The 60,948-nt window shown below is 42.8% G+C and overlaps 3 protein-coding genes across 4 annotated transcripts in view; 2 read left to right on the top strand and 1 right to left on the bottom strand.

Moving 5' to 3' along the window:
- Positions 1-1,656: 1,656 nt before the first annotated feature.
- Positions 1,657-19,835, top strand: BDH2 (3-hydroxybutyrate dehydrogenase 2). The gene is made up of 10 exons (XM_034772396.1): positions 1,657-1,743; positions 4,675-4,754; positions 6,132-6,210; positions 9,034-9,130; positions 10,044-10,152; positions 11,309-11,369; positions 14,049-14,162; positions 16,952-17,010; positions 17,900-17,992; positions 19,403-19,835. Exons 2-10 carry the CDS (start codon positions 4,683-4,685, stop codon positions 19,454-19,456), a joined length of 738 nt encoding a protein of 245 aa, XP_034628287.1. The 5' UTR covers positions 1,657-1,743; positions 4,675-4,682; the 3' UTR covers positions 19,457-19,835.
- Positions 19,836-23,517: 3,682 nt separating this feature from the next.
- Positions 23,518-48,867, top strand: SLC9B2 (solute carrier family 9 member B2). 2 transcript variants are annotated; one of them, XM_034770923.1, is made up of 12 exons: positions 23,518-23,763; positions 27,514-27,616; positions 28,305-28,485; positions 30,614-30,784; positions 34,612-34,754; positions 36,069-36,196; positions 37,526-37,701; positions 41,431-41,537; positions 42,956-43,105; positions 44,208-44,316; positions 45,061-45,197; positions 47,789-48,867. In XM_034770923.1, exons 2-12 carry the CDS (start codon positions 27,524-27,526, stop codon positions 48,011-48,013), a joined length of 1,620 nt encoding a protein of 539 aa, XP_034626814.1. In that variant the 5' UTR covers positions 23,518-23,763; positions 27,514-27,523; the 3' UTR covers positions 48,014-48,867. The 2 variants fall into 2 exon arrangements, with proteins under 2 accessions (XP_034626814.1, XP_034626815.1); XM_034770924.1 differs by having other exon boundaries at positions 23,518-23,777.
- Positions 48,868-57,364: 8,497 nt separating this feature from the next.
- The window catches only part of CISD2 (CDGSH iron sulfur domain 2), a 4,292-nt gene continuing 708 nt past the window's right edge, over positions 57,365-60,948 (bottom strand). The window contains exons 2-3 of the mRNA XM_034771421.1: positions 60,393-60,607; positions 57,365-57,795 (exon numbers count right to left, since the gene is read on the bottom strand). Coding sequence (XP_034627312.1) covers positions 57,706-57,795; positions 60,393-60,607 — 305 coding nt within the window. The 3' untranslated portion in view covers positions 57,365-57,705. The remainder of the gene's footprint in view (positions 57,796-60,392; positions 60,608-60,948) is intronic.

Here is a 60,948-nt window from a genome sequence, read left to right as displayed (position 1 = left end):
TTTTCCATCGCACTATGCGATCGTCTCCCAAACAAGGGATGATGCCAGGTTTGATAGGGCGGTGCTCCGCCCGAGTAACCCTTAACCTTTATCATTTAGAACTCCTACCCTCCTTCGTCAGGTATAGCTTGGAGTCACCTACTATGGAATACACAGGAGCAATCACTCGAAGAAGAAAGGACAGTTACCTGTTCCGTAACTGGCGTTCTTTGAGATCTGTTGCTCCTGTCTATTCCACATCCCACCCTCCTTCCCCTCTGTTGGAGTTGTCTGGCAAGAAGGAACTAAGGGTGGGGGGAGCACGCAGCCCCCTTTATGGTGCAATATGTTGGCGCCACTCCAGGGCTCACAGCAGTGCTCCCCCACTATGGATGCTGCTAAGGGAAAAACTTCCGGCACCGGTGCACATGGCGAGCACGCACACCTACTGTGGAATAGACAGGAGCAACACATCTCGAAGAACACCAGTTATGGAACAGGTAACTGTCCTTTTTCCCCCACTTGTCAGTCCAGCCACTTTCCTTGGAAAATCCACTTCAACCTATCCCTCTGCCAGTTTTATTACTGCCTCCATTTTCTCTGGTTGGTGTATCCTCACCCAGGCCTTAGTGGTATCCAGGAGATTCTGCATAAACTGCTCTAATATCACAGTTTCCAGGACCGCTTCCACATTTTGTTCTCTCAGCCTTAGCCATCAGTTGGCCCAATCATTCTACTTCTGCACAAACTCTCTCAGCCTTACCCCATCAGTCCACCTGCCTGTTCTAAATTTCTGCTGGTATCTTTTAGTTGCCAAGCCTACATGGTCCAATATGGCAGCCTTTAACACATTGTAGTTCTTGGCCTGCTTCTCACTCATTGATATATAAGCAGCTTGGGTTTCTGCCACCAGATAAGGGGCTAAGCATAGGGCCCATAATCCTTTAACCCAGCCCACACCAGTCATAATTCTTTTGAAAGTCAATAGGAACATGTCAGGATCATCCCCAGAGCCCGTTCCACAGAGTCCCAGCACCCCCGCTCCCAGCTTCTCTTTCCCCGAGGCAGGACTTGTCACATTCTGTATTAACTGCTGCTGCACCTGGATCCGTTCCTTCACCACTCCTGAAACACCCGCTGTCAGGGCCGGCTCTGGCTTTTTGCCGCCCAAGGCAAAAAAGCCTCCCACCGGCCCTCCCCCCGCCCTCCGCCCCTGCCCCCCCTCCAGGTGTTGCCCCAAGCACAAGCTTGGTGGGCTGGTTCCTGGAGCAAGCCCTTCCTGGTGTTGTGCCTCCTGCCATCCCAACGGGGCTCGTCATTCTGTTTGCTGCCTCTCCTGGAATCCATGCAGCATCCTCTGCATCTCGTTCTGTTGCTCTATCAGCAAAATTTTATTACATATGTATTGTGTATTCTTTTCTCTTTGGGATGCTGATGACTGATATATAGCCAATACAAATTACTGGGGGGAAGCATACTCGTTCACTGTTTGCTTTTGGTTGGTTGGGTTTTGTTTTGTTGTTGTTTAGAGTAATTGCCAGGTAAAGCTGACAATCTTCACTTCTTCTCTTGAGCTACAATAACTGTTTTTATATCCCAAGCCTCACTAGATGGCAGCATCTCAACTTTTCAACAGGGAACGGTATTGTCTTGAACAGCAATTCACCAGCAGAACTACAGCACCCAGCATGCACTCTGAAACCTTGTCCTTTTCTCCGGTACAAGGGTCGGTAAACCCTGAAAGCTGCCTGTGGAGATCCTGAGGTGGGTGGCTTTATTCAGCCTCGTATGTTTCATCCTGTTAGTTTCACCTGGAATAACAGTCAGAAAAGCTGTGACTAGGAGGTTGAGAAACTGATTTGTACGTTTATATATTTACATGCTCTCGTTTCTCTAGTGGTGGGAAATGGGCAGTATCCTAGTGCATTAAGCCTTGATAGCTGGAGACATGGTGTAAAATCTGGCCTAAATCAAAAGCAAAATTACCGGATATTATCAGTTTAGTTCCTAATGAGCATATAGGCTGCCAAGCTACCCCATTATTGGTAGGGCCGCACGCTTCATTGCTCATGTTGGCTGAGCTCTGTGCATTATCCAACTTATTTTTAGTGCAATTGGGAAGTAAGGTGGGGGCTGGCCGGAGTGGGAGGAAGCCAGGGACAGTGCTTGAGCCGTTCTGGGACGCTCCAGAATGACATTCTGGTACATTTTTGGAGGCGCTGGGACAGTGTTCCAGTACTTCTAATTCTTGAGCCACCATCTCTCCTTCTGGAACATAGAGTCAGGGCTGGACCTCTGCTTCCTGCTCTGGAAGGAGAGATGATGGTCCATACTGTGTGGCAGAGGCACCATCTCCTTATGCTGCTTCCTCTGCCTCTTCTGCATCTGAGCCATTCCAGAAGGAGTAATGGCAGGCAGCTTGGTTACCCAGCGGCCATCTCCTTCCAGAGCAGGGAGCCTGGGCCAAAGGGGACCCTCCAGAGTCTGGACCTGGCTCAGCCACCATCTCTCCATCTGCTCATACTGCTCTACCCGGCAACTTCACCTCCAGATACAGGAAGCCCTGACTGGGCGAAGGGTAGGGGCTGTACTGCACATCCTGGAGAAGCATCCCACAGCTGAGCTCTCTGGGGCCAGCAGTTGGGAGCAGCCAAGAGCTACCCCCACACAAGCCACTTAGCTCCCTGCAAGGGACCAGGGACCCTCCAGTCTTCCCCCACAGAGCACACAGGCCCACTGTCTAGGCTCCTGCTCTTCTGGCTGATCATGACTCCCTGATCACTCTCTCTCCCCACCAATTACAAGCCACTTATTCTCCCCTGACAACCAATATCCCCCTGCCCTCAGTCCCAATATCCTCATTCCCCAGACCCCAATATCTCCCCTTTCTGCCCCCAGCTCTCTGCCCAAATACTGTATACCCCTTCTCTGCCTCCTATTCCTAACCTGCAATATATCCTCTGCCCTCCCCTTGCCTAACCCTCAGTCCCCCTTGGCATCCTCCCCTCCCCCTCATAGCTCTCACCACCTTCTATCCAGTGTTGCCAGTTTAGCCATTTTGTCGCTAGATGTAGCAACGTCACCAGGATGTCACCAGATTTGATTAAAGGTCACAGTTTAGCGACTTGTTGAGGCAAAGCTCAAAAAATCTCCAGCAGACCTAAAACGCTGCTGGGCTGAGCGACAAAATCACTGAACTGGCAACACTGAAATGAGAGGAGATTTTGCCCCTGCCTCGCGGTGTGCAGGGCCAGCACCTCCATGAGTTCTGGGACTTCTCTTTTGAGGACCCCAGCACTGCCCAGGGGCCTGGCTGGGATACAGCTCTGTAGTGCCTAGGAAGCTGCTGTCTGTGATCTGTATAGGCAGTACAGAGGGCACCAGAGAGCTTTGCCTACAGCACCAAATGGGCTATCTGTGAAATCAGTGGAAATCAGGCTTTTCTGGTTTTTGGATTCTCACCAAAATTAAGTGTTCTTCCCATTGATACCTAGAACATTCCCTGAAATTTTCAAATTGATCAGTTGGGGTTTTCAAAAGCTATCACATTACACCTCTGTAGACAGACTTGCTTCACTCAGCCTATGAGCTAGGAATTATTCTGGGGAAGTTCTATGGCCTGTGTTATGCAGGAGGTCAGGCTACATGATCACAATGGTCCCTTCTGGCCTTGGAAGCTTAGACTTTATGAAAGCCACCAATTTGGTATAACTGGTAGCTGGTAAGCCTTCCCAGAACTGCAGAGTCCCAGAACATCGGGGAGCTTGCACGCACACATCCTACCCACACTGGCTGATCATAAGTACACTTACTACTTGTAATAGGCATTAAAATTCACTTTTAACTTCTGATAGATTTATTTCAATCAAAATAATCCTACAACTTCCTACAGAACTGCTGAAAAGTCTGCATTTCAGGATAGTATCAAATTAATCTGAAGTCCAGGGGTGCAGACTCACTTCATCTCGCTTCTCAAAAGTATATATATTATTCATATCAATTTAAGGTTGAGACTTTCAAACCTGCCAAGGGGGTTTGGACACCTAATTCATATTAAATTCTAATAGACATGGGGCATCCAAATCTCTTAGGCATCTTTGAAAATCCCACCCTGAATTTGTTCTGCTGATGTTATTAACTAATGACAAAATGCCTGTGACATATTGTAGCTTCCCTTTATTGAAGGGACACTTCTAAAATAAAGCCATGGCTGAGATAACCAGGAGCTCTGGCATGATAATTCTCCCTCAGTTTTCAACTCTGATCTCAGATCCTTGGTCTCTTGAGAAACAGTCCACAGCTCAGACTGACTGCACATCCAATGTGATGATGCCAATATTTGTTGTACAGTGTTCAACTGCTCAGTGTGGTAGTCCATCAGGCATTTTGCTGATGACGTTACACTCTGCTAAAGGGCACTGGAGACTCCGATCTGCCTACAGGGATCAGGCAAGTCCTGTTTTTTAAAGCTTTTTCTTTAAAAGTTCTCATGTTATAATCCAATGTATGAAATAGGCATACTGAAAACTTTTCTTATCTTGTGGGAAGAACAAGGCATTCTCCAGTTCTCTCTAGTCATAGATGCTGTGAGTCACCTGTTCAGTTATAGAATTCATCTGTTTTTGATTCTCTGGAGCTGGTGTTAACTCCTTTTCCTTTTGAGAGATGTCACAGAACATGTTTAAATACCTACAGGGGGCAGCATGGGTCGGCTTGATGGGAAGGTAATATTGCTGTCTGCAGCCGCACACGGGATTGGACGAGCAGCTGCTATAGTAAGTCTGGAAAGCTTCATTTTTCTTTCCCCCTCTTAGTTCCTTGCTAGCTTTGCTATTTTGATTAGCCCAATGATACCTGTACTGAACTGTCTTTTATTATCAAACTGGAAATTAAATCAAAAGCCAAGTCCTTCAACTTTTCCGTGAAAAGCACATGAAAAAAAAATGTTACTGCTACACCATGAGAGCCTTGCTTCCATTCTGGAAAAATTCATTCAAGAGTCACATTGTCAAACTTCCCTGCTAGTCTATAAATAGCCTTCCCCAAGATCTTCTCGGCTGGGTTCTGCTATTTTTCTCTACTTTTGACTAGCTCTACTCTCCAAAGATGGCTTTGTCTGTGGTGAATTATAGAGAGGGACTAGCAAAGCTAGCATGAGACATGCAATGAAAGATACCTAGTTGTCACAAACTTTGATTTTCACAGGCTTTGCCGGGGGACTGCTAATCCTGTCACTTGCATTAAAACACCCTTTCACTGGGAATAGTTAATTTGTAAAACACATTCCTTTTCCTAATGAATTTGCTTTGTAAATATGCAATAAGCTACAGATGGAAGTGGCATACCTGACCTCCTAGAGATGCACCACAGTTGTAGATAGGTACTCTCAAAAACTGCATTGCTGCCACTTAGTGGGGGTAGTGTGTCTCTGAGAGCTTCTTGCTTCTGTGATCAGCAGATGAGTCTGTTGTATAGCAGTCACTTGTCAGCAACTCACTCTGAGGAGCAGAGCAAGTAGTTTTCTCTCAATAGACACAGGTGCTCATGAGGGTTCCCTTGTACTAAAGGGTATCTCTCAGGAACAGCTACCTGATTCTGTTGAATGTAGTGAACAGAACCATTAATAAGTTGTTTCTCTAAGTAGTGCACTCTCGGCGGTGGGTTGTCTGGCGGAAGCGTTCTCTTGTCAGTAGGCGGACGTACATAAATGCCCCGGCAGATGCCATGGCGCCCGTGGGCACCACGTTGGGGACTACTGCCCTACACGTTTGTAACCTACTGTCTAGTACAGGTGCTGCCCTTACTAGAAACAGTGTATCAAGCACACTCTGGTGTATATCTGTTCCTTCAGCTGGGTCAAGTAACAGGACCCGCTGCTTTAATTACAGATTCCTGGTTTGGAGGATAAGCATCATAAGTTCTGTTCCCCTCTCTCCTGTGTACACTCAGCTGAAACCAGGGTGTTTGGCTATGTAGCCAAGTATAGATACAGATAATTTTGTTATACACGCACACAAAAAGCAAGCGATTCGCTGCCTTCAGTCAGCTCCTTTTTCAGTCAAAGATGGAAGTGAAAGGAGAAGGCAGCCTTTATTACTGGTAAACCCTAAAATATCTAAATGTTAATGGTTCCTTTTGCTTGTGTTGATCAGGCTTTTGCAAAAGAGGGAGCAAAGGTCATTGCTACAGACATCAGTGAGTCCAAGCTGCAAGAACTGGAGGAGTATTCAGGTAAATGCTTTACAACAGACTTAAGTCCAACTCTTTTGTGTATTTTGTAAGCTGCTTGTACAAATTTCATCTCAGGACTATACAGAATTCTAAAGGCAGTAGAAACTGTAATAATGCAAGTTACTCCTTCGTGCTGGTATCTGGTCTTTTCTCTGCTGTAGCAGAATGTGGAGGCTTGGTGTTTGAGTGCAAATTTTCCACTGAAAAGTCAGCATTTCAAAAAGGATGTACTGGGTACATGGAGTAACCCCATCCATCTGATTTTACGAGGCACTAGTGAAGCTGTTAACTGCTGCCACTTCTCTCAATAGCATCCATTTCACTGATTTGTCCTGGCCATTGGGTTGGCTGACAAGTCTAACTACCTCTTGTTTCAATCATGGGACTTGAGCTTTGGGATGTTAGTGCTAAAATCATGAAATTCTATCATTTTGAGCTATAGAACTCACTTCATTAGCTAAATAAGAATCAGATTTAGTGCTCTGCATTTCAGTTTGACCAACTAATGGCATTAATGGCAACGTAGTTGTTCACTAGTGTAAATTGGTGTATCTTTTAAATGTGAATGACACTGTCACTAAATCACCCGCTACTACATTTGTATAAATTCTCAGGACTAAGAGTTCTCTCCCTGCTGATACTATCAGGGCCGGCTCCAGGCACCAGCCTGGCAAGCAGGTGCTTGGGGCGGCCGCTCCAGAGAGGGGCGGCACGTCCAGGTATTCGGCGGCAATTCGGCGGACGGTCCCTCACTCCCACTGGGAGCAAAGGACCTCCCACCGAATTGCCGCTGCAGAGCGCGATCACGGCTTTTTTTTTTTTTTTTTTTTTTTGCTGCTTGGGGCGGCCAAAATCCTGGAGCCGGCCCTGGATACTATACTAGTATGAATCGACTACCCATGGGCACAAACTCACATCATTGTTCCTTAGTTAGACACAAGGCAGGGAAATCGTAACACAAGTTTATTTTTATGTCTAACATAAAAACTATGGGTGAAATCTATCCTATATACACAATGAAACAGCATGAAAATACTTCCAAATTAACTTAGTGAATAAAAGTGATCACTAGTCCTTACATACATTGCTGACATTGAGAAGACTAATAACAATCTCTTAGCCAGACTTACTGCGAACAGCCTCTGGGTGACTCATGGCATTCTGGGGAATTTCCAATTCATCCTTTCAGAATTTCATGAATTCTCAAACTGAGTAGGGTTATTTTCTTTCTGACACATCAGGCCAGTTGTGCTGGCAGGAACACCAGGAAGTGGAATCAGAGTTCTGCGCAGTCCCTACCCCTCTAAGTCTTGGGAAAAGGAACTTCAGACATATGATTTGTTAAATCCCAACTCTTCCTTTGAGGACTGGAATTAGAATATGTCGGACTTTCAACTTAATACAGTAGAGAAGACACCACTGTTAGTCAGCCTGCCAGGGAGAAGTTAGCTTTCTTGCTAACATATTTCCTAGAGAAATTTCCAGAGGTGTTTTAGAACATGTACATGAATTTGTCAGTTTGGCTTCAGGACGTGCAGGTTTTTCCAGTGGAGAATGATTTATTAGTTTCCATCAGCATTTTTCCACTCAACCAGGCTAGCATCACAGTAGCTATTAAACTCTGTGTAAATAGGTGTGGATGATAAAACCACAAAATAATGTATTTTCAGCAGTGCACAGGAAATGAATCATGGTGATTTAATGGGCGTTGTTTGCATGAAGGCGCTGGAATAGTGGCATGCCTTTCTGGAGATCAGCTGTGAATTTAGGGTGTTTCATTTTTTTGCTGTTTGCATTTCTGCCGGCAGATGGCATTCTGTGCTTTCTGCCTTAAGGTAACAATGTTACAGTGGGGCTGGCTCTACTGTAAAGTGTTTAGAAGAGAGTCACCGCAATCTCCATTTTGGAATCCACTGTGTTTGCCTGTGCGTGTGAGAGTTAAATTTAAATCACACAGGAAAGGGCCCCAAGCAACCTCTTTAAACAGCTCGGAAGGTGGATGAATATTTTTTCCAAAATAAACATTTTTTGTTTATAAATATTGATAGGTTAATTCCGAAGACATCGACATCACATTGTGTACATTTTAAAACTAGCCAACATTTCCCACACTATGTGCACGCCCTGAGGGCTTTGACAATCAAACATACGTACTTCCCCCTCCCATTTAGCATAGTTATGACTCACCCCGTCCAGGTAACAAGATGACTAATGACTTACACAAGTCACTTATTCCTCATTAATGAATTGTACCAGACTGGCTCATAGTCCTCTTGGTTCCAAATAAACTAGTGCATGTGCCATGATCTGTGGTCTGTGTGACACCCATAATGATTATAGTGCTAGGTAACAGGGACCTGAGCTGTGGCTACAATTGGCCAGTGAGTTTGTGGTGGTCGTGTAATGATTGTAATTCATGGTGATGAGTGCTTTGGTGGGCTGAGTTTCTGTGAAATGGGAGTGTATTGGAATTAGCTCCACTTTTCAGAAGATACCAGCTCACCTGCTCGTGTGGTTGTTCTTCTCTTACAATAACATCAGTGGTCTTTTCTAACTCCCCTCTTGGCTCTTGACTAGCACTCCATGATCTTATTATTATAGCAATTCAGTATTGGGACAATTTAACAAAACAGTGTGGCTTTTGGGTGGTGGGGGTAAAAGGCCATAGTACCCAAGGGTACCCATGTTATGGTCTGATATTCAGAACTGCTCAGCACCTGTGAACTCCCACTGACATCGGTGGGAACTGCAGGTGCTCAGCTCCTCTGAAAATCAGGCTATTAATTTTTAACAAAGCAAAATAAAACCATTTTGTTTTTATAGGCATTCAAACACGGTTGCTGGATGTCACCAGCAGAGAACAAATAGAAAATCTGGCCAAGGAGATTGAAAGGATTGATGTCCTCTGTAATGTTGCAGGGTAACTAGAGCCTATTGTTTTAAACTCCCTTCTCCTTCCAGTGTTTATTCTCCAAAGGTATTTCGTTTGATTTTTTGTATATCAGTTTCACAAAGGTGTTTCTGGTGTCTGCATACTCATTGGCTCTGGAGACTGAATTACATTCTCACCACTAGTGGCAGACCAATGTGGGGGGAGTGTAACACTGTCTGTGTTCTTCCTGTTCTGCAGAGAGAGGCCTTCAGTTTCAAGGGCTTTCTTTCAGGCACCCTTCATCATCACCTCATTGGATATGTTGGTGATAAAGCCATTATCTTCTCCAGAACTGGAGAGCTCACATCATACATTGTTTTTTAACTTGGAAAAGATAAATCAAAATAAAAATATCTTTATACAGTACTAGCGGTCACTGAAATGTTTCAAATATCAATTTTTGACCAATAATTTTGATGGATGATTTCAGGGACACCCTTTTTTTATGACTAGTTCTGCCTATTACCAAATCTTTATCTATGTGTAACACCAAAAGACCCCGGTTGTCAGCGGGCGGGATTGAACCGGGGACCTCTGGAGCTTGGTGCATGAGCCTCTACCGCATGAGCTAAAAGCCAAGTGGCTGTTCGCTAAGGCTGGAGAGCAGACTCATTTTATCTCTCTCCAAGTGGTCTCAGTGTCACTAGATGGGACAGAACACCACACCCTGGAGGTATGGGGGTTACATATGCATATGGTGGCTTATTGTGACTGTCTTGAACTACATATACTAGTTATAGGAAACTTATGCAAGCTGAATGTTGCATTATAATCTCTGAAGAGTCTTGTCCAATCTTGCTTGATTGGAGAGAGAGTTATTCCAGAGGAGCAGGAGAAAAAATTTAAATTATACAGAAAAGGCACAGGAAGTAATCCATTGCTTTTTGTGCACTTAATCCAGTTTTGTCCATCATGGAACCATTCTGGAATGTGAGGAGACAGACTGGAACTTCACAATGAACCTCAACGTTCACAGCATGTATCTAATGATCAAGACGTTCCTTCCAAAGGTAAGGCTCTGTCTACAATGCTCTTAGTGTAAAAGACATTGCGGTGTGTTTCAAGATGGGCAGGATTAAGTCCTAGGCACTATCAGAGCGTGACGGTGGGTGAAAATGTGGGGATGTGGCCACACAGGGCCCTCATATCATATTGTGCTGAGGACTGCTTTAATGCAGTCCTGGTTTAGAGCCTAACCTTTCAGACTAGTGTATAGAGAAAGTTAATTCAGGTTTTTTAAACTGTACAATTTGTATTTAGAATCATTTTCAAATGCAGCGCAGTAACAGAGAGCATGGGAAAGCAATACCCTACAACACGCACCCAGACAATAAGGCTACACAGTCTCTACAAAAATATTTGTAAACATTCAGATGTAATTGTGTGATTTCTCCCCCATACCCACAACAGGAAGCTATCTTGCAGAGCTGTTCAATACCATCGACAACATGCTACTTCAATAGGGGAGTACTCATCCCATTAGATAAACAACTCACCTGTATGATTATACCATAGCTTGAGGAGGCTTCCTGTTTGTGACATAACCACCACATTCTGGGCCAAACTCATGGGCCACAGGCTGAGGTGTTTACAGGAAACATACTGGAAGGCCAAAATAGCCCAAGGATGGCTGTCACCAAAGTGAACAGGATGCACCCTGCAGTGATTATGATACAATCCCAATCTCTGCTTTCCTGAAACCCTCGGTTCCAGCGAGTATTAATTATGTTAATTGTGAATCGGGGAAAGGGGGTTTTGTTTCTAGCTCTGGCACAGATTTTGTATGTGACTTTTGCAGTCACTGATCCTTTGCTTCTCCATCTCTAAAATACCTACCTAGCTCAAAGGAGGGTTCTGAGGTTTAATTCATTATTTATAGGTGGGTTCTACATGAGTACATAGTAAAAAAGTGGGTATTACTATTGATGAAAATGAGATCTCAAAATGTGACATACTTAAGACTGACCTGACTGGGTTACTAATTCGAAGCTGTGAAGCAGGAACCAAATGCTGCCCTTTGGGGTAGTATTTTGGCCTGCAAATCTGAGAAATTACTTGTGGAATAAAATACCACTTAATGTGAGGAAGGCTGGTAGAACAAGTCCCCATATGGCAGAATAGCTTTTGTTTGAATGGCTTGATGGTGGTTGTGGGGTTTTTTTGCAGATGCTTGCACAGAAATCTGGAAACATTATCAACATGTCTTCTGTGGCATCCAGCATTAAAGGTAATAGACTTGCTAGAGGATTGTTTTGTCATATACGTGCCTGCGATATTCCTAGGTCATGTCCAAGGTTGACATTCTGAACCTGTAGAATAATATTTCGTCAGTCCAAATTTGAAAGTGCCTATTTTAAGAGGGATGGGACTGAATACACAAATGCAACCTTCTTTTGGCCTCTTTGTGCATAAGCATTATGATGTAGTCTTTAATTACATGATCACATGCAGTTTTTCTCACAGGACTCCTACCTCATTCGGTTAACAGGGTGGACAGTGCTCTGGGGATGAAACGGAGCTGTGCCGCAAAGGGGGCTGTTGTCTGTAGGGCCCCTGCCTCATTTGCTGTGGAAGTTGAAGGGTGCAGTGAATGAGGGAGAGGATTCCTCTGTGGTTTAGGAAGCTGAGTGCTACCCCGGAGAACTGGATTCTACCCGGTCTCTGCCACAGAATTCCTATATGATGCTGGGCACAGGTAGCCACTGTGGGTTGCTCATTTTATGGGTATCCAACTTGACACCTGATTTGCAGAAGTGCTGAGCACTCACAACTGCAACTGAGGTCAGGCGGAGCTATGCTCTGAACGTAGGATGGTCTATAAAATGCCAAGTACTCTGAAGAACCAGGCCCTAGGCATCTCCAATTGGGCACCCAACATTTAAGTGACACTTTAGACAGTTTGGCTTTAATCTCTGTGCCTTAGTTCCTCATACGTAAAATGGAGATGATGATACCACCTCACTGGGGTTTTGTGCAAAGAAATATTGATTAATCTTTGTAAAGAACTAAGTTGCTACAATGACAGTACCATAGAAAAGCCAATGAGTAAATTAAAAATTCTGTGTTCAGGGCAAGTTTGCATGGTATGCAGTAAATAAAGCATGGAGCCACAGGTTTGAATGATCAGGATGAAAGAAATTGTGAATAGCTGCTGTGACGGGTTGGATCACAGAAACCCCCTTGGGAGCTGCCACCTGACGTACCAAGACTACCTCTGCTCCTGTTTTCCCTGCCAGCTCAGGACTCCAGCACCCTGTCTTGCTGAGCCAGACACTCCCGTCTGCTCTAACACAGATCCAGGGTCTGAATAATTTGCCCCAAAGCTGCAAGTTTACCTGAAAACAGCTCACAGAAGTGTGCTTGTCTCTAGCACTCAGATGCCCAACTCCCAATGGGGTCTAAACCCAAATAAATCTGTTTTACCTTGTATAAAGCTCATACAGGGTAAACTCATAAATTGTTCGCCCTCTATAACACTGATAGAGAGATATGCACAGTTGTTTGCTCCCCCAGGTATTAATACACACTCTGAGTAAATTACTAAATAAAAAGTGATTTTATTAAATACAGACAGTAGGATTAAAGTAGTAACAGACAGAACAAAGTAAGTCACCAAGCAAAATAAAATAAAATGCGCAAATCTATGCCTAAACAAACTGAATACAGATAATCTCACCCTCAGAGATGCTTCAGTAATTTTTTTCTAAGACTGGACACCTTCCAGGCCTGGGCACAATTCTTTCCCCTGGTACAGCTCTTGTTCCAGCTCAGGTGATAGCTAGGGGATTCTTCATGATGGCTCCTCTCTCTCCTTTGTTCTGTTCCACCCCTTTATATATCTTTTGCATAAGGCGGGAAACCCTGTTTCCACCCCCTTCTCACTGGAAAAGCACCAGGTTATAAAGATGGATTCCAGTTCAGGTGACATGATCACATGTCACTGCAAGACTTCATTGCCCAATGCCAGCACACACATATACAGGAAGACTCACAGGTAAAACACAGCCATCTGCAGACAATGGTCCTGGTTAATGGGAGTCATCAAGATTCCAAACCACCATTAATGGTCCACACTTTACATAATTACAATAGGCCCTCAGAGTTATATTTTATATTTTTAGTTTTAGATACAAGAGTGGTACATTTATACAAATCGGATGATCACACTCAGTAGATTATAAGCTTTGTAATGATACCTTACAAGAGACCTTTTGCATGAAGCATATCCCAGTTACGTTATATTCACTTATTATCATGTTTTTATAAAACCACATAGACTGCACAATGTCACAGCTGCCCACCCAGTGAGCACTATCCACTGTGCCGTGAATGAGGTAGGGGTACTGTGGGGAAAAAACAGTATGTGGTCATGTAATTAAAGACCATATAATAATGAATATGCACAAGACCAGGGGGTGGGGTTGGGGTTGGGGGTGGGGTGGGAGGAAGGGGAGATTGAAGGTTACCCAAGGAACCCTGACTGATACAATGTATTGCCTCATTTAGTGGTACCATGCCACATATATCATTTTTCTTGTTTTTCACTGCTTCCTTAGTACCAACTGCATAAGGGTTACCCAACAAGAGCTCTGTGTGTGAGGGGCAGATCGTTCCCTTTCCTTTATAAATCTTTATGCAATTTTTAAAATAAACTTCCTAGGCTACTTCCTCAGATATTTTCATTCTGTGCTGTTGGTCAGTACATTGCTGTATCCTGGTTCTTGAACGGCACTCTACTCATGCGGATTCCTTTGGCTAGCAATCAGCACTCTAGCCAGCCTGTCATTCAGCCTCTGCTCAAGAAGATGCCATCCAGAAAATTCTAGATCCCAAAAGCAGATCCATATGGGAATGTGACCATTTTCTTTGGTCTTCGTGTTACCCTAACACTAACCTCTTCTTTCAGGAGTTGTAAACCGATGTGTGTATAGCACTTCAAAGGCAGCAATTATTGGTCTAACCAAGTCTGTAGCTGCTGATTTCATTGAACAAGGCATCAGATGCAACTGCATATGTCCGGGTAAGTAAATCCTTGCAGCATTTTGTAAACTTGGAGCTGACACTGAAAAAACACAGGTTTGTCTTTAGCGTTAGCTCAAAGCTGCACGCCACCTGGCCTACTTAATGCTCCAGATTTAGTTTGAGGTTGTTGATAGAAAATGAAACTTGAAAACAGCCCAACCACCTGCAAACAGCCGCTGAAGGCATCAGCAGTCAAGGGAGAAACCACATTTAAGACTTTCTTCTGGCATTTCCTGAAATGTAAAATTAAGAATTGCTATTTTTATAGCATTCCAATCTCTGTGGCCTATAAAAGCACACCAACATATGCCCAGAGTATCTTGATTGTGTATTATCCCAGTTATTATCTGGACGTGAAAGTTGCAACTTAGAGAAGCAGATTGGGGGACGAAGGGGGAAATGGTGCTTTTAGTTGCTGATTAGGAATGCTGAAAGTACGATTGCCTCATTCCTGATGTCTTGCTGTTGTGAGACAAAATTGGATGTGACTAGATCTGGGTGATGTAAAAGCCAGTGAGGTGGGCTGGCATGCCTGCTGAGAGTCTAGTGAAGTTAGTATGGCAGCGGCAACCACAAGGACACATACCACAGGTGTGTCCGTGCACACCTACCAAATCTAACCTGCTTTTTATTTTTAAGCATCCAAACTAGAGCTGTGAATATATATTTTAATAGTAATTTGCGGTGGGGTTTCATTAAACCCCAAACTGGCGAAATCGGACAAAAGGCCTGATTTTCATAGGTGATGAGCATCAGCTGTTTCCTCTCATTTCACTTGGAGTTCTAGGTGATCAGGGCCTGTGTAAGTAAGTCCCCCAAACCATATGTAAAACACTGGTACTGTTCTGAGTGACCTTAAGCCAGTTTGGGGTTTCCGCTGCAGCCATGCAAAACTCAATGTCTTTTCAACTTGAAAACAGGCATAAACTTTGTGGTTTCATCTGAGTTTCCTGTTGAGCTTTGGGGGTTTCTTCATATAGGACTTGGGGTGAAACTCTGGGTGAGAAATCAGAAAACTTGCAGACCTCTTTGCACATCATGAATTGTGCATGGTTCTTCACATCCCACCAGCATCACCTTTTAATAATTAACAAACAGATGACCCACTTACTAGAGCCTAGGAGCCTGGGAGAGGCAGCATGTTCAGTCCATGGTGTGGAAGGAGCACCTTACATTGGTCTAAAGTGCCTCTATAGCCAACTGAAGAAACCAACACAGATTCAAGAAGGTGCTTCCTCCTTGACACAGGGAATAGATCTGCATAATGGGAGGGGAGTGGTACTTTGGGAAAGAGGGGCAACAGAAAGGAGGAATGAGGCAATCTTGGAGGACTGCTTCCCCCTTAAAATAACTTTTAATTGGCCAAGTGAAGCACTGGTAATTTTATGGAATGCTTTCCCTTCTATGCATGAGTGCTCAAAGCTGAGCAACAAACCCACATCAAAGAACACCTGAATTATGTAAGTGTGAGTGTAACCCACACACCTCCTGGGTGTGGTGTTCTGTCCCATCTAGAGACCACTGAGAGAGAGAGAGAGAGAGAGACTGCTCTACAGCCGTAGCTAATAGTCAGTTGGCTTTTAGCCCATGCAGTAGAGGTTCATGCACTGAGCTCCAGAGGCCCCAGGTTAGATCCCGCCCACTGACGACCGGGGTCTGTTGGCGTTACGTGAGCAGCCAAGCAAAAGCTAATTTCTTTGCCAATGCCAAGGGAGAAAGTTAGTCCTGCTGCTGTAGAAGATCTTAATAGGGAGTTTTTGTAACCTGGCAGAATTAAGAATTTCTATCTGTGCAACCTCTTGTGCAAGCCGAAGATCATCTCAGACCAGAGATGAAACACATGCCTGAAATATAAAGGTTGAAGCTATTCCCAGAGAGTTCTCAAGTATTGGCTACTTCATCACAGTACTGATTTCCCACTTAATTCCATTCCTCCCCACTCACAACAACATTGAAGAGAAATAAAATACTACACAAATCAAGGACCATTTCCGAAACTCTCTGCAATTAAAAGCTAATCTCAAACTAGTGGTAATCTCTATGCCCCCTCAGTTCAAATGAAACCCCATCTCTTGTGCTGATCTTTCTCCACCTAGGTGCCTAGTCACTGCAATGGAATGGGAGGATATCCTGAGATAGGTAACTAGAAGTCCACGTTGTACGACTATAGTATCTCTCTAAGCCAAGAGAATGCCACAATCTATTTTTGAACTATTGATTTGTATTCTAATTTGTGAACGTTCGGTGGCATCAAACAAAGCTGCATCACCTATCCCTGGTGATGATCAGCACAGTAAAATTGCTTAAGGAAGTGAGCTGCCATAAAAATACTTTGATAATAAATCATCTAGTGTCCTCTTGCGTAGATTACTATCAGTATAAAGATTCTCTTCGTCACTATCCAGAATAGTGAGGCAGTTTTAACATTTTGCTATTTCCATTAATAGTTTTAGACTGTAAACACTGGGGAAGGGATGTTGCTCATTGTTTTTTGTTAGCTGTGGGTAACATTTTTTCAAAAGCACTTCTATGACTTAGGCTACTAAGTTCCATTTTCAGAAATGACTCTCAGCTACTTAAGAGTCAGTCCTTCATTGAAAGTCAGTGGGATTTAGAGTCCTAAATCTTTTAGACCCTTTTGAAAACTTTATCCCAATCTTGTTATGAAGTGCTATGCAGCCATGGCAGTGTATAAATAACAGGATTAATGGTGATGAAGTCCTTTGTCATGACTGCTCACGTTCAGTACGGTGGAGTATTTGTTTTAAATTTTGAACATTTGCATAGGAACTGTTGACACTCCATCTCTACGGGAGAGGATCCAAGCCAGGCCCAACCCAGAACAGGTAAGCAGGCTACTTAGCTGTGTGCATGCACAAATTTAAATTATGTTAAAGAATTTGGGTAAAACTGAACAGCATTTCTGCCTAAATCTCAGTATTCAAGACTAGCAACAGCAGTGATTGTGCTTTGGCTGCTTGGTCACCTGGTGCTCAGAGTGGCATCAGCAGGTTCTTCCATGACACTATGCTAAAGAAAACCACAGTCCATTTCATCCTGCCGCCTTCCCAAATATTTTACAATCATATACTATGTCTACAGCACCAATACAATACAGCCACTTCTTGGACATATGGCAGCAACAAACTGATGTGCAGTAAACTACACAACAGTGAAGGAGAGGAAAATTTTGGCAAACACTCAGCTGAGGTCTTAGGTTCTCATCTGCAGGACCTCTGCACAGAATTCTGTCTGCTGCAAAAGGAGAAATGGCTGAGTCGACCTTACTGGAATTTAAACCGCTGGTTCCAGGGTACTGAGGTGTTTTGCAACTCTGAAGCTTAGACCACTAATAGTATTATCTGCATAGGGATAAAAGACCCACAGCATGGCCGTGACTGGCCCAGGTCAAATGACGGGCTCACAGTGTCCTCTAGAGCTGAGGCTCTAGCCGAAGCCCAAAAGTCTGCACAGCAGTTTTTCAGCCCGGGAGCCCAAGCTCTGTGAACCTCTGTCAGCTGACCTAGGCTAGCCACGATTTTTTATCCCTGTGAAGATGTACCCTAAGTCACCCAGTCAGTGTTTTCTTTGGGCATCATATGTACTATCTGCACAGTAATCATGTTATGAGCTTGTGGCCGTCTGACCACATAGCTTTTTAATGTAGCACAAAGTCATCATGGCTACATATTTCAGTGTGTGGCGGTGATGCATGGAATGTTCTGGTATCTCTAGGCCCTGAAAGACTTTCTGGCTAGACAGAAGACTGGTAGGATGGCTACTGCTGAAGAAGTGGCCCACCTCTTCGTGTATCTGGCCTCTGACGAAGTAAGTACTGTACAACAAAATCTGTTGTGAACCACAGAATCCCACCCCATCTTGTGGCTTCTCAGTAGAGGGAAGCTATTTTGCAGATGCTTACACAGTCTTGGAGACAGATTACTGCAGTAATAGAAGACTGACATACTTTGAGTCTAGCCCAAGATACAAACAGTGAACTACTTCCGGGCAGTGAAAGTGAAGGTTAAGTTATTATTTACTGAGGACCATATTCTGGACATTGCATGCATTCTGAACAAACTGGCTGTGCATGGCACAGTTCTATGGGGGGCTGGGTGGTATGGAGTCCTTTTCCATTGCCCCCACAAAGTTGCTTTGCTTCCACCACAGGTGACACCACCTTCAGTACAGTAGGGTCAGTGGATCTGTAACCTGAATACAGTATGCAACAACAAAATGTTTGGGTGAGACAGTTAGATCTCTCAGGGAAGGATAAATAATAATTATAGCTTTGTGACCTTAATCATCCTCAAAACAATCAGTCACCCTCAAGTGATGATGTAAAATGAAGATGCAGGAACATATCATTCTGCTACAAATGTCTGAACTACAAACCCTCCCCATCTAGAGAGGCTACATCCAGAGGATATAGTAAGGGCACAGGGCACATAGTAGACCCAAACCTGGCCACAAACAGCACCAACAGTAGTTTAACAGCACACATAATAGGACTAGATGCCATGGAAATTGCCCAGTAGTCAGGACAATCTTTCTGAGCCCCGCAGAATCGCTTGAGGAAAGTGTTTGGGTCCCAATATTTCTGTCAATTGTCACTTTCTCAAAGTTCATGTTGGCCACACACAGACTAATCCTATCAGTCTGATATTATTGGTAGAGCTTATTATTAACTGGATCTTTGCCCATATGTGGTCAGGACTTCAGTATTAGCTCTGAACTCAGTATGGTTTGGTATTGATCCAGAGGAAAGCGCGCCCCCTACTCAATCATCAACACCACTTCCTCCACCATCTGGGTTTTTCTTGTAGATCGCTCCTTTAACTTACTAACCAGGTCAGATCCTGCTTAGCCTATGAGAATTAATGATTTCTCAGTGCCAAGTGATATGGCTGCAGGCCAGATGTCATAACTCCACCTTCTGAGCATTCATTTGGTCCCTCCATGACACATTTGTGCCTACCATCTGTAAGAGTCAAAAGTCCTAAAGCCGTGTGATAATGATTTGTCACTTTGCAACCGCCCAATGTGGTAGCTAAAAGGTTTTAGTTTTTAAGGTTCTTAATCCTTTGAAATTTTCAGAGCCACTGTTGTATTTGTGGAGATTAAAGGACTGTTTGTAGATAGAGGAAATGTTTTTGTTAAATTGACTTCACTAATTGTTAGCGTTTTCTTCTGTTTATTAGTAATAAATGATAGTTACTCTTCTTCTTATGATTTCAGTCTGCCTACATGACTGGCAACGAGCTCATCATTGATGGAGGCTGGAGCTTGTGACTTATGAAACTTTCAGCTGAAGTTTTCAATGGAAATTCATAGTACAAAAGGCAAATAATGAAGAGATTATCACATTTCTCTATTAATATAGTCTGCACCATTTTAATGACTAAAATGGTTGACCTTCAAATAAGTCAGTGTATTTGCACAGACATGCGATACCTCTTTTTTCTAAAATGACTTTGTCTGATTTTCTTTTGCATACTTTACACAGTAGTGTCGCTTGCAATAAAGCACACGTCATTCAACTTTGTTTTTTGTGGAAGCTCAGCTGAACGAAGAACAGCAATTGGACATTTAAGGTGTGCCAACAATATTATATGTAGAACACTTGCTCTTGGCATCTGTCTCATTTGGAAATTAAACATTCTTGTTTGGATTTCCTAGTAGCCTTGGGCAATGGAGGAAATGGGAAAAGGCTGCATTGGGGTCTGCTGAACTGGACCTGATCTGTGCAACAGCAGCCCAAAGCAGAGTCAGGGGGAATGTGCAGACTTAAAAGTCTGAACTACATGAAATGCTGACCAAAGTGTTTCTGGAGGCAGTGGGCTCTTATTTCTTCCAATGGCATTTTAATTCTTGAAAATCAAATGCTGGAACCCACCTCTCATTTTCCAAAGATTTCAATCTGTTCCATTTTCCTAGTCTACAACATGTTATTCATGATGGTGAGCTGCTAGAAAGCACCTCATAGTTCCTGAGACATTAGAGAGGAAAAGTTTAAATGTATTCCAAATACTTAAAAGGCCGTGGGACAAACTTTACATGTAGTGGAAATTATGGGAATGAACCTGAAGCAGTGTTAGGGTGACTAGATAAAAAGTGTGATAAATCGGGACAGGGGGTGAGGGGTAATAGGCACCTACATAAGAAAAAGCCCTGAATATCGGGACTGTCCCTATAAAATTGGGACATCTGGTCACCCTAAGCAGTGTTAAAAGACAAGGGTCCTGTAGTATGTTAGTATACAGACTCATGATATGATTTTGCCATCAGTAAAACATTTTCTCCACTAATTACATCAATTATAGGTACGGTTACTGGAGCCCAAGTGAGCTAGTTGACGTTAGCAGCAGAGAAAAGAACCGTTTCATTATAGACATGGCTTAGCTTCCAAAAAACAGGCTTGGCCACGTTACTACCCACGGTAGGGCATTCTATACCGTCCCTGTATCCTATCCCTGCTGTCCCTCAACAAAACAGCCATATTACTATGCAATGGCAGAGCTTTGGGTTAATATATTTAGAAAGAACAACAAAACACTCAGTGCGGTAAACTTGCTTGTACAATTCAGTGAACACACTGAGTTAGTTGTACAAGGACTAAAGGTTGGATTAACTGATTCTGCCACTGATCATGGAGATATTGTCAAGGGTAAAGAACGATGTGTTATGCCAAAATTAGGTTTTCTAGTGCTTGAACCTACTGGCATGAAACTTCCTTGATCATAAAAGGAAAGTGGAATGCATGGTAAAACACTACTAAAAACAACCAGTTCAGTCACACTGCAAAAAGGACACTCATTCTATTGTAACTGAATTTATTATTTATTTTATTATGATTTGCATGGGGGGAGCACTAGTTCTGGACCAGGACCCCACTGTGCTAGGTGCTGTACAAACACAGAACAAAAAGATACTCTCTGCCCCAAAGCGCTTACAATCTAAGTAAAAAAAAAAAAAATCTACCATACTATTACACTACAGCTAAGAATGCCAATGAATGCCTATAAACGCGGCTGCTTAAAAAATAATTGCTCTATAACTATTAAAGAAAAATTGCTGCTGCAGAAAGCATGGTCATGCATAGACACACATCTATCGGGGGCGAAGGTCTGGGTGGGTGTGGGTATGTGTATGTGGTGATTGCCTAACTCGCCTTTGAATCTTTACTCATGCACCAAAATAAGAGACCTGATTTTTGAAAGGTGCTGAGCAATGTGCAGGTCTAATTAAAGTCTGAGGAATTCAGGATGTTGAAGTGGCATCTCTTAAAAGCACTAAATTCACTTGATGTTTTTTCCCCTTAAATTTTAAGGTTAGATTCCTCAAAGTCATTAAGACTCTGATAGTTCCCCTGCACACTGCCGGCTGGCAGGGTGTAAAGATCACGGTCTCAAAAAACTGGTATTTTGACTGAGAATTTGGTGGGAAGGGACTTCTACACAGGGAGTCATACCTGCATTACGGTAGGAATGGCTGCCAAAGGGAAGTACTGCGGTAATGTACCATTTGATCTTTGATCTTATTGGGAAAATAGGTAATGCTTAGTCGGGAGGGCGGGAGACAGAGAAGGTTTGTACTTTCTATAATCATGGTTGATCCTCTGCACAGAAGCTATTTGAAATATTTGACACAAAACAACCCCATTGGCTTGTGTGTGTATATAGGGTACAGATGATGTGGGGTTTTGACAATTTCCCTCCAATTTCCAATTAAAGGGACCTCTTAAGGGGGTAAAATTAGGGCAAAAAAAGAACCTAGACCAAAGTGGCTGGGTTAGACTTCACTCTGAACCCAAATGTTGCAAATTCAGCATAGCAAAATAGTGTTTCCCCCTTTTATGAATTTATCATCAAGGCCAAAGTCCTTGTGCTGTGATAGCTGTCATGGCATATTGTGTGAGAAGAGGAGAGAGCTTCCTGTTTTAGCTCGGCATTGTGGAAGCTCATGTTGTCCAATCTGAAAATAAAAATTTTAAGTTTGGGATTGGGGTTGTTTCTGATGACAAATCCAGAGGTTATCAAACTCTTCTACTTATCAGTCAATGTCCTTAGGCCACTTGATGTTGTAGTAGACGAAACTAGCTGCATATTAATGAATTTATCCTGGCAGCACTCCTGTGAGGTAGAGAAGTAGTATTATCCCCATTTGACCAATGATGAACTGGGGTAGAGAGAACCTGGTAGCAGAGCTTGGAATTGTATCCAGATAGTCCCAGTCCCTTGTCATTGCTAGACGTATCTTTCACAGATAAGTGAATAACTTATGTATTCACATAATGTATTCGGAAATCTGGAATTTTCTAATAGGCTTACATGAGAGCACTCCTGTTCCAAAATTCATCACTTAAACCTGAGCTATGTTTATATTTTTGTGGAGCTATGCAGAAATTTTTCCTCCATGGAAAATTTTGACTTTTCATCAGAAAAGAAAACCAAGAAGTTTAGACCCCAAATTGACTAGTTGGAATGTTCCATGTTTAACAGACGCTTTCCATGGAAAACTTTGTTTAAGAAAAAGTCAATGGTGACAGAAAATGTGTGACCTGCCTTAATTTTTCCATGAGGATGACTAACAGCACTGTGATAACCTATTTTCTTTTTTAAATCTAGCTCTGAGATTCCCAGCTATTTGATGCCTAATTTGCTGTGTGATTTTGAGAAAGTCAGTCACAGAACTCCTGGGTCTCATTCTTTCATCTGCACAGCACCCAGAGGGGATGTGCGGTTCTGTTAGCCAGTCTTTGTAAAGTGTTTTGAGATCCTTTGCTGGGAAGCACAACAAAAGTGCAGTTATTTCATTCTCATGCATTCACACTGTGACTGTCACACTGACACCCAGCAGGGTTCAACTAAAACTCCATCTCTTCTCCCCCCTGCTTCTGTCTAGGATGACCAGATGTCTCCATTTTATAGGGACAGTCCTGATTTTTGGGTCTTTTTCTTATATAGGCTCCTATAACCCCCCTCCCTCCCAATATTTCACATTTGCTGTCTGGTCACCTTACCTCTGTCCCTTTCTTTGGACTTAGCACACCACCCCCAAGAATGCTGTACTGTAAGCATGTGGGTTACATGTGCATTTCCCGTGCATCCCCTCCTCTAGACCTGACTCCCATTCCCGCAGCCACAGGGCGAGACAACCTGCTGAACTGGTTACCTGGGTGAGAGAAAACCACAGCCTCCCCTCCAGCTGCTTGTCCCAGTGGGATGCTGCGGGGGCTCCTGCAAACCTGACACGCCTAGCAGCTGTCATCCAGCCTCACCCCTCCGCTCTTCTGCTGCCTTGTCTCCTCCTCTTCCGGGCGGGGCTGGGCAGGGCCCGTTATCCGACCGGCCCTGCCTCCCTGCAGCGGGAGGGGGCTCCAGGCACCCAAGGCTGCAGCTCTGGGTCTCCTCCTCCCTCTCCACCCCCCACTTGTCCTGCTGGCTGGTGCACCGCAGCTGGGAGGGACCGGCACAGAGAGGAGGAGAAGCCGCGGCCGGTGGGGAGCATCGTGCGCCCGGCCCCTCGCTGTACACTAGTCCTGCCCGCGTGGGCTGCCCCGGGATCAGTGCGCGGCAGGACCTGCTGCGGGGTCCCAGGTAGGTGTTTGCAGGTGGGTGCCCCTAGGGCTGACTGGGGGGGGGTACCCGTGTTAACACACGTGCAGAGCTGCTGGGGATGGTGCCTTTGCCTGGCTGCCTTCTCCGGGGTTTGAACGAGGCAGGTTCATGGCTGTCAGTTGTCTGGTCCTTTCTCTGTGTTGACAGCGGCCCGGGGAGGGAGGTGGGCAGTCACCAGGGCAGCAGAGCTGGGAAAACACGCCCCGGCTGCCCGCGGCCACCATCCTTCCGTCTCTTCCCCCTTCCCGGCTGCAATGCTGGGATTGTACGACTCTCACCAGGGGGGATGTATGTTCCAGAGGGGGACTGGCTCAGAGCGGTGCTGCTGTCCAAGATTCAGGACCAGACAGTGTGTGCATGGATCCTGCTTCTGTGATTTCTGACAATGGCTCATTCATTCGGCTTGCCTGGGGCTGAATTGAAGCCTAGTTTGGTTTTGAAATTGTGCCTCCATACTAGGGAATGGCTTATTCTTAATTTAACTGGATACTGGATTGAGAGCCAGGGAGCTTGAGGACCTCTATCCATTGTGCCTTGGTTCCAGTTTGGAGGGATCACCTCTAAGTAGTAATTCAGTCTCCATGTCCCATCAATCCTTGGCTTCTCTCCTGAGACCACTGTCAGCACGGCATGTTTTAACAGAGTCCTCAGGTGGACTCTTGTCTTTTGGAAACTGACCTGGGGTCATCCGTTAATGGTTAGGGCACCTACCTGTTGTCCAATAGTAACTTAAGTCCTGCTCCTGCAAAGAGCACAGGGCTGCCTTTGAGTCAGGAGCCCGTGCATACCACCCACCTGGCTGGGTTGAAGCCTTAATCACAGTACCAATGTCTTCTTTTCTCTTTGAATTCAGAGCCTTTAAGCAGCCTTAGGGGAAAACAGCAATATTAGTAAATTCTATCACTGAAGAGATATGGTGCCAAATTATCAAAGAGGAGGAGAGGGGAGGAATTAGTAAAGATTACCTATTTCCAAAAATGCTATTACTTAATAGTCTGTAATCTAACATTAAAGATAGTGGATCAAATCCTAGCATCATTTAAATCAATGGAAGTTTTGCCATTGACTTCAGTGGGGCTAATATTTCACCCAATATATCCAGGGCTGATGAGGGGGTTGGGAAGCCAGTACAAATTACCGGGGCCCAGTGGTCCGGAAGGGGGCTCGGGGCCCGGCTCTCCCCCCCCCCCCCGTTGGCCCTGTTTATCCGGTCTGCCCTTGCTGGGGGGCCCGAAAAAATTCCAGGCCCGGCTTTCCCGGCTTCCTCCCCCCCCCCCCCGTCGGCCCTGTTTAGCCGGTCCGCCCTTGCTGGGGGGTCTGCAAAATTTTTCACCAGGGCCAGAACCAGCTCTTGGTGGCCCTGAATATATCTTCAGAATAAAAACAGAAACATCAATTATGCAAAGAGTCCACAACAACTCAGGTCTACAAACAGAGACCAAAGAAAGTGGCACAAAGGCTGACGCTGGAGGAAGCTGGCCTCCTAAACTAAAAAAAGACGGCTTGCTGGGGTTAATATGGAAAAAAAGAAAACAGGTGAAGCAAAAATATTATTTTATTTTAAGACATATAAAATTGCATATATTTTCAGATATGTCTTTGCTGCCTTTAAAGTAGGTTTCCTATTTGACTAGTTCAACACAAACACCCAGTTTTCTAATAAAGCAATGGAACAAACTGTCTTTGTTCACCCCGTCAGTCTTCCCACTGGGAAGTTCCCACTGGGATGTTCTCATTTGTCAACATTACAAATGAGATTTGATGGATAATTCTGGGAGTCACAAACTCATGTCTAGCATTGTAGCATGAAGAAAGCCGATTCTTGGCTCAAAGGTCTGCGTTCCAACCCAGTCTGAGTTTTGAGTTGTGTGGCACTTCTACTGAGACAGAAATTCAGCCAAAACGATTGGATAGATTTCCGGAAGCTGCCATTCACGCCCAAAGGGCTGAAGTGCAGAAAGTAGCCATTAACAGAGAGTGTGTACAGTTTCAGTGGGCTGGAGAGCAATGTTAGCAAACAATTTGATTCAAACCTTATCTTCAGGTGGGTGTGGAACGCCCATTGGTTTAGATAACTGAAAATAGGGTAAATGTGCATTAGAGCCTGATTTTGCTTCCAGTGAATGCCCTGACGTATCTCTCACTAACTTCAGTGGGATCAGGATTGGGCTTTAATTATTTAATTATTACATCCGTGTTTAAGGGCTAAGTAGAAAGAAACTTCAGCCCACAGAACCTTGTCAGGGAGTGGGGTGTAAAAGAGGGGATTGGCGCTCCGTGATAGGTTTCCCACTTCATTGGAAAAGATCCTCTGGCAGGACTTGGGCTTCACATGGGGTGCGATGGAAGAGCCATGCTCCATCACGCTCCCACCTTTACCTAAAACACAGTGCAAACCAGCACACATTTATGCTGACCTGAGTTTGTCTTCTTCTCTGGTATTGCAGAGGATTAAACTACCCTGGAGGCAAGTGTCTTCAGCCTCTGAGAAGGGAGGGAGTGTGCTGCTTAGCTGAACTGGAATTCCTCCCAAGTGATTAAGGAGCAGCCCTGACAGACTGGCTGTAAGGAGATGTGGGACATTGACGGTTGGAATGGGGTGATGATATCCACTGCATTCCATCAGTGATGCAGAGACACCCTCCTACCCACTCCTTCTTGGGTTGAGGCAGGGGGGAAAGTATCAAGATACCAGCAGAGACTCAGAGAGCGGACAAGATTATTTTGAACCGTCCGTTTTTGTTGAAAGCACTGGGAGAATTCTCGTTGTGCCTATCAGAGTCAGTGTCCTCTTTTTGTTGTTTGTTTTGAAGGAGAGAACATTCTAATGGAATGTTCCACCCCCCACAAAAGCTAACTGTGCCAGCCTGTTGACTGGTGGCTGTTCCGAGAGGTGCATGAGATCACATGCTTAATAAAACGAGTGCTGCTGAAAATTAAGGAATCTTGCAGGCTGGTTTGTTGGTAATTAGGTAACTACTGTACCAAGATGCTCAGATGCCACATTTGATGAGGGCCGTATAAAAACCCAGACAGATCAATAGATATTTGAGATCTTAATTCAAATCCTTAAGGACTCTGACATGGTTTGTGGTAGGAACTTAGCAGTTGGCAGAAATTCCTTTCACTACCCCCTTGAAATACAACCTAAATTTGGCCAAGTTTTAGGCTGTGGAAAAACACCATTTGTATCTGCGCATTATTAAAAATTGTTTGCTCAATTTTAACTTTTTGAAAGCTCTAGTGCACTGCACATGTTTGCAGGACCCGTTGAGCCTCCTGCATCATATGCTCATGATTCATGCAGAACTAGAAGTCCAGATAGGACACAGGAAAATCTGATTCTCTTCCTCCTATTGCTTCTGTGAGGGGGGAAAAATTACTTATCGGAATCATACACACAAGGGGGATGATTTAAGGTTGCACAGACAAACATAGTTATGATTTTTTCCATTTCTGAGTTACTGACTTTGCAATTTCAACAATGTTCTTCTAACATAGTTTTTTTTAACAGAATAAATAGATATAAACTAATATATAGATATGCACACAAAAGCTTCATTACGTACTTTCTAATATGTAATATACAGTTGGTGTCTATGAGGCTTTCTCTTTTGTATGGGGAAAGAAAGAAATATGACTTTAAAAAAGTCTTGAAACAGGCAAATATACGTGTCTGATTTGCTTCTGCTTATTCTTCAAAACCTTTGTTTATTTTTTTTATTGTAGGTTTGTCAACATGGAGAAGGAGGATATTGTGGAGGAGAGTAAAGATCCAGAGCTGTCTATAGAGGTGGGAAATGGCACTATTCCCATGGATCAGAAAACTCAGGTAATTGCATTTGTATCTGTATTCAGGCCTCTCCTAGTACAGGGTTACCGAGGGCAGCTCTCCTTTCTCCAGCTTCGTTAAAATATTGAAGGAAATTAGTTTTACAAGGGGAACTTGTACCCCCTCAATTTGGGCCTTTCTTACATTTACCGTATATTCTATAAAGTGTTTCCTTTGTGGGTTTAGCTGCCTGAAATCAGTGGTCCTGACGTCAGTTTGAAGTGTCGGTTGAATTAGTTTAAATATTACAAAGACCCATCACCCACACAAAAATCTTTCAGGTGGAGTTAAGATTACTGCAGTAATCTTCAAACTGTGAACCACAGGCAGATCACTGGGCAGCAGCTGCTGTCTCTTACTTGTTTTCAGCTGCTAAATTGCATTAAAAAACAACTTGAAAATATGACATACACTCCCAATGATGTTTTTCCACGTAGTAAGTTGCTGTAGCTGCCACAGAGATGTTATGCGAATATGACTGGGACTGGCAGGTGCCCTGTGCAGTCACGAACGGAAGGGCAGCTGGTCCACAAGCAAATCTCTCTTAAAGTGGGCTCCACGCTATGTAAAAATATATTGAGAAACCCTGACCTACAGTTAGCTATGTTATAGTAAACATAGCCCTCAGGTCGCTTATTGCAAATGTACACAAGGCGGCTTCAGAGAAAGCTTATTGTTTTTAACTCAGGAGGTAACTGTCTTGGACTGCAAAGGTACAGATGGAAATGCACAAACGGAAGAAACTGCTCTGTTGCACAATTGTGCAAGGCAACTTCAGAAACCGATGACAGAGTCAAAGCCTCCAAGGAAACTGAGGCAAATATTTGCTTGTCCTCCTCAAGGCCTCCTTGCCCGAACTGTGACAAACGGTATGTATGGGACAGGCGATGCAAAATGTTTAATTCTTTGACATACGAGTATACACACCAACGTTTCGTTTTCTAGATGTGATAGCTGACAGCTTTTCTATAAACAGTAAAGAAACATAAAGGGACTGTTACTTTTGACCTGTCAGGCAAATCTTTAGGTGCACTGCCGGGAGAATTTTGATGTAGAACAAGGACTTGCATTTTTAGTGCCTTTCCTGCCCCACTCCCATCCCTATCCCCAGCTCCTTCTGTCTTATCAGCTGGCTTATCTTCATATTAGACATTGTTTTGATCAGAAGCGTGAGCTCTTCAGCCTGTTTGAATGTTCTCACCCGCAAATGAACTGTAAAGAAGATTATAAATCATTACTTTTCTGGCAAAATAAATGGCTTGTGTTGAAATTAGGTCATGAATACACTAGTTTGCAGAAGAACCTTCTTCTGTTACTTAGGACTCAGTCCAGCACTACATACTTAAGATTTTGCAAACCTAGGATCCTGGCCCCAAGGCAGATTGATCCATTCAATAGAAAGGTTGTCCTGTTATGGAAGTCCAAGATAAAAACTCGGGGCTGGCCAAGGATTGCAGAGCTTCCCAAGTGAAGGCACTCATACGTATGTGAGACCTTCTATCCTATGCTCTGCCCCTCTAGATTCACAGGCTAGTACATTTGTTACCCCACTGCCTCCCTCTCCTGGCTGTCTGGGCCTTGTCACAAGATGAAGAAACTCCAACTCTAAAATGCAGTAACTCCCCTGTATACATGTGGGGAGATGGTGCAAGAGGGCAGGGATGGATCATCCTGGGGTTTTTTTTCTCTTCCTCCATCTTCTATTTGTGTCCGTTCTTGCTTGCTCTCCCTGGCTGATTCCAGGACCAGAACTGCGAGCCTGGAAGAACAAGATACCTTCAGGTTATGAAATATTTGCATTTTCCCTGCTTGTATCAGGGGGAACTCTCTGCCCTGCGTTAGGTTGTGCAGAGACCTCCTGTGCATGCCCCTTTGCTAGGGATTGTTTTCGTAGTGGAAGAATCCAGTGCATAAATCTACCCAGCTGCAATTTTCTTTTATTCTTTCAAAATGAAACTTTGAAAACTAACAGCAATAAGCCAGGCCAGAGTGTACAGTAGATTACTGGTGCATTCCTCAAGCAGCTGAAGACTTCACAATACAGGCAAGACGTTTTTAATAGAATTACTCACCTGCTTACATTTAAACACATGCTTAAGTGCTTCTCTGTATCGGGGACAAATGCTCACTCAGCAGTACAGTTAAGCCCCTTCGTTTTCAGTTTAAACTGATTTTTACCAAAAAATTCCCAAATTTTACAGAAAATATTATTCAGTTGTTTCCAATTTTTACCCTACTTTTGTATCATTCAAATATATACAAAATAACTTGTTTTATTAGGAAAATATAATACACTGCATGAGATATATGTATTATGATAATACATTAGTCTGTGTGTATATGCAAAGTTGACTGTTGAAGTAAGGTTATGTATTAGTTTAGAACAGTGGTTCCCAAGCTTGTTCTGCCGCTTGTGTAGGGAAAGCCCCTGGCGGGCCGGGCTGGGCCGGTTTGTTTACCTGCCCCATCCGCAAGTCCGGCCGATCGCGGCTCCCACTGGCCGCGGTTCGCTGCTCCAGGCCAATGGGGGCTGCTGGAAGTGGCGTGGGCCGAGGGACGTACTGGTGGACGGAATTCAAAGCATTAATCTACTGAATACTTTTTTCCCCCGTCTTTCCACTCACCAAAATAACCCCCGATATTTACCCAGAAAAATTATTAATAATTTTGCACTGATTTTCACCTGTTTTTTTGTTGTTGTGGTAATAAACAGTGATAAATTCCCAGGAAAAAAAAATAAAATAAAAACTGAGAACGAAGGGCCCTAAGTACAGTGATACACTATTGTGACTTACTGTCCTATTTTAGCACCAACAAAATCAGAGCTCCAGCTCAAAGACTGTTGTAACTAAACTGACATTAAAAGTAAATGTTTTATTTCTAAAATTAAGCAGATAATACTTTCCTCCCCAAAAAAATCATTTACAAATGTAAATCTGAAGTTAACTAAGCCATTCCTTAGAGATGATTAAATATATTTTTCCTGTCTTCTTCTAGTTGCAACAGTAATACTTGTCTGGGCTGTGGTCTGGTCCATCACAGGCAGTGAGTGTCTTCCGGGTGGGAACATATTTGGAATTCTGTTTCTCTTTTTTTTTGCTGTCATTGGAGGTAAAATTTTTGGGCTCATTAGAATACCAACACTGCCTCCTTTACCTCCTCTCCTCGGTAAGTATTGTGTGATATATTCTCTCTCTTTTTATTCTTGCATAGGTTTGCTTAGGAACATAGGAACTGAAATACAGGCTCAGACCCAATGTCCATTTAGTCCAGTGTCCTGCTTCTGACAGTAGCCAATACCAAATACTTCAGAGGAAGATGTAAGAACCCCACAATAGGCAAGTGTTGGATAATCTGCCCACACACAGGTCTCATCTTGATCTCTAATAAAGATTGGCTTTAAGCCCTATAATGCACAAGGTTTAATATCCCTTCTATAACATTAATTCCTGCCACAGTGGCTACCCTGGAATTTGAATGTAGGATTTCTGGCACTGTGAGATCTGTACCCCTAGGCCACCTGGTTACTGGATAATAATGAATTCATAATGCAAGGAGTGTTACTCTTGAGCTGTCTTGCGTGTATCTCAAAAGGAAGTTTCTAGCACTTTAAGAATCTCTGTCCCGCACCTTCCCCCAAGCGGTCTGTTTCTTCCCCCTTTGTCTGTCTTGACTCAAGCTTGTCACCGGGGTTGCTGACCTGGGCTCAGATTTTCCCCGCTATGACTCAACAATCCCCTGTCACAAATGATTTCAAAATGTGTCTTAGTTTCGAATTATAATGAAATCCAAACATTTCAAAATTCTCCAGGATGAAAAATTCCCCCCCCCCCCAAATTCCTTTTTGGGTTGATCCAAATGTCTTCTTTCTATTCTGACTTTTTTCCTTTATCTAATACAGAATAACAAAAACTTCAAAACAAAATGTGGTTTCAAAACAAAAAAATTAAATGTTTCATTCCAAATGTAAAAATGAGATGTTGTGAAAGGGGATGTTTTGTCTGAATTTTTTTGTTTTGTTTTTTTTTCTAAATGTCGGTGAAATCAACACAATTTCATGAAATGTTTCAGTTTTGATAGAACTGCATTTTCCACTGGAAAATGGTGCCATCAATGTTTTTCTGATCAGCTCTCTTGCCACGCTTACGTGAAGAAAATGGGAGTGCTCGCAGAGCACCATGAAGAAGCAGGTCAGAATCTGGTCCACTGAGATTATGAAAATAATAAGTAAACCCATTGGATCTGACCATGATTTGGAATTTGCACATGGATTACTGAGTGCAATGCTGTATGAAGTGGCATATAGCATTAGGTATCGCAGCCTTTAGACAGTGAACTTGCAAAGTCAAAACCTTTTTATTTTTAAAGCAAGTTTGAGCTACTGTTTCTGACCATATTGATTCTTCTTACTTTTTGTAAACTATTCCTTTGCTCAAAAGTTATGACTTGGGCACAAAACTACTTGTCAGGTGGGTAATGCTGAAGAACAGAAGCATTAGCAGGATAGCACATGCCTGATGAGATGCTTTTGACAATCTTCATGCCTAAGGTTCCTAGTATTTGAGGAAAATCTGAAAAAAATCTAGGAATCCAGGAGGGAGAAGGGAATATTAAATGTTCTTTGTTTTCACATGAAAAATGGTGATAAAAATACAAGGACCTATATTCAATCATGGACATCCTTGCCTTTGATTTATCCCTTTTAGAAGGAATTCAGTCCAATGCAGATGGCTTCCTACTACTTAACCCTTACAGTGAGGCTGGGTGGTGCTATTGCCAGCAGATCACCTACATGGGGGCATATTGCAGAGCCTCTCTTTGGTGTGAAGGGAGTCTTTATGCCAGCCCCGCATAGATTAAAGGAGAGTATAGCAACAGAGATGGTCTTAAGAAGGGGCTATGAACCCCATTGTTATGCAGGTCCTATGACCCTAACATGGCAAAAGAAACACAGAGAAACTGTGATCAGTGTTCCAACCCATAGGCTCCTGTAATTGTCACAGTGAAGCACATGATGCTGCCTTTGTTTCTCCTAGAGGGTGTGGGAAGAAGAACAAATAGTAGCTATCAGGTAGACGTGATCCAGGTCAAATAAAAGCCATAGCCAAGGCCTGTCAGCACACAGCAGGCAGTCTGTGAGCAACATGAGCACAGTATTGACCCAAAAAAAAAATCTTATTATGGATTTATATTTCATAAGATAAATATTAAGCTCCACTACTAAATTAAATGTTTGCAGGTTCAGGCCCTAAGATAGGGCATTGCAGGCCTGTGTTTAAAAAATACCTTTCTCACAAAGCACTTCTTTTAGCAAAACCATCTAACTGGAGACTGCAAAACAAGCATTTGCAAAAGGCTGAATTTTCCTTGTGGCTCAAACAGAAGATGGGAGCAAACAACTGAAGTTCCTCCTATGTGAATGTTGCATTCATAAGAATTTTAAAAATCTGTGATTTAATTTTTGCACATATTATATATTTTATGCCAGATTTTCAAAGGACCTCAATCAGCACCCAATCACTCCCCTTTAGGCACCTGGATAGATAATGGGTCAGATTTTCCATTCCATTCCATAGAGGAGCCCAGCTCCCATGTAGGTTGAGAACAATGGAAGCTGCTGGCTGTTGAGTACTTGTCAAAGGCTATGTCTACACTAGAGACCTTACAGGAGCATTGGGGGCGGAGGGGGAATTGATGTAGCTGCAACACTGTAAGATCTCTTGTGTAGCTGCTCTATGCCAAGGGGAGAGAGCTCTCCCATCGACATAATTAAACCACCCCTAATGAGCAGAAGAAGCTTCCTTTCGTCTATTTAAAAAAAAAAAAAAAAAAAAAAAAAAAAAGCCTCACTTAAAAGGCATAAAGCTGCCTGCGTTCATGGTGGGCTGTGTAGTCTGGAATGGGCTACCCTTGGATGGCAGGTCTTAATTCTGATGTCTGTTGCCAGTACCATGTGTGCTCAGTGGGTTTGCTTGCTTAAGAAAAGCAGGGTTTTAAATCAGGCCTCAGTACGTTTCTTCCTGCTGACCATCTGATTGTTTTGTGTATCTCATTTCTTAATTTCATCTTCTGCATGACTTTAGATTTCTTTGCTTTTATTAATCCTATTTCTCCGCACATGATTGCAGGACATAAGATACGGTTATAAAACTCATACTGACAGCACTGACAGGGCAGCAGTATGATCCATTGGATAGGGCACTGGACTGAGAATCAGGAGATGGGACTTCCAATCCTAGGCTACGCTGTGGAATGGTCCATGACCAGCTGGTTGTGGAGTGTCTACATTTTCATTTTTAGTGATGTTAGCCAACTTGAGTTACTTAACAATCAAATGAATTACAGCACAACAAAAATCTTTAGTGAAAATAGGGCCTATACGTTTGTACAGCACCTGGTACACTGGGGGCTCATTGTTGGTTGAGGCTTCTAGGCACTACGGTAATGCAAGTAATAACAGTAATGTAAAAAAGTAAAGTCTAGATGAGGCTCACTGCTGATCAGTGGATCTGCTAATTCCCATTGAAATTAGAAACATTAGAAAAAAACATTTTTGCAAGAGCCATCAAATTACATAGCTATGGCCACCTCAGACAGAACTTCTTAAATTTATGTGCTGACTAAAATTTCACTTAGTTTACTGTCGATGACAAATTTACATTTAATATAGGACATATCAGCCAACATTTCACCAGTATATCCATCACCAGTTTGGTATGGGATAGTCAAACCACATCACTTCCAATAACCTTTACCTCTTACTTTCCTACTCAGTTTTTTCTTTGCTTCCTGTCCTCTAATTTTTCAATTTTAATCTCTCAGGTTATAGAGTAACATCTGTCAAGTACACCACTAACTCTTAAGAGTCCCTGTCCCAGCATAGCAGATCCTAATTTTCTCATTGAAGTTTTCCACAAAAGCTTCTGATTTCACTCTAGACGCTACTGAAATACAATAATAACAACTCAGTCAATAAATGCTTGCTTGCTTTTTAGGGATGTTGCTTGCAGGTTTTCTCATCCGAAATACCCCATTCATCAGTGACATAGTCCAGATAAATCCGAAGTGGTCTGCAGCGCTGAGAAATATTGCCCTTTCCATTATCTTGGTCCGAGCTGGGCTTGGCCTTGATCCAAAGGTACAGTATCTAATGTTTCTGGTGTAAAAACATACAAACAAACAAGCCACCAGCAGTATCAAAATATTTGATCAGCTGTTTGCTTGAAATCAATACTATATCGAATTATTAAATCTCATAAGTTTTGCATTTTATAGCCTTGTTTCTATTGGAAATGGTTTAAAATACAATACAATATTGTTCTTATATTAGTGAAGGTTAAGAAATAGCTATACCCTATCAGTCGGATACATAGGACTGGTGAGCATTCCATTTTGTGATTTTTTTCACTAAATAATAAATTTATTTCTGTTTTGTGAGTTGGACATCTCAGTTAAATGCACTTTATCTTGATTTGCCAAGTTGTGTAAATTGTTCCATTTGTTTAGTAAGTTTTCCTATAAAGTCTATTGTCCTGCTACGAGATCATTCAAAGGGAAAAAAAGGTAAAATAAACAATGCAGGGATCCAGGACACTGAAGAGAAGAGAATCTCCTTTATGATAAGACACTCTGGTGAAAGGAAGCCCTATAAGTAATATTTTTTATTGTTTTATGTGAGGATATTAATTGTAAAGAAGAGTCCAACTGCCCTAGATGAAAAGACAGCTGACATCGGTCCTGATAAATAATAGATCCCATGATATTTCTATGATCCCTTCCCCAGTCACTACGAAACTTGATATCTCCAATGCTAATAAAAGGGGGGGAGGGAAAGAAGAGGGACTCCTGCCTAGTTTATAACTTGACCAGCTAAAATCAAGCTATAAGGTGTTGCCCTGTTCCTACACTTGAATGGAAGTAGAGGGTATGTCAGGCGTAATTAGCACATGTTAGCTAAGCCTACCTAAACTCAGATACTTTTCCTAGTCAAGATAAAGGCTGGATAGGAAGTGTCCATCATGAGATTTTTCTTGAGGATACTCACTTATAGTAAGTCCCAGAAAATCTCAGATTGCAAGATTTCTATTGTTACTCTCTAAAATGTCTGTTTTCCAATGTAGCATCCTATTCTTTACCAAGACATTCAAGAGGGCTTTTAAACCTTGTGTTCGGGCACATTGTTACACACAGTTGGGCTGCCAAGTTCAGCATTTGAATACTTTTCCCCCTGTGATGTGGCCATTTTCAGACCAAAGGAGACCAAAGCTAGGACCAGATCAAAGATGGGCTCAACCCACTAAAAGCCCTAAGTCCTAGCTTTTACAATAGACCGTACTGTATGATGCCATGTCACTGGGACTTCAGTAATAAACCAGAGCAGATCTTTAGCTGCGTTTCTCTTTATAAAATTGAAGGGATATGTTGTTAATGTGTAAATATGTTTCTATTTCAGGCTCTGAAGAAGTTAAAGGCAGTCTGTTTAAGGCTTTCTTTCGGGCCCTGCCTCACTGAGACATGCGCAGCTGCTGTTCTTGCCCACTTTCTGATGCATTTGCCATGGCAATGGGGATTTATATTGGGGTAATTTACTCTGTTTTCTCCTCTGTAAAAATTCAAAATGGCTGATGCTGCCAATCTCCCTGCTAGGGATCTTCCTTTGAACTAAAGAATGCCATGGCTAGCCCAGTGCATCCTTCGTGCACTGCCAGGCAGAAGACATGGATTCAGTACTAGTTGCCTGTGTGTGTCTCACAATGGTAGGGTTACCATATCTAACAAATAAAAAAAGAGGACCCTCCACGGGCCCTGGCCCCGCCCATTTCCCCACTCCAGCCCCTCCCCAACTCCGCCCCTTCCCCGCCCTAACTCCGCCCCTCCTCCCTCCCACTCCCAGCCACACGGAAAGGGCTGCCTGAGCGCTACTGGCTTCACGGTTTGCTGGGCAGCCCCCAGACCCTGCGCCCCCGGCCGGCGCTTCCCCAGCGCAGCTGGAGCCCGGGAGGGGAAGCGCCCAGTCGGGGGCGCAGGGTCTGGAGGCTGCCTGGCAAACCGTGAAGCCGGTAGCGCTTGGGCTTCGGGCAGCCCCTATGCCTCCAGACCCTGCGCCCCCAGCCAGGCACTTCCCCTCCCGGGCTCCGGCGGTGCAGGGTCCGGAGGCATGGGGGCTGCCCGAAGCCGGTAGCGCTCGGGCAGCTCGGCTCTTAAACAGAGCCGAAGAGTCAGGGGAGGAGCAGAGCCGCCGCGGGAGGGGAAGTGCCCAGCCGGCATTTTCCCGGACATGTTCGGCTTTTTGGCAATTCCCCCCGGACGGGGGTTTGAGTGCCGAAAAGCCGGACATGTCCGGGAAAAAGAGGACGTATGGTAACCCTATACAATGGTGAAATGCTGTGAAAGCTATGCCGTGCCCTGTGGCTGGTTTGAGGGGGAGGTGTTCATAGGCAAGGAAGGGAATCTAGTCTCACTGCACGAAACTGGCAGGGATGCTGGTTGTGATGTGGGCCCTTGAGAGTGAAGAGTTAACATAAACAAAAGAACAATGGGGTGATAGAATCCTGGGGGGCTTTGTCTGGAATGCAGAGGGTCTTTAGGAGCAAAAAGAAATGTTGTTGCAGGCGTCCTATTAGGACGTGGAAATACTGGAGTTCAGAATTTCCCTTAAAGAGCCACCTATAGCGTAGCCATTCCATTAAAATCAAGAGATAGAATCTGATATGTCCTCTACTCTTTGTGGGGGACGGGGAGTGTATTCATCTTATTCCATCAAACCACTTATTTTAATGTCAGCCATTTGGGCACGTGACAAAAGTGGACTGTAGGTTTACACAGATGTGTAGTTAAAAGGGCTATGGTGGATTTTCCAGTTGAATATTTTATTTTTAAGAAGGGATGAATGAAATTCTGTGTGTTTAGTTTTGTTCTAGGTGCTGTCTCTCCTGCTGTTGTGGTCCCCTCTATGCTGATCTTGCAAGCAGGCGGGTATGGTGTTGAAAAGGGTGTCCCGACCTTGCTAATGGCTGCTGGCAGCATTGATGACATTCTGGCCATCACTGGCTTCAACACATGCTTGGGCATGGCCTTCTCTTCAGGTACACTACCTAATCCATAGATGGCAAAATCTAGGGAAAATATGAAAATATGATAAGGAATCTGTAGTCTGTTATGGTCAATTAGTAATAAATCTATAGGGGCTTGGTTTATATACTGGAGACTCGGGTAATTTCATACATAATTATTATCTATGTGCAGAGCAAGTGGCAGCTGATAATCAAATATGCAGTAAAGCATATTAGTATGTGCTGGGACCTGGAAAACCTGAGTTCTGTTCCGTGCTCCTCCACTGACTCGCTGTGTGACCTTTAGGAAGTTATTAAGACTCTCTGTCTCCATTATTTTTATTAAATTATTATTCTGAACAAGTAGGTCTGACAAGCAATTCCTTCAGCATTTTCCCTCACTCTTGCTGCCCATGTAAAGTTAGAGAGTCATCTGGGTGGATCGTCTTCTTCTTTCCAGATATTAGACAAACGGTGATATTTACGAAAAAAGTCAAATCTGTGTTTTTTAAAAAATCAAATAACTGATTTTCACTAAAACAAATATTGGGGGGGAAAATGTTGATTAAAACAATAGAAAACTTCCCAGATATTATTGCAAACTTTGTGCCCTGAAAGCCTCTCTCTGACTGTCTCAAGGGAAGAGTTTTTGAGTGGTGTGTTGGAAGTGGATAGCGCTTATTGTTGTCACTGAGAATTCTGTCACTAATTTGCTGCACACTGTGTTAAATTTCCTACCACCTGCCATCATTTGCAGCTACTGAATGTTGATGATAGGGTAAGGATTGCCTGTATGGCCACATCCCTATAAGGATTGTGTACGTTTCCCTCTCTCCCTGTTGCTCATCCCATGAGAAATCCTGTTAACCAGGCCACTGTCATAAACCAGGATGTCTCTTAAGGTTTATCTTCACTAGAAAATAAGGCAGAGTTAGAGCACAAACTTGAAGTCTTGTTTTAGGGCTATGAATTAGGGGTGGGATTTTCCGAGCACTCAGCATTAGCCTAATTCTGCTCCAATCAAAGTCAGTGGTAGAACTCTCACTTCAATGGGAGCAGAGTTAAGTCAGCACTAAGTGCTTCTGATTAATCCAATTTGGGTGCTTTGTACACTGAACTAATTTTTGAATGTATCTCTAAGTGGCAGCCTGTTTAAGAGGCAACAAGAATAGTGACTTGTTCATGTGAGGAGGGATAGTGGTGAAGGGGAAATGTAGGCCAACATTGAGGTCTGGTCTACACTACAGAGTTAGATCGATGTAAGTAGCTTACATCCACCTAACTATGCCTACACTTAGATTTTGCTCCCGCTGACATAAGTGCCATTTTACGCCAACATAATAACTCCACCTTCATGAGCGGCATAGAGTCAAAGTCGAGGTAAATAGGTCGATATAGTGGCCTTGTAGACACTGTGTTAGTTATGTCGACTTACTGGCTTTCAGGAGCAGTCCCACAATGCCATTGAAAGTACAATTGATACAAGCGCTCCTGGAGAGAGCATGCACCACTGACACAAGGAGCAAAGTGTAGAGACGCACAAGTGATGTAATTACTGTGGCGGCTGTATGCCGACGTAAGTTAAGTTGACTTAATTTTGTAGTATAGACATGGCCTAAGAAATACTGTATCATCATCCTTTGAATGATGTCAGTGAGCCTTGTGGATAAGGGTGAAGCGGTGGATGTGGTATACCTAGACTTTAGTAAGGCATTTGATACGGTCTTGCATGATATTCTTATCGATAAACTAGGCAAATACAAATTAGATAGGGCTACTATAAGGTGGGTGCATAACTGGCTGGATAACCGTACTCAGAGAGTTGTTATTAATGGTTCCCAATCCTGCTGGAAAGGCGTAACGAGTGGGGTTCCGCAGGGGTCTGTTTTGGGACCGGCTCTGTTCAATATCTTCATCAACGACTTAGATATTGGCATAGAAAGTACGCTTATTAAGTTTGCGGATGATACCAAACTGGGAGGGATTGCAACTACTTTGGAGGACAGGGTCATAATTCAAAATGATCTGGACAAATTGGAGAAATGGGCTGAGGTAAACAGGATGAAGTTTAACAAAGACAAATGCAAAGTGCTCCACTTAGGAAGGAAAAATCAATTTCACACATACAGAATGGGAAAAGACTGTCTAGGAAGGAGTACGGCAGAAAGGGATCTAGGGGTTATAGTGGACCACAAGCTAAATATGAGTCAACAGTGTGATGCTGTTGCAAAAAAAGCAAACATGATTCTGGGATGCATTAACAGGTGTGTTGTGAGCAAGACACAAGAAGTCATTCTTCCGCTCTACTCTGCTCTGGTTAGGCCTCAGCTGGAGTATTGTGTCCAGTTCTGGGCGCCGCATTTTAAAAAAGATGTGGAGAAATTGGAAAGGGTCCAAAGAAGAGCAACAAGAATGATTAAAGGTCTTGAGAACATGACCTATGAAGGAAGGCTGAAAGAACTGGGTTTGTTTAGTTTGGAAAAGAGAAGACTGAGAGGGGACATGATAGCAGTTTTCAGGTATCTAAAAGGGTGTCATAAGGAGGAGGGAGAGAACTTGTTCACCTTAGCCTCTAAGGATAGAACCAGAAACAATGGGTTTAAACTGCAGCAAGGGAGGTCTAGGTTGGACATTAGGAAAAAGTTCCTAACTGTCAGGGTGGTTAAACACTGGAACAAATTGCCTAGGGAGGTTGTGGAATCTCCGTCTCTGGAGATATTTAAGAGTAGGTTAGATAAATGTCTATCAGGGATGGTCTAGACAGTATTTGGTCCTGCCATGCGGGCAGGGGACTGGACTCGATGACCTCTCGAGGTCCCTTCCAGTCCTATAATCTATGAATCAATATTTGTAGCTAGAAATCAACAAATGGCTGATCTGGTGAAAGTGTTTGCAAATTAAATATTTTAGTAATTTTGTATTTCACAAAGTAACTAAACTTTCTTAGGACATGCATGTGACTCCCCTACTATGTAAGCGAAATTCTTCCCTGCCTAAAAAACCCCCACAAGGCGAAAAAGTCTCTACATCTTCCCAGGATGCTCAGAGCCCCAGATACCATCTCATCATGGGGAAGGGTTTGCAGCCACACATAGGAGGCAGAATATGTCATATAGAAATCATATGGTATCCAAGGATTTATGGGGACATCATGTCAGATTGTGGGGCATCTGTGTGAGGACCTTGCGTGTCAGTGCTGCTCCTCCTCTGTGCCTTCCCCTGACAGCACCGCTCACTCAGAAGCCATGCTGCCAGTGATTCTCTCCATTCGGATTGCACATGAATCTTTTTCTTAGAAAGCAGAAGGGAAAATCAATGATGTCGTGAGCACTGTTAATTCCCACTCTGATTTCCACCTAGGGGCCTGAGGGAGGCCTCCCATGTACATCTCCTGCTCCTCAGCTCTGCCCCCACAGAAAAGACTAAAGTCTCAACCATACTTTGTGCAGATGAATATCTGCAATCTTGCAGAGAGAGCATGTGATTCAGCATACTTCCATCCCCATGCATAGCATCTGGGCCCTTGAATTCTTGTTCCTTTCCTCGCCTTGTGCAGAAGAGCAGAAGCTCTCACCATATAGTATAAAACTACATGATCATGAATCTGGGGGCTATGCTAATCCCCTTATTTCTTGTCCAACGTTTGGGTTGCTTCTTTCTGTATTTTCTCTTGCAGAAGGGATGGTGACTAGTGAGTGGTATAAGAGGGGTTGTGCGTAAATACTTATGTCTAAGCCCTCTTCTCTTACTGTTCACAAACAGGTTCCACGCTTTACAATATCCTCCGAGGAGTCCTGGAGGTTGCAGTTGGCATAGTAGCTGGTGGGCTTCTAGGAGTTTTTATTCAATATTTCCCAAGTAATGATCAGGTAAAAAAACCCCAAAACTTTTCTGAAAATATACCACCTAAGGTATCTTGCTAAGAGTAGAGACGGGTTAGCAGGAGAACTAGACAATCCATTTCCTAACTCACAATGGGTGTGGAGATCTCTTTATAGAGAATGGTATGTGTCTAGCACCAACGGTTGTGAATCCTGTGAAATTTTATTATTTGTTAAAATGGATTACTTGTTTGCTGTTATGGTAATGATGTGCGATTTCATAATTCTCCAATGTGCTGGGAGTTTAGACCCTTAGCCCCCAATCCTACTCCCTCTGAAGCCACTGGGAGTTTTCATGCTCAGCGGGAACAGAATCTGGCCCCAATTTCAGCCAATGATGTGAACATCAATTAGATTGATGTGCTTCACATATGTGCATGAGAACATTCCTTGTTATGTGAGTTGCCTGCGATGGGTACAATATGCTGAACTAAAAGCAAAGCGACAATGATAGTGCTGAGTTTCCTGGGTTTAACTGGTTTGTAATGCTCTTAATAATATTTTAACATGCAAGAGAATTGTGTATTTGTTGCCTTCAATAAAAATTAAGATTACATTATTTTAAATCACATAAGGCCTCTGTAGTTGGCTCTAAGATTGAGGCTGTGGCTACACTCGAAACTTCAAAGCACTGCCGCGGGAGCACTTTGAAGTGCGAGTGTGGTCGGCGTCGCGCCGCCAGCGCTGGGAGAGAGCTCTCCCAGCGCTGCAGGTACTCCACCTCCACGAGGGGATTAGCTTACAGCCCTGGGGCACTGTTTACACTGACTCTTTACAGCGCTTTAACTTGCTGCGCTCAATGGGGTGTTTTTTCACACCCCTGAGCGAGAAAGTTGCAGCGCTGTAAAGCGCCAATGTAGCCAAGCCCTAACTGGACAGAAATTTGTTTACAGTTTGCATAATGCCTTTGGACTAGAGGAATATGAGGTTATAAAATATCCCAAAAGATTTTGGGTAACATCCTTGCCCCATTGAAGTCAATGGCAAAACGCCCATTGACTCGACTGGGGCCAGGATTTCATCCTTTGTCTCTTGATTATCAACATGAAGAACACACAACAACCAGATGATTAAATGCTGCTAACTCAATGGTTGCCATTAAGTAAGATTGTTTGTATAGAACTTCTTGTTTAGAATTCCTATGGTACAAAAGCCCTTTGTGCACACAACGATTTCTGATGGATAGAACAAAGGAAATATTGAACATCTGAAATTAAAGTTCCATAGGAATAGAAGTAAAAAAAGAAAATAAACAAACAAAACATCCTCATCGCTGACATCATTCCTGGAAGCTCTGGTTCTTCCATCTTGGTGCGGTTTCTTATTGGTGTTTTAATAATTAAGCTTTTTTCCATTTTTTTTTTAAATAAAAATGTACTTTTGTTTATTCCTTTCACTGGTTCTAGGCATCTCTTGTATGGAAGAGAGCATACTTTGTGTTGGGCCTGTCCATGTTTGCTGTGTTTGGCAGCCTGTACTTTGGTTTCCCAGGATCAGGAGGACTCTGCACACTGGTCTTGGCCTTCATTGCAGGCATGGGATGGTCAAGTGAAAAGGTGAATGTTTAGATACCCAGGCCTCATAGCTAACTGAAGTCACTTTAAATACACAGGGTCAGATTGTGATCTTGGATGTCTGGAGGGTGTTAACCAGAACCTCTTAAGGACAGGAGTAGGGTCACCTGGCTATAAGGCAATTCCCATCCTCATGTGAGAGAAGCTAGAATCAACTTCTTAGTGCGTGGTGGATATATTTCTTAAAGAGTGCTTCCCTTTATTTTGATCATTTAAAAAGAGTTTTAGTTAATAAAGTATTTCTGCAGATTGGTGCCTAACAAATATAGTTGCTTTTGCCCCTCGTCAGTATGCCTGGGATAGTAATGGAGAACACCTGTAGAACCCTTCAGCTATAACTCTGCCAGTGTGTCCATTCAGGCATTCCAAAGACATTAGGCGTAAACACTGGTCTGCCTTAATAGTGATCCCATCTGGCAGTTTTTATCTTCCGCATCTCAGGGATATGTAGTTTGAAAGTGATTGTATATATGTGCATGTAAGTTTAGATGCAGTTATACGAGACATATACACACAGGGAAAAGCTCGCTGAGACACAAGGTCTTCTCTGGCTGTGTTGAAGAAATAAGTCTCTGGAAATGTAAACATATAAGGAAATGGGGACTTGGTATTCCTTCCTGCAGATGCACAATATCCTGCTAATGGTACAATATGTACTGTCGTGAGTGAAACATCAAATTCCTTTCCAATACGGAGTCTTTTCCCTGTTCTTTTAGCTTCAAAACCCTTCTTTGTGTAAGAAAGCACATGGCAAAGGGCTGAGCAGTACAAACACACCTTCATTCCCTCTGTTTACTAAAAGGAAGGTAATTGCTATGAATTATGACTTGTACAGGCATAGTGCAATATTGCTTCACCAAAATAATTTTGCCTTAAAATCATAATGGGCTGTGTCTGCATCTTGGCAACCCCATTGCATCACTTTTTTCTCTTTTTTAAATATTAATTTTGCACTATAACACAGACAGAAATGGACACAGAACAATCTCTCAGTCAGTCTCATTTTATTTTGTGGTGAAATCGAATGTTGAGGCCACCAGGTCCAATTTTTGTAACTTTACAGATTGCACCCCTTTCCTTATAGGTGGCTGTGGAAAAAATTGTTGCAGTCGCATGGGACATCTTTCAACCCTTTCTCTTTGGTTTAATTGGAGCAGAAATATCCGTTTTGTCTCTCAGGCCTGAAACTGTTGGTAAGACTACATGGAAAACCAATACTGTAGTTTTGACTAGAGTTTTTGCTAGCTATCCTGCCAAAAGAATCACCACAAAACAGCTTGTAATGACTATTGGCCTATAGGTTATGCCATAGCTATACAAGTTCGTTTCCTTTGTTCTTCCTGCCCTAGACATACTGGAGCAAATGCTCTTGTGAGCATCTTACCTATATAGCAGGTAGGGTTTGCCGGTGGTGGGTTGTAGGTAGGAATTGAGCATCTCCTCAAGTTCTGAATAAAGTCTGAGTTTTCCAGTCAATACTGCAGAGTTAATTCTAAGCAAAGTACTACATTATGGGGCAATCTGAAGCTCCTTATCCCAGCAAAACACTTGACTTCCATAGGAGTTTTGCCTGTGTGAGGAGTGCTAGATTGAGGCCAGTATGCTGAAAACATCATTTGCACAAATGCACAGTCGCATCGCAAGTGGTTTTAAGTGACAATCTATCAAGATAATGTCTTGCATTATCTGTTGCATTGGTCCTTGTTGTCCGAAGTATATCCTCCACATTTCAAGACACCACATTATTACTGATTCACTAAACTAGCATTATAGAATCTTCCAAACACATGGTATTGGGTTATTTCTAACAGTCTGTACCTCATTTTTCTAATTTTAAAAAAATTGACGCAAAAATGTTGTTAATCAGCAATTTTAAAAGCTCGTTTTCCTCAAATATGCCCCGCCGTTTTAAGAAGTTGTTTTTCTCTCTGGTCTAGGGCTTTGTGTTGCCACACTGGGTATTGCCTTAATAGTACGAATCACTGCCACATTCCTGATGGTGTCTTTTGCTGGCTTTAACTTCAAGGAGAAAATATTTGTCTCATTGGCATGGATCCCCAAAGCCACTGTCCAGGTAGAGTATGGCAAAAGGGTGAATGACAGGATCATAGAAGACACCGTGGCTGATTCTCTTCTCACACCAGTTTTATACCAGTCTAAATTCACTGACCTCAGTAGAATTATTAGTGATTTATCCGGGTGTGAGTGAGAGAAGGGTTAGGCCCATTGACTGATCTGTGTGGGACTTTGAAATAATGAATTCTGGGTTTCCATATTGAAATGGGCAGGGGAGTTGCAGCACAACGCTTGGGTACATGCTGCTGTTCACGCCCATATGGTCCAAACTCCAGGGCAGTGTAGACATAGCTTAAGTTTCCTCTCCAGTGTCCTGTAGGGAATCTAAGTTTAGAACTCTGCTTGTGCCTCTCTTCCCAGGCTGGCAACAGAGATTTCAGTCTCTCTACATACTGTTAAAGACAGAACATCACTTTCTTGTCAATAGGACAGAGGCCACTAGTTGGCTCAGAAATTTCACTTGTGTTCTTCAGCTTCGTTTTGGAGAGGCAACATGAGCAAGTGGTTAGAACTGGGGATTACTGGCAGTCAAGCTTTGCCACGGTCTTACTCTGTGACCTTGGGCAAATCACTAAACCTCTCTGGACCTCACTTTCCCCATGTGTAAAATACTTACCTGCATCACAATGATAGTGGGCAAAACCTAAGAAGGGTAAATACCTCCTGAAGATGCCATAACTCCCATTGAAATCAATTGAGGGTCCTCAGGTCCTGCTGAAGGCTTGCATCTTGTGATGTTCTGCAAGATCAAGTTCAGTCGGAGGCTATCCTCATTAAGTGCTTTAAGGCCTATCAAAGAAATGGCTAAATAGGAAGTGATTTATTATTTGTATTTTGTGTTTGGAAAGTGCTTATGTGATCCTCCACAGCAGACACCTATATAAGTATAACAAATTAAATAAAAGTACATTTCACAGTTTAGACACAATGGCAAGGGCTTTTTGCTACTTGAAAGTTCAAGTGCATGGATTTATGGCCGCTGCTGTATGTCTTTGTAAAATGCATGAGCAGCCCTATTATCCATTGGGGAATCTCGTGTAGGAGCAGAGGGGTTATTTTAACTTGATATTTGACACTTGTGTGACCACTGCTGGTCCTTTGCAAACAGAAATGAATAAACAGAACAGCAAAAAAAAAAAAAATATTGGCAGACTAGATAGGTGGCCATTTAAAAAAAGAAATGACTAGAAGTCCCCTCTGACAATCTAGGAGAGGGAGAGAGATGGCAAAGTAAGGTGAATGGTTGTTATTTAGGTTGTTTGGACCCTTTCTGTCTCCTTCATCTTCTAGGCATTTTCTGTGTCTTTCATTCTGCCATCCTATAACTGGTTTCCTAGTTGAACAGAGACACATGATACCTCAGCAGTCAGGACTAGATTCCTCCGAGTGCTGCTTTTCCAACCCTTGCTTTCCTTCATCTGCCCTTTAAAAGTGAAAGTACATAGTGACAACATTTGAGCAGCAGAAAAGCTAGACTAAATATGCATCTGGCCCTGAACTTGGACTTCACTGCAGCTTTCTAGGCAGCCAGGAAGCAAACTATCAAACAAGGGAATGCACCTCTCCCTCCATCCCCTCCCAGAGAGGTTTGGTTGTCATGAGGAAAGTCTGACCATCTACAAAGCCTACTGTGGATGGTAAAACAAACTGTTTTACATCAGTGGTCCTAGGCTGAAAAGCATATAACTGTAAAAATCATGTGTGTCAAATGTCAGTTTGGACCCAAAAAAAATCAGGAGCCTCAATTTCAGTTCAAGTGTAATAGGCCTATCTTGCATAATGTGGTTAATTAGTTGGGGTTAAAGTGTTTTCCAGGTGCTTTGCACAGGGGCTGCACCTGTTTAAAACCTACTCTGTGACAATCCACCATTGAAGTTTGCAGCTGTGATTCTCAAGAGATGCCATGGCTGACAGTCTCCAGGTGAAGCTTCCAGGGGCTGACGGCAAAGCTGTCTCTTTGGAAGGCCCTGGCCTCTGGGACCTGCAGTCCCCAGAGATGAGACGAGCCTGAGTTTTGTACCTTTTATGGCCTAGTCCAAGATTCATGGCCGAAAATCTCAAAAATTACTAGTGATTTTGGGTGCCCAAGTTAAAGTACAAATCAGGCCCCTTAAAAGGGTTGAATTGGGCATCAAAAATGGTAGCATCCAAAAGTCACAAGTCATTTTTGAAAATGTAGGCTTAATTAGGCCTTCCCTCATAATGGAGTAACATGACAGCTCAGCAATGGTTCTCATGGAAGACTATCACCAAGGGCAAACCCACTTGAAAAGGCAGCTTATAGTGGAACAAAGAATGAAGGCCATTCTTAGACAAATATGAAGTAACCCTTAACCTTGTATATGGTTCTTAAATCTTATGATGTTGGGAGTGTTAGAAATGTAAATAGATGACAGCCATTTTGGGTAAGAAGCAGACATCCCCATGGCCACGAGAACGTATGCAGGCTAACAATGGAATGGAAGTGCGCACATGCACCCACACACAACTCCAAGGGTAGGATTAGACCCTTCATTTACATCTTTAAATGCAAATGGTTAGTTGTTCCGTTTAACTGTTTTCTTTAACAACGTTTTTCTTTCTCTATAGGCGGCAATAGGTTCCCTTGCCTTAGATACAGCCAGAGGGCAGCAGGATGAACAGCTGGAAAAGTATGGAATGGATGTTCTGACAGTGGCATTCTTGGCAATCCTGATCACAGCTCCGATTGGAGCGCTGGTTATTGGCCTGGCAGGGCCCAGACTTCTGCAGAAGGCTCAAATAAGCAGTGGTGAAGAGGAGGAAGGAGAAGCAGAGATCGCTGGGCCCGCATAGGAAAGAAACAGTGGATAGTATATTGGTCTCACAGCTGCTGCTACTACTTAGTAAACACAATGTCTGTACTGTTTGGAAGGAAACTGAAATAGGTAACAATCTGTTACTGGTCCTAAAACAACAGCCCCCATGTTTTGCAAAATATTTTTAACTGTTGCTAGAGCCTTATGAGGAAAGATGAAAAGAAATAAATGTACAGTATGTAGGCTGCCTAGATGATAACTGATGGGATAGGGTAATGGTCTATGGTTAGTTGACGAGCGTGGGTGTAAACACCACGGAAGAAGTAGTGTTCAGGGTATATAACTGGAAGAAATGAGATGAAATTTGAACAGAAGAAAATTTAGAGTGAACATCAGGAATAACTTTCTCATGTTGAGATTAGAGATTGGGGAATAGGGGGTAAGACCCCCATCCCTGGAGCCACTTAAAGTTAGACAGGAACATGCATCTGACAACTGGTGGACAGTGTATGGAACAATCCTGCACCTAAGACGGTGATTCTGAACCTTGTCCCATCTGGGACCCCAAAACCTGTGTTTTCATGCTGTGATCCACCCAAGTCTCTTGCAGTCCTTTGTAGTTGCAGAGGATTGTGTGATTCAGTCATAGCAAGAAACTGCAGGAGGGTTTGGGTGGTGAGTGGGTGCACTGGGGATTGGGGTAGTGCTTGTGGGAGTTGCTTGCTGGAAGGCTGAGTTTGGAGCTGGTAGGGGGAATGGCTGGGGGGTTGACTGGAGGGGTTGTTTACGGTTGGGATGGCTACTACTAGGGATGTTTCATTTTCTGCTCCCTCCTGCACACACACAACTCAGGCTGGGTCTACACTACCCGCCTGAATCGGCGGGTAGAAATCAACCTCTCGGGGATCGATTTATCGCATCCCGTTGGGACGCGACAATCGATCCCCGAATCGATGCTCTTACTCCACCAGCGGAGGTGGGAGTAAGCGCCGTCAACGGGAAGCCGCAGAGGTCGATTTTGCCACCGTCCTCACAGCGGGGTAAGTTGGCTGCGATACGTCGAATTCAGCTACGCTATTCACGTAGCTGAATTTGCGTATCTTAAATCGACCCTCCCCTGTAGTGTAGATGTAGCCTCAGTCCTGGGACACCAGCAAACTTGGCCAGAGAGGTGGCTCAGCAGGGGAGGATGCTTAGTGGATGGAGCAGTCCCACACTCCCTGGGGGCAGGACCCAGGGCGGGGGATGGAGGGGGAAGAGGGTGCTAAGCCCCTGCCTGGGCCGTGGTGCGGGCGGGGGGAAGGTGTCTGCTGTGGAGCCTGCAGGGCCAGGGCATGAACAGGCTGAAAATCGCTTCCCCCACACCACTCCAGAGCTTAGCTGAAAGGTGGAGAGGCATCTCTATGCCAGTTCAGTGTGGGGCTTTGGCACATGCAGGGCTTGGCTTCTCCTGGCCAGCGCCCTGGGCTGGAAGATTTTGGGCTTTCCATGACTGCCATGGCAAGTACCATGGAAAGAAAGAGAGTGACCTAGAGAAACATTGCATGGAGCAATAGAGAGAGGAGCCAGATCCATCAACGTGGCACTCAGAAGCCTGAACAGACCAGCACAAAACCAAAATGAATGGTGGAAACTGGTGGATGCCCTGCACACCTGAGGATAAAGGAGAAGAAAGAAATATTTGAATGTATCTCTCCCTCCCACCCAGTTTTTACAAGAGAGGTATGTACTTATCAAGGTTTGTTAGCATGGAGTGATATGGATCTTTCTAGAAAGGCAGGTTCCGTATGGATTGGAAGTGCAGCAATACCTGGAAATGTACATCTTGATTGATTTTCCTTCAGAAATCTCTCACCAGGGGGAGCAAAAGGCTCAGACGTGGGCGGGTTTTCTTAATACAGGTTTCAGAGTAGCAGCTGTGTTAGTCTGTATCCGCAAAAAGAACAGGAGTACTTGTGGCACCTTAGAGACTAACAAATTTATTTCAGCATAAGCTTTCGTGGGCTAGAGCCCACTTCATTGGATGCATAGAATGGAACACACAGAAAGAAGATATTTATGCATACAGAGAACATGAAAAGTTGGGAGTAGCTATACCAACTGTAAGAGGCCAATCAATTGAGATGAGCTATCATCAGCAGGAGAGAGAAAAAAAACTTTGAAATGATAATCAAGATGACCCATAGAAGGTGTGAGGATATTTTAACATGGGGAAATAGATTCAATTAGTGTAATGACCCAACCATTCCCAGTCTCTGTTCAAACTTAAGTTAATTGTATCTAATTTGCATATTAATTCAAGTTCAGCAGTCTCTCTTTGGAGACTGTTTTTGAAGTTTTTTTGTTGTTGCAAAATTGCCACCTTCAAGTCTGTCACTGAGTGGTTAGAGAGATTGAAGTGTTGTCCCACTGGTTTTTGAATGTTATGATTCCTGATGTCAGATTTGTGTCCATTTATTCTTTTGTGTAGAGACTGTCCCGTTTGGCCATTGTATATGTATAATACAAACACTAGTCTTCTTACTGTTGCATCAGTCTTTCCCACACATTCAAAACAATCTAATTCAGATCTAATTTCCAAAATAACCTGTTATAAATTGTATCTTCCTTCCCCACCTCTCAAGTTGGAAGCAAGCCTCCAACAACCAGTCCTTTCTAATCAAGGTCAAAATCTGCTCCTTCCATTGGACCTGCCACCAGCCTTAAGCCCTCAATCAGGTGTGTGGTATTGCCTGCTGCAGTGAAAAAGCGCCTGATGATATGTTCTCAGCGCCCCTTTTTCCAGCGGAACCTTGGAGTGGCAGACAAGCTCACTCTCTGAGGAGCTGCTTCCCCTACTCCAATCAGAGGTATGGAGTCATTAAAACATCTTTCAGGAAGAGAGCATCCTATATTATTGTGGGGAGGGATAGCTCAGTGGTTTGAGCATTGGCCTGCTAAACTCAGGGTTGTGAGTTTAATCCTTGAGGGGGCCACTTAGGGATCTGGGGCAAAATCAGTACTTGGTCCTGCTAGTGAAGGCAGAGGGGGCTGGACTAGATGACCATTCAAGGTCCTTTCCAGTTCTAGGAGATAGGATATCTCCATTAATTTTTAAAAAATTAATTATTTTTTGATTGAGGAGGGAGTACTGCATTTGAACTCCATACTGGTGTTCATCTGCCTGCTTTTACTAACCATACTGAATTGTTTTTATAGTACTGTGTACGTTTGATGTACCCAGAGACTTTGGGCTCCCTTTAATGTTGGCAGGGGGTTAATCAATTTTATGTCCAGTGCTTACATTGTTAACTCTAAGTTTAAAAAGGAAAAAAACATATTTTCTTAAAAAAAAAAAATGTTGTGCAATTCTGAAATGGCATTGTGTGTGTGTGTGTGTGTGTGTGTGTGTGTGTGTGTGTGTCATACATACATACAAACACAACAAAAAACTTCAGTAAAATCCGGTTAAGATTGATAGAGTACTCATAATATATATACAATCATAAAAAAGCCAGAAAATGTAGTAAAGTTTTCATTTAAACTATGTAGTCTCAATTCACCTTCTCCATATTACCTCGTAACAATTTCCTCTTCTCTTCTGCACAAAATGTGTGACCTTTAACTCTGACCACATTTGAAATTGTTAGAAATTGATGTTTTCTAACTGTTTGGAAAGATGAATTGGTGTTGTGCTTTTTAGTAGATGAGTAGCGTCTATGCTGTGGATTTGTAGTTGATGTCTACATTTGTGTTTGTTATTGGAGGGACTGGACTGTTTTTTAAATAGCAGTAGTTTTAATAATTGTTTATCACATTCAGAAGTTGTTTGTAGGTATTATTTAGTGATGAAATGAGGAAATGTGGTGGTTTTTCCAGTAGTTCATGTCTGTGCTCAAGAGTTACAGATGTATGTCTTACATGGAAGTGGAGAGAGAAAAATTAACTTAATATTTTACTTTAAAAGGTATGTAGGAAATAGAATTGTTCTTACTCAGAACAATGGTTACTGTGCCAAATTTGGAGAGTTAATTAATTAAGAAATAGTCCTTTAGCTTTAAGTGCAAATCTTAACACAACTATGGAATCACTACTGAAGTTTCTAATATGCACACATCACCTATGTGGAGATGTCTATGTGATAAACTGCAGAGCCATCTGATAAATTGCATTTATCTCCTGCACCTTTGACATACCTCACTACACTTTCTTAATTTATCTATTTCTAGGGGGACCCACTTCCGACCTTCTGAATATCTGAGTAGCCCCAATATTATCTATTTAAAAAAATAAACAAATAAATAAACTGCCAGCTAAATGTTTCCTCTTCCTCCTTTCCCTTCCTTCTCCTCAAAGAAAAAAAGTGAAAGTTTTTTCTAAAACTAAACTGATCCATGATGACTGTATTAAATCCCGGACCAGTGACAAGTATAAAAATATCTAATGACCTTGCAAAACTAGAGTTTAAAATGTTGGCGGGGGGTGGGAAGGGGAGGAGATTCCCTGCTTTCCAAAGGGGATATAAATTTTGTTTCTATCCCTAGTAAGATTTCAAATATTGGAACTCAAAGTCATGATTTTTTTTTAAATATGGCGAAAGGCTATTTAGGATATTTCTTTAGACAGTTGGTAAATGTAGGAATTATAATTTAACTTTCCCTCTTCTTTAGGATGTGTCACAATCTAGCTTGTTTAGCCATCTAACTGCTGCATCATTGAGGGCAACGAGGTGTTGCAGTCAGTCCATTTTCCAGTCTTCTGATTGTGCACTCCACCATGTGTCTGATCATCTGCGTTGCTGCCCCGCACTCACCCTGTGAAGAGTGAGCTAAGCCAAATTTCTGAACTATGTCAGCCCCTTGGCCATTCCAGTCAGCAGCCCATTAAGACTAGTCCAGGATCTGCATCTGTGGCTGAAAACAGGTAGATGTTTGTTAGGGCTTCAGTCAGCATGCCTGACTCTCTATCTCAGAGTTGCTGCTACTCTGCAAGGACATAGCTGTTGGCCCTGATATGCTACTGGTCATCTGATATTGGCATTGGGCTGGCAGAAGTGGACATGAGTGTATGAACAGCTGCTGCAAAACCATGTCATGAAGTCAGTCATGGTGAGTTGTGGAGGGACATGTCTCTGCCTTCTTGTGGCATCCCCCAGTAGTGTCAAGTGAAATGAAAGGAGATAAAAGGTGGAACATAGGCTCATGTTCTAAGCCTGCACTTTCCCTCTGAGTCCTGTATAGCTGGACTCACGGTAACTAATGCCCACATTCAGCAAAGCACTTAAGCACATACTTAATTTTAGTATGTGCTTAAGTGCTTTGCTGAATAGAATTGGCCTCAAGCACAGGCCTAAAACTAGGTTTTGCCAACAAAGGGATTAATGTCATAATCCCAATAATAGTTTTAAAAATCCTTTCAATATTTCTACAATAGTTATTTATAGTATGTCACGTTTACAGAGTACATAATGCTGATACGTGGTATCAAGGTTTTATTGAGGTTGCTGGGGTTATTTACATAACTCACTCATTGCTCTGCCACTTGTATGCAGGCAAGCTTAGGTCAGTAAAGCCTTTTACAGCATACCATGCCATCTTGTGTTCCCCGCAAATAAAATGAATGTGCAATTAAAATAAAATACAATGGAGTTTTATGATGCAAACTTACTATATGAAAGTGTAAAAGCAACGTATGCAGGTGAAATTATAGAAGCCGAATAAGAAAACGCCTAAACCTGATGTTTGACAGCGTGGTGTGCTCTTGATATTCTGCAGTGGGTTGATGTATGTTCAGGGCTACATTAGGACAGAATACAGGAAAACAGCAATCAGCTATGTGAACTGCTGGCATTTACAAAGCTCTGTAATTGTGGCAGTGATATCAATATAGGGAATTACTTGTCTTTTTTTTCTGTCAGACTGATAGCTTTTGGTGGTGACTGATTTAAGATTACAAAGCATATTTATAACTTTATAATATTTATAAAAGGTTTTAATATTTTTACCAAAGAAGCACAAATCATTTTTATAACCTTTTGTATTTTGTTTTTTAAAATATTTAAAGATATGTAATATGTCACTACATTAAGGTTTAGAATTAAAAGCATTTTACTAGTAATAACCAATTTTAATTTTACTATGAGGATTTTGTTTTGTTTAGTCTATTTGTAAGGCATCTGAGTTCAGTAGAAGAGAACACAAACAATGTTCAAATATGACGACTTTAATAATAGACAGAGCTAACCACCTAATATTCTAATGGGAAATTGGAAAGGTGGCTTTTCCTATCTTTGCAGTAAGGTTTCAGATTTGATCCTCATCCCGCTCCCATTGACTTCAGGGGGCCAAGATCAGTTCCCTTGTGCATCGTAGACTTAAAGAATGTATAATTCATAATGCTTGTAGTTACTCATGCTAAAATAAGAGCATCCCAGTCTCATGCTTGGGGATGGAAACTGTTTGTCAAAGGGTCAAGAAGGATTTTTCCTCCAACCCACATCTGCCCAGAAACAGCATTTTAACTAGGTACTTTATGGTCTGCATTGCCTGCAGCTGAAGAACCCAGTACTGGTTTCTGCAATAGGAAGGATTAGGTACGGGAACAGATGGATCTGGGTAGATGGTATGGCAACACTAATGGTTCTAATTGATAAAATGTCTTGAAGAAATAGGACAAAGCTGGAGTTGTAGAGATCTAGCTGCAACACACTAAAAAGCACAAGAGGTGTAATGTGTGGCAGTGCTGTTGTCCCCTTCAATACAGGCTTCCTGAGCCAGCTGATGCATTTGATACCATTAGCCTTCATGTTGCACTGGTGCATTTATATTTCAACCTCCAGGTGGTAGTAGGTTGAATCAGAAAGCCCTCTGTTAAACTTGATGCACTAACGTGAAATCATTCCTCGTTCGGGTTTTTCAACAGTGAAGCTTTCACACCAAAACTGTCTAAAGACTATCTTCAAATATTGTGAACTTTCTTTCTTTTAGATTTGTAGTTGTCTGGTTGGCTATACATTTGCAGAACCAAAATGACATGTTTGCAAGTTCAGGAATACATGCAAGCATGTATACTTTTGATTTGAAGGTCTCTTGTCTAATAAGCTTGATCCAAAACCCACTGAAGCCTTCCCATTGATTTCAATGGGATTTGAACCAGGACAGATGAGGCAGTCTCTTGCATTTCAAAATCCATAAAGATTTATGGATTTGAAATGTCTCCTCAGAGCTTAACTTTATTAGTATCTTGCTGAATTAAAATGGCAATAGAAGCAGCCAGAAAAGGAAGTGGAAACGAAATGAGATGGACTGCTGCTTTCACATGCACTGCCTGCATATGGTACAGGTGCAATACTCAGAATAAAGCTTTGTGCTGCTGGAAGGAGCAAAGAAGTGGCTTGTCAAATACTTCTGCCTTGTGCTGTTTTTAAAAAGAAAAATCAAGAAAAACAGTCCATACGTGTTCAGGGGCCAGACTTCTAACTGGTTTAGATATTAAAGATACTTCAGCAACCTCAACTGACAGCCAAGAGGCAAAAGTATTTTGTCATGTATTTAAGTTATTTTAATGTGCAATTGCATTAAGTGCATGTTGTTTGCTACTGCTGTTCTCCTTCAGTGAGCCTTTTGAGGAAAAACCCAACTAACTTTGTGCTTCTTGTACTCTACCTCAATCTTCATTACAAAGAGTGGATTGATGCATACGGTGTACTTCTCACAAATGAGTAAATCAAATTACTTGGATGCAAAAGTTTTGAGTTACTAGATAAAAGCTGGAAGTGCAAATGGACTTGTATAATGTAACCAGCCTCTTTTGATAGCTTGCGGATTTTAAGGGTGGAAAACACCATTTAAACAATACAGGCCATGAATTTCACCCAGTAATTCTTCCATCAAGCCCAATAATTTAAATATCTCTCTAAAAGCTATAGTCTAGTTCAAGCCCAATCTTGATTTGATTTAAAGATTTCAATTCAAATTATTTTATTACTTTTATATAATAATTCTCCACTATTGACTCAATAGTAATCCTTTTAACTAAAGTAGACAGGCAATATACATAGTAATCTTAAGGTTCCTCTACACTAGAAATATCACCATGTTCTAACTCCACAGTACTCGTGACACAATTTGGCCTTGCTTTTATCAGGACAAGTCCAAACTAGATTATGTAACAGTATTAAAACCTTAGTGGGTATGTACTCCAGTTCCATTATATGGTTTGGTAGACCAAGTATGTTAACACCATAGTGTCCCAACATTTTATAAACACTGTCCTATAAAATGCCATATGTTCTAGTACAGCCAGGCCCTTTTGGCACCTCACACTAAATCTAGAAATGCAACACCTGTTATAGACAGGGCCTAAGTTTACATTAGAAACATTGGAAATTTTTTCCCCCACCATTAGAGAAGCTGTAGTGTAGATAAGCTGCTGTCTGAATGCAGTATTTCTCTGACATGAGGTTGAGGATGGTGTTGGCAGTCATTAGGCTGCCTGCACTTGGGCTTCCAAGTTTACTAGCACTGGTTCAGGTAAATTGGTGTTAATGGTGAAAAAAATCACTAGTATGAAGGAGGCCTTAATGTCTAACTCTGTAGAATGCAGATTGTGGCACTGTCATCTGTTAAGTTTTTCTTTAGGCTTTGAACAACTGACCTGCAGTGCATTTCACTGAAGGATCAAAGCTTTTGATAAGCATTGTGGGCTAGGTAAGAATTATTTATTGAAGACTGATAGATGAAACGGTGACACAGGGAAGTTGTGACTTATCCTGGGTGATGTAGTAGTAAAGACAGGAATAAAGATCACACCTTGAATCCAGTTCTGTGATTTAAACAGTGGACCCTGCTCCGTCCTTGGGACTTTCATATTGGGTAAAAGTGCATCATGAGTGTAAGAATTATCTGCAAGGGACAAACTGTTTGGAGTCCTGAAATAAGGGTGTACTGGAAGTATCGCTGGCTAACCTCAACTGTGACTTAATTTGAAGACAGTCTAGGATTACTGCACAAATCAACTGATCTGTACTCCCTCCAGCCATCAGAATACCTGCTTCTATAATGTTGGCTATTAGTTCTCTTTTTCCATACTCTTTGGAACAATTTTTTGTTCCTCTGACATGGCTACATCTTACATTATATTTTGTGCAGCAGGTCAGGGTGGAAGGATTGGTATGGCAAAAAGAAGAGTTAGTCAATTACACACATTAGGCCAAATCCTCAGCTGGTGTAAACTAAAATAACTCAATTGAAGTCCATGGAGCTGTGTTATACCAGCTGAAGATCTGGCTCACTAAGTAGGACAAAAATAGGATTCCCTTCCTCCCCCCCTTCCCGTCCCCCCCTGAAAAGCAGTCTTCATTCTTCCTTAAAAGCATCACCGCCTATAATAAAAGCAATGGAAAGATATATATCTGGCCCTTTACGAGTAGTATGTTTTTTATTACATCACGTTCATACTGAAAAGATTTAATTGTAAGATGGGGAGTGGTCATTGTGTTCAGATAAAAAGGCCTATTTACAAAGATGTTTACTTTACAGTTTTACACAAGACATGATTCTTCAGAACATACAAAGTATCAAATCACAGACCTAGGTCTAGCACTTGCCTGTAACTATAGGTTAAACCAAAAGGAAATCTACAGCAACCATTAGACTAAAAATGCCACAACGTACATAAAACATTGTGTCCTGCAATTACAAGTGTATAAATGACTTCACATCAGTCGTGATTTAATGGATTAGAGATTCTCTATATTTCTTTCTTCTTGAGTATTAGTGGACCCACATTATCGCCTGTCAATTCATTGTGTTTGTTGTGAGAGCCATCACAGACAGGGAACTGGAAAAGACAAGAATGATTAGTGTATTTACTGTACAGCTTTTGTGGTTAGTAAGAGCTCTGCAAGCAACTAAAACAAGTGATGGTCGTTTGTGTAGAGGATAATCCATATTGTTGGAATGAGATCAAAACTCCAACTCAAATGACAACAAAAAAGCCTATAGGTCAGAAATGCTCAGAGTGTAACTTAAGAAAGTGGTTCCCAAACTGGGGTTCGTGAAATGTTACAGGGGGTTCTTGGGGAAAAAATTCCCTAAAGGAGGACAGAGTTGTCCCTAGGAACCCCAGGCAGCAGCCCGGAGCCCCTGGACTTCCAAGAGCTAAGCAGATCAAAGCAAGCATATCTATCACACTGAGGAGGATTCAAGACTCCTTATAAGAAATGGAAAGGGAGGTGGATTTTTTTTGCTGTTTTTAAAATTAAATAGGCAGCTAGTATTTGTTTTAAAAATTATTATGAAGAACAACGTTAAATTTTGTTGTAATGTGTTTTTGCCTGGACTGCTCAAGACCTGAATGCTTATGTAGGAAGAACTCCTCAGCTACGAAAGTGAGATCTTGGGAGAGTGTTGCTGTTTTCATAATGTAATAAAAATACTGTAATGATAAATAAATTAATAATGTGTAATAAGCATGTCATAAAAACAAATTTTATATTTCCAAGATCCGTGCTTTTATAATTTTATACTCAGGTAAAGGAGAAAATCCCTGGAAATATTCATTTTTAGGAGGGGGTTCGTGAGACTTGACATTTTAGTGAAAGGGGTTCACAGGTTGTTAAAAGTTTGGGAACCACTGCTTAAGAACCAAATGCAACACATCCTCCCCTAAATGAGAGCTGTTGCCACTCCTTCGATGAAGCTAAAGGATAAGGGACAATGTGACCCAGCTGCAGATTTGATTCTGACCAATAAGTAGCAATTAATCTTAATTTCTCAGAGGAGATAGGGATACAAGATTATGATTGTGTTGTATATTTAATAGACAAGTTAAAAGTCCTTTCACTTCCAGCCAGTTAACAAAGTAGCTCTCAGAATTAAAGTCTGGGCAGCTTTAGACTAGATACCCTTTTTCTGCACAGTACAGGAAGTCCTCACTTAACGTTGTAGTTATGTTCCTGAAAAATGCAACTTTAAGTGAAAGAATGTTAAACGAATCCAATTGTCCCGTAAGATTTAATGTAAATGCGGGAGGTTAGGTTCCAAGGAAACTTTTTTGGGGCAGACAAAAGGCATTATACTGGATACTGTACAGTACTGTACTGTGGTTGGGAAGTGCCCCTGGCTTATCCCACACAGATACAGCCTGCTGCAGGCAAAGACACTAGAAAGCACCTTTGCAGCAGCAGCGGCAGCTTCCCCCGAGAACAGGCTCGGATTTTGCCGGGAATGCTCCAGGCCCGCCTCTTCCTGTCCCCGCTCCACTCCAGGCCGCCCCTCTTCCCACCCCCCCCCCCTTCCCACTCTCACTCCACCTCCTCTCTGGAGCACGCCACATCCCTCCTCCCACAAAGTCCTAAGCGCTGCCAAACAGCCTTAGGATTTTCTGGGAGGGAGGCGAAGGAGTGGAGACGCGGGGCTTCCCTACTCCTCCCCCTCCCTCCCAGCACTTCGTGCTTAGGACTTTCTGGGAGGGAGGGGCAGGAGCGGGGAAGCCCTGCATCTCCGCTCCTCCCCCTCCCTCCCAGAAAGTCCTAAGCGCCGCCAAACAGTTGGCGGTGGGGGGAGCGGCGGAGGCAGAGAAGCGGAACTTGTGCAATGCTCCCTTGTAAAGTCGTTGCTCTTCCACAGAATCTTACAAGTAGGCAGCCAAACGACGTTATAAGGGAGCATTGCACAACTTTAAACGAGCATGTTCCCTAATTGAGCAGGGATGTAACGCTGAAACAATGTTAAGTGGGACAACGTTAAATAAGGAGTTACTGTATACATACCCATTTAAATGTGCCAAAGACAGCATGTTGCATCAGGGTGGAGTTTAAGAGCATTTTACAAAGAATTTTTTTTTAAGTTTGCTGCTATTGTTCTTTTCCAACATCCTAGCAATCCCTATCTTCCCTATATGGCACTGGTCAGTCAGAAGACTGCTGCTGCTGAGGAATTAAACTCCATACAGAAGCATAAAGCATTAAGAACATCTGTTCCGAGCTACAAAGTGTATTTAAAAAAAAAAATAAAGCTTTCTCCATGACAAAATAGCCCAATGGAGGAGCAGCTAAATCCAGAGGCACCCAATGTACTTTAAGGTTCATTCCAGAGCTGGTCAAGTTTTGATGAAACCTTTTCCCCCACACCACCATTGGAAAATGCTGTTTCATCTAAACGTTTTGTATAAAAGGATCTGTTTTAACAAAACATTCCATTGGGAAAGTTTCATAGGTCCAGGATTGTGCACAGTACAGACCATCATGTGGCTTGTAGGTTTCTAAGCTCTCCTGCATAGGTTTAGAGTGGAGAAAAAGAACTGCACAACTCTTAGAGAACCCATGAACCTGTCCAGCCTCAGGGTGGGAGTAATGTGCTCCAATTCACAGAAAGCAGAACTGACAATAAGAAGTTAACTGCATAGCCCTATGGCATTGCTATAAAGCACCTTACCGTCTTAGAACGCCAACACCTGCAGTAAGCTGCTTTAGTGAGGCACAGATCTTCAATGTTTATTTCATTTACTACTTTGGGATTTTCCTTCTGGATCTTGAGGTTAATCAAGCTATCCTTCTGCTGTTTCTTCTTGGGGAGGAATGGACGAAGAGCCAGGTATCCAAGAAGTGCCAGGACCCCCAGGAACGGCAATAACCGCAGCCATTCTGAAACTAAAGAACACACTAGACTTTTATATAGAGCACTAGGGTTGTGAACTGATTTCAGCATCAGTTACACTCAAATGGCACAGAAGCAGCTCTTCCTATTTGATTTAGAATGAGTAGGGCATGGAGGCTAACAGATGGAGTGGACTAGTGAAGAGAGACTGGAAAATAGAGGAGGTGCACATAGGTTTCTGGAGACAGAATAAAGGGTAAACTCCTGGCTCCAGAGAAGTCCAGAGCAAAACTCCCATTGATCTCAATGGGGCCAGATTCTCACTCATAGTTTAAGACTGATGCAGTAGAGGAAGGGGAAATCAGTGTAGAGATCCAAACCATGATTCACACTA

Source organism: Trachemys scripta, chromosome 5, assembly GCF_013100865.1.
Source record: "Trachemys scripta elegans isolate TJP31775 chromosome 5, CAS_Tse_1.0, whole genome shotgun sequence".
Lineage (NCBI taxonomy): Eukaryota > Metazoa > Chordata > Testudines > Emydidae > Trachemys > Trachemys scripta.
This window is presented reverse-complemented; position numbering and strand designations above follow the sequence as displayed.

Excerpts from the sequence above, each read along its gene's own strand:
- SLC9B2 (XM_034770923.1), top strand. The coding sequence starts at position 27,524 with ATGGAGAAGGAGGATATTGTGGAGGAGAGTAAAGATCCAGAGCTGTCT. Across the intron at positions 28,486-30,613 it reads TGCCCGAACTGTGACAAACG|TTGCAACAGTAATACTTGTC; the intron begins GTATGTATGGGA and ends GTCTTCTTCTAG. Across the intron at positions 34,755-36,068 it reads GGCTTGGCCTTGATCCAAAG|GCTCTGAAGAAGTTAAAGGC; the intron begins GTACAGTATCTA and ends TTTCTATTTCAG.
- BDH2 (XM_034772396.1), top strand. The coding sequence starts at position 4,683 with ATGGGTCGGCTTGATGGGAAGGTAATATTGCTGTCTGCAGCCGCACAC. Across the intron at positions 4,755-6,131 it reads TTGGACGAGCAGCTGCTATA|GCTTTTGCAAAAGAGGGAGC; the intron begins GTAAGTCTGGAA and ends TGTGTTGATCAG. Across the intron at positions 14,163-16,951 it reads ATGCAACTGCATATGTCCGG|GAACTGTTGACACTCCATCT; the intron begins GTAAGTAAATCC and ends ACATTTGCATAG.